Source organism: Microtus oregoni, unplaced genomic scaffold, assembly GCF_018167655.1.
Source record: "Microtus oregoni isolate MIOR12 unplaced genomic scaffold, Mior012 000033F_ref0000390, whole genome shotgun sequence".
Taxonomy (NCBI): Eukaryota; Metazoa; Chordata; class Mammalia; order Rodentia; family Cricetidae; genus Microtus; species Microtus oregoni.
The window spans coordinates 17,743,745-17,815,833 of NW_024543092.1; positions in this window are offsets into that span (position 1 = coordinate 17,743,745).

A 72,089-nucleotide genomic window follows, 5' to 3' on the forward strand; every position below is an offset into this window, starting at 1 on the left:
TTGATGGGATTTTGATGGGGATTGCATTGAATCTATAGATTGCTTTTGGTAGAATTGCCATTTTTACTATGTTGATCCTCCCAATCCAAGAGCAAGGGAGATCATTCCATTTTCTGGTGTCCTCTTCAATTTCTTTCTTCAAAAACTTAAAGTTCTTGTCAAATAGATCTTTCACTTCCTTGGTCAGAGTTACCCCAAGATATTTTATGCTGTTTTTGGCTATCGTGAAAGGTGATGCTTCTCTGATTTCCCTCTCTGCTTCCTTATCCTTAGTGTATAGGAAGGCAACTGATTTTTTGGAGTTGATCTTGTATCCTGCCACATTATTAAAGGTGTTTATCAGCTGTAGGAGTTCTTTGGTAGAGTTTTTGGAGTCACTTATGTATACTATCATATCGTCTGCAAATAATGAAAGCTTAACTTCTTTCTTTCCAATACGAATCCCCTTGATCCCCTTATGTTGTCTTATTGCTATTGCTAGAACTTCAAGCACTATATTGAAGAGGTATGGAGAGAGTGGACATCTTTGTCGTGTTCCTGAGTTTAGTGGGATGGCTTTAAGTTTTTCTCCGTTTAATTTAATGTTAGCTGTTGGCTTGCTGTAAATAGCTTTTATTATATTTAGGTATGTCCCTTGTATCCCTAATCTCTCCAAGACCTTTATCATAAAGGGGTGTTGAATTTTGTCGAATGCTTTTTCAGCATCTAATGAAATGATCATTTGGTTTTTTTTCTTTCAGTTTATTTATATGGTGGATTACATTGTTAAATTTGCGTATGTTGAACCAGCCCTGCATCTCTGGGATGAAGCCTACTTGATCATAATGGATAATTTTTCTAATGTGTTCTTGGATTCGGTTTGCCAGTATTTTATTGAGAATTTTTGCGTCGATATTCATGAGTGAGATAGGCCTATAATTCCCTTTCCTGGTTGGGTCTTTGTGTGGTTTTGGTATCAGGGTAACTGTAGCTTCATAAAAGGAATTTGGCAATGACTCTTCTGTTTCTATGTTGTGAAATACATTAAGGAGTATAGGTATTAGGTCTTCTTGGAAGTTCTGGTAGAATTCCACATTGAAACCATCTGGTCCTGGGCTTTTTTTGGTAGGGAGGTTTTTGATAACAGCTTCTAATTCTTCACGACTAACAGGTCTATTTAGATCATTCACCTCTTCTTGGTTTAGCTTTGGTATATGGTACTTATTTTAAAAAATGCCAATTTCTTTTGTATTTTCCAGTTTTGTGGCATACAGGCTTTTGTAGTAAGATCTAATGATTCTCTGAATTTCCTCTGTGTCTGTGGTTATGTCCCCCTTTTCATTTCTTATCTTATTTATTTGCATGTTCTCTCTCTGTCGTTTAATTAGTTTGGATAGGGGTTTGTCGATCTTGTTGATTTTCTCCAAAAATCAACTTTTTGTTTCATTGATTCTTTGGACTGTTTTCTGTGTTTCTATTTTGTTGATTTCCACCCTCAGTTTTATTATTTCCAGTCTTCTACTTCTCCTGGGTGCGTCTGCTTCATTTTTTTCTGGAGATTTCAGGTGTGTTGTTAAGTCCCCAATGTATGCATTCTCTGTTTTCTTTAAGTGGGCATTAGTGCTATGAACTTTCCTCTTAGCACTGCTTTCAAAGTGTCCCATAGGTTTGAGTATGTTGTCTCTTTATTTTCATTAAATTCAAGGAAGACTTTAATTTCTTTCTTAATTTCTTCCTTGACCCAGGTGTGGTTCAGTAGTTGACGGTTCAGTTTCCATGAGTTTGTCGGCTTTCTGTGGGTAGCGTTGTTGTTGCCTTCTAACTTTAATCCGTGGTGATCAGATAAGACACAGGTGGACACTGATTTTTTTTTGTATCTGTGGAGGTTTCCTTTGTTTCCGAGTATGTGGTCAATTTTCGAGAAGGTTCCATGAGCTGCAGAGAAGAAGGTATATTCTTTCCTATTTGGGTGGAATGTTCTATAGATGTCTGTTAAGTCCATTTGCTTCATTACCTCCAATAATTCTTTTAATTCTCTATTAGGTTTCTGTCTGATTGACCTGTCCCTTGGAGAGAGAGGTGTGTTGAAGTCTCCTACTACTAGTGTGTGTGGTTTGATGTCTGCCTTGAGTTCTAGTAATATTTCTTTTACATAAGTGGGTGCTTTTATATTAGGGGCGTATATATTCAGGATTGAGACGTCATCCTGATGAATTGTTCCTGTTATGAGTATAAAGTGTCCATCTCGATCTCTTCTGATTGATTTTAGTTTGAAGTCAGTTTTGTTAGAAATTAGTATGGCCACACCTGCTTTTTTCTTAGGACCATTTGCTTGAAACACCTTTTCCCAACCCTTTACTCTGAGTAGATAGATGTCTGTCTTTGTGGTTGAGATGTGTTTCTTGCAAACAGCAGACTGTTGGATCCTGTTTTTGTATCCAATCTCTTAGCCTGTGCCTTTTTATAGGTGAATTGAGACCATTAATATTATGTGATATTAATGACCAGTGGTTGTTTACTCCGGTTATTCTTATTGTTTTTGGTAGTAGAGTTTGTGTGTCTCCCTTCTTTGAGATGTGCTGGTGAAGGGTCACTAGATGCCTGAGTTATTGTAGGCAGTGTTGGCAATGTTGGATTCCTTGGGTTGCGATTTTCCTTCTATTACTTTCTGTAGGGCTGGATTTGTGGCTACGTATTGTTTAAATTTGTTCTTATCCTGGAATGTCTTGTTTTCTCCATTGATAGTGAATGATAGCTTGGCTGGGTATAGTAGTTTGGGTTTGCATCCATGGTCTCTTAGCTTCTGCAGTACATCTATCCAGGACCTTCTGGCTTTCATAGTTTCCATAGAGATGTCAGGTGTAAGCCTGATCGGTTTACCTTTATAAGTTACTTGCCCTTTTTCCTTTGCAGCTCTTAATATTCTTTCTTTAACCTGTATATTTTGTGTTTTGATTATTATATGGCGAGGAGATGTTTTTCTTTGATCCAGTCTGTTTGGTGTTCTGTATGCTTCTTGAATATTTAAATGAATATCTTTCTTTATGTTGGGAAAGTTTTCTTCCATAATTTTCTTAAAAATATTTTTTGGGTCTTTGAGCTGTGACTCTTCTCCTTCTTCTATTCCTATTATTCTTAGGTTTGGTCTTTTTATTGTGTCCCATATTTCCTGAATGTTTTGTGTTGAGAATTTGTTGTCTTTGCTGTTTTCTTTGATCTGTGCATTTATTTTCTCTATGGTGTCCTCAGAATCTGAGATTCTTTCTTCTATCTCTTGTATTCTATTGATTATGCTTGTTTCTGTAGACTCTGCTCATTGACCTAGATTTTCCATATCCAGCTGGTCCTTAGTTTGTGTTTTCTTCCTTGCCTTCATTTCAGTTTTTAATTCTTGAACTGTTTCCATTACCTGTTTGATCGTTTTTTTCTTGGTTTCCCAGGGTATCATGTACGTATTTACTCATTTCTTCAAACTTTTTTGTTATACTTCTCATCCATTTCTATAAGGGCGTTTTTTACATGTTGTTTAAGGGACTCTATTGCTTTCATATAGTCAATTTTTTCCACTTCTTCTGTGTTAGGGTGTTCAAAAACTTCTGTTGTAAGATCATTGTGTTCTGGTATTTTCATGTTGTTTTTCAGATTATTGGGTGAATTCTTGCCTTGGCGCCTGCCCATCTCTTCCTATTGATCCTATCTAATGGGTCTTTTAAAAACCGGATCAGGTTTCCCTGCTGGCCAAGGGTTCCGCTTACCAAATGCCCTCGCTCTGTTTCCTGGTTCCTGCTGCAGGCCAAGAACCCTCTCACCCCTCCGAAGGGTCTTCAGGATCAGGACCAGGCTCCCCGTTTGCCAGTGACCTCGCCTACAAAAGGCCTACCTCTTTGATTTAATTGTAGTGGGGTGATCTGCTCTTGTTATTGGGCACCCGTCCCCGCCTCGTGCGGCTGCCACCGCGCTGATCCCCCCTCGGGGTTTCTCTTTGATGTACTTGTAGTGGGGCGATCTGCTCTTGTTATTGCATGCCCGTCCCTGCCACTTGCATCTGCTGCTGCGCTGGTCCCCGCCGGACCCCACTGCTTGCGTCTGTCGCTGCGCCGGTCCCCCAAAGCCTATTCCTGATTGCAGCGCCTCTCTGCTGCTACTGCGTGCCACGCCTTTCCCCAAAATAAGTTCTTTTGCAAGCATGGTAAACTCAAGACTGCCTCTAGAGACCCAACTCTAACGACCAAGAATGCATTCACGTACATGAAAGACCTGAGCTGGGGTTCTGAGTATGCTTTGAAAATTTTGCAGTTGTTAAAAATTGCAATAGAGAACCCATTAGACTCACATGATTCTGGGGTCTTGAGTTCAAATTTTAAAAGACACAGTACAAAGTCCATAATAGACAATAAAACTAAAGTTAAATTTAATAGTCAAACTCTGCCAATTAATCTCTAATGAAGGAACAACAGACACTTCAGCTAGTTAGATTTTCCTTGTGTTGCCTCCATGAGCATCTTACAAGGTCCCCCCGCAGCCCACCTTTGCTTTCTGCTCCCCTAACCCATGGGAGAGCAGGAAAAAATCATGTCAGTTCTTGGGCTACAGATATTTGAGTCTTCTAGCAAATATGCCCTTACTGTCTGGTAAACTTGTACTCGAAGGAACCACACAATTCCAGAAGTTATGGTTCAAAGATTTGTCAGGTTGCAGACCACTACAGTGACTGGCAGCTCATGATTGCTGGCTTTTAGAAGTTTATTCTAGAAATTAAAGTCAGCAAAGATTGGGTTCACCTTCTTATTTCGCTTCTCTAGGATCCCAAATTATAGGCTCAATGTCCTTTGTTTATGGCTAAAAACCAATTATGAGTGAGTACATCCCATGTTCCTCTTTTTGGGTCTGGCTTACCTCACTCAGGATAGTACTTTCTATTTCCGTCCATTTGCATGCAAAATACAAGAAGTCATTGTTTTTTACTGCTGAGTAGTACTCTAATATGTATATATTCTATACTTTCTTCATCCATTCTTCCATTGAAGGGCATCTAGGTTGTTTCCAGGTTCTGGCTATTACAAACATTGCTGCTATGAACATAGTTGAGCATATACTTTTGTTGTATGATAAGGCCTCTCTTGGTTATATTCCCAAGAGTGGTATTGCTGGGTCAAGGGGTAGGTTAATCCCGAATTTCCTGAGAAACCGCCACACTGCTTTCCATGACTTTTTTTTTTCTTTTTTATTTTTTGAGACAGGGTTTCTCCGTAGCTTTTGGTTCCTGTCCTGGAACTAGCTCTTGTAGAACAGGCTGGCCTTGAACTCACAGAGATCCGCCTGCTTTTGCCTCCCGAGTGCTGGGATTAAAGGCGTGAGCCACCACCGCCCGTACACTGCTTTCCAAAGTGGTTGCACAAGTTTGCATTCCCACCAGCAATGGATGAGTATACCCCTTACTCCACAACCTCTCCAGCAAAGGCTATCATTGGTGTTTTTGATTTTAGCCATTCTGACAGGTGTAAGATGGTATCTTAAAGTTGTCTTGATTTGCATTTCCCTGATCACTAAGGAAGTTGAGCATGACCTTAAGTGTCTTTTGGCCATTTGAAGTTCTTCTGTTGAGAATTCTCTGTTCAGCTCAGTGCCCCATTTTATAATTGGGTTGATTAGCCTTTTACAGTCTAGTTTCTTGAGTTCTTTATATATTTTGGAGATCAGACCCAAAGAAAAACATATAGTCATCCTCCTGGATATTAACCTTCATCAGGCAATGAAAGGAGACAGAGACAGAGTCCCACATTGGAGCACCAGACTGAAATCCCAAGGTCCAAATCAGGAGCAGAAGGAGAGAGAGCACGAGCAAGGAACTCAGGATCGCGAGGGGTGCACCCACACACTGAGACAATGGGGATGTTCTATCGGGAACTCACCAAGGCCAGCTGGACTGGGTCTAAAAAAACATGGGACAAAACCGGACTTGCAGAACATAGCGGACAATGAGGACTACTGAGAAGTCAAGAACAATGGCACTGGGTTTTGATCCTACTGCATGTACTGGCTTTGTGGGAGCCTAGGCTGTTTGGATGCTCACCTTACTAGACCTGGAAGGAGGTGGGAGGTCCTTAGACTTCCCACAGGGCAGGGAACCCTGACTGCTCTTCGGGCTGATGAGGGAGGGGGAGTTGATTGGAGGAGGGGGAGGAAAATGGGAGGCGGTGGCGGGGAGGAGGCAGAAATCTTTAATAAATCAATAAATAAATAATAAAGTCAGCAAAGAGCTGAGAAAGCTAATGAGTATGTGGCAATTAAAACCAGAAACAGCAAGAGCAAGAACTATAGAAGAAAAGAAAACACACTTTTGCTAAGTGAATCTAGAAAGTATAGATAAAATGAGGTTTTTTTACTGATTTTTATTGATCTCTACATTTTTCTCTGCTCCTCTCCCTGCCTCTCCCCTCCTCTTCAACCCTCTCCCAAGATCCCCATGCCAATTTACTCAGGAGATCTTGTCTTTTTCTATTTCCCATGTAGATTAGATCTATGTATGTCTCTCTTAGGGTAAAATGGTTTTTCTTAAATGAAAAAAAGGGTAGCTCTTGTCCTAAACTCGGCTGGCTGCTCCACGTGAAAGGGGGTGAGTATAGAGCGAAGGGAAGCAGATTGAAGAAGTCTTTACAAGATTTGGGAAAGGTGTTTTACAGACAACGAAGCTAAGACTTGGACTTGAATTAGTTTTTTATCACTGATGAAATATCTTGATATGTAGTTGTCAGAGATTTTTCTTTAAGTGATCTTTCTAAGAAAGATTGTTGTCTTTATGGATTTGAAGAATACTGAACCTAGCCAGGCAGTGATGGTGCACGCCTTTAATCCCAGCTCTCAGGAGGCAGAGGCTGGTGGATCTCTGTAAATTTGAGGCCAGCCTGGTCTACAGAGCAAGTTCTGGGACAGCCAGAGCTACGCAGAAAAACCCTGTCTTGAAAAAACAAAAAGAGAGAGCGAGAGAACGAAAGAAAGAAAGAAAGAAAGAAAGAAAGAGAAAGAAGAAGAAAAGGAGGGAGGGAGAGAGGGAGGGAGGGAAGGAAGGAAGGAAGGAAGGAAGGAAGGAAGGAAGGAAGGAAGGGATACTGAACCTCTTCTTTTAAAAGAACAATATTTTTCCTACAACTATGAACCTTCATGTTTATAATTAAAACCTTTTTGTTGGGATGGCAAAATGGCTCACCCAGTAAATGAACACAAACCTGATGACCGGAGTTCAATCCCCAAGCTGGAAGAGGGTGGGCAGTTTGCCAGGTTTTTTTTGGGGGGAGGGGGGACTTTGAGTCAAAGGCAATCACAACTTAAATTTGAGAGAGAAGTGTTAATGAACTTTAAAAGTTCACCTCTTTGGGGGTTCCGGAGATAGTGTCTTAGTTACTTTTCTGTTGCTGTGAAAAGATACCATGACCAAGGCAACTTGTAGAGTGAAGTATTTAATTGGCGGGGAGGGCACTTCTTACAGTTTCAGAGGGTTTATCCATGAACATCATGGTGGGAAGCAGACAGGCTTGGTGCTGGAGCAAAGCAGATCTTACATCTGAGCCACAAGATGAAGGCCTAGAGAGAGTGAGAGTGGGCTTGGCTTGGGCTTTTGAATCCTCAAATCCCACCCCAGTGATATACCACCTCCAATAAGGCCACACCTCCTAATCCTTTCCAAAGAGTTTCACCAACTGGGGATGAAGCATTCAAATATATGAGCTTATGGGGCCATTCTCATTCAAACCACCATGTGTGGGTTAGGGAGGACACTAACTGGAGAAAGGACTGTAAGGCATTGGCCAGAGGAGAGGGCATAAGATAGCACCTACTAACTTATTAGAACAGGTCAAAGAATTCATAGCCTGGAAAACTTGCACCCCTTTGGTATGAATATTCATCCCTGTAAATTAATATTTTCAGGTGAAAATATGCCTTCTGGACACGTGCATGAAGTGCTATGTATTATATGGAGGACATACACACTATGTCATAAGAATGCATGACCAGCCAGGCGGTGGTGGTGCACGCCTTTAATCCCAGGCAGAAACAGGTGGATCTCTGTGAGTTTGAGGCCAGGCTGGTCTACATAGTGAGTTTCAGGACAGTTGAGAAACAAAGCAAAACAAAAACAAACAAACAAACTGTAAGGCCAGGACAGGAAGTGGGCCTAAGCAAGCATCTGAGAGGAGGACAATGGGGACAGAACCAAGATGGCAGTAAAGAGCACGACAAAGCGCTGCGCTTGTGCACTCCAGGAAAAGGGACAGAACTTCGGACAGTCTAGAAGGGAAGATGCTCATCTCAGCTCCATAAGTTAGGTTAGGAATGTTAATGTCTTATTTCTCTCCGCCATGACTTCTCCTCCATCAGAACGTAAGATCAAACACCAGGTGCTCCCTAGGCATGGCATCCTGCTTGCCATGTTATTCACAATCTCTGACTTGGGAGCTTCAAGCTGTGGGCTTAAATTCCAGGAAAAGAAAGCCACGGCTGCGTCAAGGGTCCTACAAGCTGGCTGACTGAGTAGACCTTCCGTGATTGTAGAGAACTGGAACACTGCACATCGACAGCTGGATTGTCTTGGGCTGTCTTCAGCCCCTGGGCTGATTGGGGTTTCTCATCTCAACACAAACTAGAGACATCGAAGAAGAAGGAACCTCAACGAAAAGATTGCCACCATCAGATTGTCTATAGGCAAGTCTGTGGGACATTTTCTTGATTAATTTTTGATGTGGAAGGGCCCAGCCCACTGTGGGCAGTGCTACCCCTGGGCAGGTGGGCCTGGGTAATATAAGGCGAGCTGAACAGTCCACAGAGAGCAAGCCGGTATGCAGTGTTCCTCCATGGTCTCTGCTTCAGTTCCCACCTCCAGGTTCCTGCTTTGAGTTCCTTCCCTGACTTCCCTCAGGGATGGACTGTGACCTAGAAATATAAGCCAAACACCCTTTCCTTCCTGAGTTGCTTTTGGTCCACTGCTCCATAACAGTGGTATAAACACAAAGTAAGACCTTCTTCCCCAATAGCCACCCATCACCCGGATCTGTGTGTGAGCATCAGGTAAATCTGGGATATACTAACAGACCCCTAGCTTCCAACAACCCAGAGTCTAATAATGTCTTCTGATGGCATCCGAAGCTAACAGCTTTATTGTATAACCTACCTACCTGATGTTTCTACAACGGATTTGAAAAGTGCCTTGATGTATGCCCTACTTCTGTTTTGTGACCATAAAAACTTAATGAAATTGTTACCACATTGGAGCAAGGTTTTTAGGGTGAATTGAATCAGTGTTTCTGGGCGATAGTCATTTATACATGGCTCCAAAATAAACTATCTCCTATTCCCTTTGAGATGAGAGCCATGTTTTTGCCTTGACAAACATAAAAATAAGGAAGGCAACAGGGAGGGGGTATGGCCATATGCAAATTGCTGCCAAAATATCTCTCTCCCTCCTTCCTCTCCCTCTCTCCTCTCCCCACTTCTTCCTTCCCTCTCCCTTCCTCCTTCTTTCGTTCTCTTCTTTATTCCCTTCCTGTATTTTCTCATCCATGAGTGCACCCAGACACCATCCTGAGCCTCAGCCTCTGTAATATTCCTGGACAGCAAGCAGCCATTGATAATCCAAGGCTTGGGTGTCGGATGCCAGCTTCAGGTCTGTGCCACTCACCTCTACCTACAACTACTCAAGTCATGAGCCAGCTGGGAACTCAATCCCTTCAGCTCCTGTGGGCAAGTTATAGAATTTCTCCACTGGAGCTGCCAAAAGTCTCCCGGCCCCTTGCCGCAGATGCACGGCTGTGCTACAAAGAGGGAAAGAGACTAAACAGGAGCTCGGAAAAGGGCCAGCCTCACGGTGCCGCAGGAAGCCACCAGGACTGACGTTGATTTAAGGCCTCAAAACGAGGAGCAGGAAAAGGGCTGGTTTCCTCTCTGTTTTTAAGGCATATGAGAAGCTGCTGTGAACTGAGACCCGGAGCCCGGCACCCCTTGTACCATGTATGCGGCGATGCTTTTTGTAAGTGTGCTGTTGGCCAGCACAGCAGCAGAACATCTGTTTCTAGCTAGAAAACTGCTAGCGGGGAAACACTCAGGCAAAGGCTCCACTCCTGTTCTCTCTACTTCTTCCTTCAGCAAGATCCATTCCCAGCAGAACTCCAAAAAAGTCAGGAGTAGGGAGCCACGTGGCCCATGATGTCCTGCCTGCTGCAGCTCATGGCTGGTCAACATGATGACATTCCCAGGGGAAAACCAGCCAGAGAGATACAGCTTGTGCCTTGGTGAGACAGCATCCTGGTCACTCTGAGGTGGAGGACAACAGGGGATTCCCATCAGCAGCCTGCAGGGATGTCCTTGCTGTCTGAGCCTCCTGAGCCTCTATCCCTGGCTGCTGGCTTTGAGAACATCTCAGTGGAAGATAAAAGAATCTGAGAGAAATGGCTGTACTTGAAGACATCAGATGCTACCACTAATTCATCGGCTAAACTGCAGTCATGTATACCAGGAAATTAAAGGGCAGACTTGGATTTTGCCACTTCTGTGTTACAGGTTGCTGATTATTTTCCAGTTTTGATTTTTATATGATAGTTGTATTTTTTTGATATATGCAATTTTTCCTTTAGGCAAATATCCACACTAAGCTCCAGCTCTGACCTTGTTCATCCTGAGTATAAAATTATAGAGCCAAGGGCTGGAGAGATGGCTCAGAGGTTAAGAGCATTGCCTGCTCTTCCAAAGGTCCTGAGTTCAATTCCCAGCAACCACATGGCTCACAACCATCTGTAATGGGGTCTGGTGCCCTCTTCTGGCCTGCAGCATACACACAGACAGAATATTGTATACATAATAAATAAATAAATAAATATAAAAAAAAGAAAAAAAAGAAAAAAAATTATAGAGCCAATTACCCCTCCTCCTCCTCTGCCCCTTTGCATTCTTCTCAAACTCTATATCCTTTAATCCTCTGTCCTGGTTAGTTTATTATCAACTGGACACAACTGGTGTGGGAAGTCCTTCTGTCTATGTGTTGCTTTAATTGGTTAATAGAGAAGCTACTTTCGACCCGTGGCTTAGCAAAATAGAGCTAGGTGGAAAAACTAAACTGAATGCTGGGAGACAGGAGGCAGAGTCAGAGAGACGCCATATAGCCATAGCTGCCAGAGGAGAAAGACACAAGCTGCCGCAGGCAGAATAAGTGAGAAGCCATATAGCCCCGCCAAGATAGACACAGGATGGAACTTTACCTGGTAAGCCAAAGCCATGTGGCAATACCCAGATTAATAGAAATGGGTTAATTTTACGCTATAAGAGTTAGCCAGAAATACGCTTAAGCTATTGGTCAAACAGTATTGCACATAATATAGTTCCTGGGTGATTATTTCAGATCTGGGCAGCCGGAAACAAATGAGCAGTCTCCACTTACACACAACCTAGAGTCCCCTGAGAAGAAAGAACCTCAGTGTTAAGAGTTGCCTCAATCAAACTGGCTCAATCAAAACTGTATGAGAAAGCTACTGGAGGCAGGAGCCACAGAAGAAGCCAGTAAGCAGCTTTCTCTGTAGTTTCTGCTTCGGTCCCTGCCTAAGTTTCTTCCCTGACTCCTCTCAACTAATGACTGTGGTTTGGAAGTATAAGATGAAGCAAGTCCTTTCCTCCCCTAAGTTGATTTTGACCGTGATATTTATCACAGCAACAAGATAGCAAACCAAGATGCCCTCTTCTTGCTTATCAAGGTCTTCAACCATATAAGTGTGGACAACAAGCCCAGGAGGCTGGAGGCTATCATTCCTGACCAAAAGAGGGGTAACACTTGAACTTTGGTTGACAAACACACCAACAGATTCATGATGCCCTCCTGCCAATTGTCACAGGGAAGGGGCTTCAGACTTGAGACCCCAGAAGTCTTTGATTGCAGGAGCCCATAGACAGCAGGTCCCCTCTGAGAGTCTTCCCTGCTCTAACATTTAATCATTTATGTTATTAGCATCTTGCTCCAGAGTCTTCTTTGCATACTCCCTCTATATTTTTTATTGTTTTGTGTGTATGTATGTGTGGACATATCTTGTAAGAGCACATGTGTATAGGTATGTGTGCCCTTCCCCTCTGAGAGTCTTCCCTGCTCTAACATTTAATCATTTATGTTATTAGCATCTTGCTCCAGAGTCTTTTTTGCATCTCTCTATATATTTTTTATTGTTTTGTGTGTATGTATGTGTGGACATATGTTGTAAGAGCACATGTGTGTAGGTATGTGTGCCCATCCATGCGCATAGGCAAGAGGAAGATGGGTGCTCTACCACATCACTCTCGGTTGTATTCCCAGGCTCTTACTGAAGCTTGAGGCGGCTTGATAGTACCTGTGGTATGTACACAGATGCATGTGTGTTGTGGTAATGGTGACATTCCTTCTGAATCTCACACCTGCCATGCTGACATTAATTAACATGTCAACCTTTTTGTTTGTTTGTTTGTTTGTTTTTTCAAGACAGGGTTTCTCTGTAGCTTTGGTGCCTGTCCTGGAACTAGTTCCTGTTGACCAGGCTGGCCTCAAACTCACAGAGATCCGCCTGCCTGTGCCTCCCGAGTGCTGGGATTAAAGGAGTGCACCACCACCGCCCAGCAACATGTCAACCTTTTAACATGAACACTTTTTCAGGGCATTCAATATTCTGGCATGTATCATGAAACCTCATATTTGGCAAAGTTTCCTTTTTATTGATTTTATTGAGCTCTACATTTTTCTCTGCTTCCCTCCCTTCCTCTCCCCTCCCCTTCAACCTTCTCCCAAGGTCCCATGCTCCCAATTTACTCAGGAGATCTTGTCCTTTTCTACTTCCCATGTAGATTAGATCCATGTATGTCTCTCTTAGTGTCCTCATTGTTGTCTAGGTTCTCTGGGATTATGAATTGTAGTCTGGTTTTCTTCGTTTTATGTCTAAAAGCCACTTATGAGTGAGTACATACAATAATTGTCTTTCTGGGTCTGGGTTACCTCACACGATATGATGTTTTCTAGATCCATCCATTTGCCTGCAAATTTCAAGATGTCATTTTTTTTCTGTTGCGTAGTACTCCATTGGGTAAATGTCACATTTTCCTTATCCATTCTCTGGTTGAGGGGCATTTAGGTTGTTTCCAGCTTCTGGATATGACAAACAATGCTGCTATGAACATAGTTGAGCACATGGCCTTGTAGCACGATTGAGCATCCTTTGGATATATACCCAAAAGTGGTATTATTGGGTCTTGAGGAAGGTTGTTTCCTAATTTTTCTGAGAAATCGCCAAACTGATATCCAAAGGGGTTGTACCAGCTTGCATTCCCACCAGCAATGCAGAAGTGTTCCCTTTTCCCCACAACCTCTCCAGCATAAGTTGTCATCAGTGTTTTTGAGCTTGGCCATTCTTACAGGTGTGAGATGGAATCTTGGAGTTGTTTTGATTTGCATTTCTCTGATGGCTAGGGATATTGAGCATTCAGCCATTTTAGATTCCTCTGTTGAAAGTTCTCTGTTTAGGTCTGTACTCAATTTTTTTTTATGATTAATAGGGTGGTATTTATTTAAAGGGGAAAAAACTTACAGATAACTGTCTCAGACAACAGCCCTCTGCGCAATCAGGAAGGAGTCTAGTCGCTGGAAACGGAGCAGGAAGCTGAGCTGTACTCAATTTTTTATTGGATTATTTGTTCTTTTGATGACCAATTTCTTGAGTTCTTTGTATATTTTGGAGATCAGATCTCTGTCTGATGTGGGGTTGGTGAAGATCTTTTCCCATTCTGCAAGCTGTCGTTTTGTCTTATTGACCATGTTTTTTGCTTTACAGAAGCTTTTCAATTTCAGGAGGTCCCATTTATTAATTGTTTCCCTCAGTGTCTGTGCTACTGGGGTTATATTTAGAAAGTGGTCTCCTATGTCAATGCATTCAAGTGTACTTCCCACCTTCTCTTCTATGAGGTTCAGTGTGGCTGGCTTTCTGTTGAGGTCTTTGATTCATTTGAACTTGAATTTTGTGCATAGTGATAGATATGGATCTATTTTCATTCTTCTACATGTTGATATCCAGTTATGCCAGCACCATTTGTTAAATATGCTTTCCCTTTTTCATCTTATATTTATTGCTTCTTTGTCAAAAACCAGGTGTTCGTAGGTGTGTGGATTGATATCCAAGTCTTCTATTCGGTTCCATTGGTCCTCCTGTCTGTTCTTATGCCAATACCAAGCTGTTTTCAGTTCTGTAGCTCTGTAGTAGAGTTCTAAGTCAGGGATGGTGATGCCTCCAGAAGTTCCTTTATTGTATAGGATTGTTTTGGCTCTCCTGGGGTTTTTGCTTTTCCATATGAAGTTGATTACTGTTCTTTCAAGATCTGTGAAAATTTTTGCTGGGATTTTGATAGGCATTGCATTGAATTTATAGATTGCTTTTGGTAACATTGTCATTTTTATTATGTTAATTTTACCTACCCAAGAGCATGGGAGATCTTTCCATTTTCTGGTGTCCTCTTCAAGTTTTTTCCTCAATGATTTAAAGTTCTTGTCATATAGGTCTTCCTTTTTTTTTAATTTTTAAATTTATTTATTTATTAAAGATTTCTGTCTCTTCCCAGCCACCGCCTCCCATTTCCCTCCCCCTCCCCTAATTAAGTCCCCCCCCCTCAGCCCGAAAAGCAATCAGGGTTCCCTGTCCTGTGGGAAGTCCAGGGAACCCCCCACCTCCATCCAGGTCTAGTAAGTTGAGCATCCAAACTGCCTAGGCTCCCACAAAGCCAGTACGTGCAGTAGGATCAGAAACCCAGTGCCATTGTTCTTGAGTTCTCAGTAGTCCTCATTGTCCGTTATGTTCAGAGAGTCCGGTTTTGTCCCAGGCTTTTCCAGACCCAGGCCAGCTGGTCTTGGTGAGTTCCCAGTAGAACATCCCCATTGTCTCAGTGTGTGGGTGCACCCCTCATGGTCCTGAGTTCCTTGCTCGTGCTCTCTCTCCTTCTGCTCCTGATTTGGACCTTGAGAATTCAGTCCTGTGCTCCAATGTGGGTCTCTGTCTCTGTCTCCTTTCATCGCTTGCTGAAGGTTAATATTCAGGAGGATGCCTATATGTTTTTCTTTGGGTTCTCCTTATTTAGCTTCTCTAGGATCACTAATTATAGGCTCAATGTCCTTGGTTTATGGCTAGAAACCAAATATGAGTGAGTACATCCCATGTTCCTCTTTTTGGGTCTGGCTTACCTCACTCAGGATAGTGTTTTCTATTTCCATCCATTTGTATGCAAAATTCAAGAAGTCCTTGTTTCTTACTGCTGAGTAATACTCTAATATGTATATATTCTATACTTTCTTCATCCATTCTTCCATTGAAGGGCATCTAGGTTGTTTCCAGGTTCTGGCTATGACAAACAATGCTGCTATGAACATAGTAGAGCATATACTTTTGTTGTATGATAAGGCCTCTCTTGGGTATATTCCCAAGAGTGGTATTGCGGGGTCCAGGGGTAAGTTGATCCCGAATTTCCTGAGAAACCGCCACACTGCTTTCCAAAGTGGTTGCACAAGTTTGCATTCCCACCAGCAATGGATGAGTGTACCCCTTTCTCCACAACCTCTCCAACAAAGGCTATCATTGGTGTTTTTGATTTTCGCCATTCTGACAGGTGTAAGATGGTATCTTGAAGTTGTCTTGATTTGCATTTCCCTGATCACTAAGGAAGTTGAGCATGACCTTAAGTGTCTTTTGGCCATTTGAAGTTCTTCTGTTGAGAATTCTCTGTTCAGTTCAATGCCCCATTTTATAATTGGGTTGGTTAGCCTTTTACAGTCTAGTTTCTTGAGTTCTTTATATATTTTGGAGATCAGACCTTTGTCAGTTGCGGGGTTGGTGAAGATCTTCTCCCAGTTAGTGGGTTGCCTTTGTGTCTTAGCGACAGTGTCCTTTGCTTTACAGAAGCTTCTCAGTCTCAGGAGGTCCCATTTATTCAATGAGGTCCTTAATGTCTGTGCTGCTGGGGTTGTATGTAAGAAGTGGTCTCCTGTGCCCATGTGTTGTAGAGTACTTCCCACTTTCTCTTCTATCAGGTTCAGTGTGTTCAGACTGATATTGAGGTCTTTAATCCATTTTGACTTGAGTTTTGTGCATGGTGATAGATATGGATCTATTTTCATTCTTCTACAGGTTGACATCCAGTTTTGCCAGCACAATTTGTTGAAGATGCTCTCTTTTTTCCATTGTACACTTTTAGCTCCTTTATCGAAAATCAGGTGTTCATAGGTTTGTGGGTTAATGTCAGGGTCTTCTATTCGATTCCATTGGTTGACTTCTCTGTTTTTATGCCAATACCAAGCTGTTTTCAATACTGTAGCTCTGTAGTAGAGTTTGAAGTCAGGGATGGTAATGCCTCCAGACGCTCCTTTGTTGTATAAGATTGTTTTGGCTATCCTGGGTTTTTTGTTTTTCCATATAAAGTTGATTATTGTCTTCTCCAGATCTGTGAAGAATTTTGATGGGATTTTGATGGGGATTGCATTGAATCTATAGATTGCTTTTGGTAGAATTGCCATTTTTACTATGTTGATCCTCCCAATCCAGGAGCAAGGAAGATCTTTCCATTTTCTGGTGTCCTCTTCAATTTCTTTCTTCAAAGACTTAAAGTTCTTGTCAAATAGATCTTTCACATCCTTGGTCAGAGTTACCCCAAGATATTTTATGCTATTTGTGGCTATCGTGAAAGGTGATGCTTCTCTGATTTCCCTCTCTGTTTCCTTATCCTTAGTGTATAGGAAGGCCACTGATTTTTTGGAGTTGATCTTGTATCCTGCCACATTACTAAAGGTGTTTATCAGCTGTAGGAGTTCTTTGGCAGAGTTTTTGGAGTCGCTTATGTATACTATCATATCATCTGCAAATAACGAGAGCTTAACTTCTTCTTTTCCGATACGAATCCCCTTGATCCCTTTATGTTGTCTTATTGCTATTGCTAGAACTTCAAGCACTATATTGAAGAGGTATGGAGAGAGTGGACATCCTTGTCGTGTTCCTGATTTTAGTGGGATGGCTTTGAGTTTTTCTCCATTTAATTTAATGTTAGCTGACGGCTTGCTGTAAATAGCTTTTATTATATTTAGGTATGACCCTTGTATCCCTAATCTCTCCAAGACTTTTATCATAAAGGGGTGTTGAATTTTGTCAAATGCTTTTTCAGCATCTAATGAAATGATCATATGTTTTTTTTCTTTCAGTTGATTTATATGCTGGATTACATTGATAGATTTGCGTATGTTGAACCAGCCCTGCATCTCTGGGATGAAGCCTACTTGATCATAATGGATAATTTTTCTAATGTGTTCTTGGATTCGGTTTGCCAGTATTTTATTGAGAATTTTTGCGTCGATATTCATGAGTGAGATAGGCCTGTAATTTTCTTTCTTGGTTGGGTCTTTGTGAGGTTTTGGTATCAGGGTAACTGTAGCTTCATAAAAGGAATTTGGCAATGACTCTTCTGTTTCTGTATTGTGAAATACATTAAGGAGTATAGGTATTAGCTCTTCTTGGAAGTTCTGGTAGAATTCTGCATTGAAACCATCTGGTCCTGGGCTTTTTTTGGAAGGTAGATTTTTGATAACGGTTTCTAGTTCTTCGCGACTAACAGGTCTATTTAGATCGTTCACCTGGTTTTGGTTTAGCTTTGGTATGTGGCACTTATCTAAAAACATGTCCATTTCTTCTCCATTTTCTAGTTTTGCGGCATACAGGCTTTTGTAGTGAGATCTAATGATTCTCTGAATTTCCTCTGTGTCTGTGGTTATGTCCCCCTTTTCATTTCTGATCTTATTTATTTGCGTGTTCTCTCTCTGTCGTTTAATTAGTTTGGATAGGGGTTTGTCGATCTTGTTGATTTTCTCCAAGAACCAACTTTTTGTTTCATTGATTCTTTGGACTGTTTTCTGCGTTTCTATTTTGTTGATTTCCGCCCTCAGTTTGATTATTTCCAGTCTTCTGCTCCTCCTGGGCGTGTCTGCTTTTTTTTCTAAAGCTTTCAGGTGTGCTGTTAAGTCTCCGATGTATGCTTTCTCTGTTTTCTTTAAGTGGGCACTTAGTGCTATGAACTTTCCTCTTAGCACTGCTTTCATAGTGTCCCATAGGTTTGAGTATGTTGTTTCTCTATTTTCATTGAATTCCAGGAAGACTTTAATTTCCTTCTTGATTTCTTCCTTAACCCAGGTGTGGTTCAGTAGTTGACTGTTCAGTTTCCATGAGTTTGTTGGCTTTCTGGAGGTAGGATTGTTGTTGAATTCTAACTTTAATCCGTGGTGATCTGATAAGACGCAGGTGGACACTGATATTTTTTTGTATCTGTGGAGGTTTCCTTTGTTTCCGAGTATGTGGTCAATTTTCGAGAAGGTTCCATGGGCTGCAGAGAAGAAGGTATATTCTTTCCTATTTGGGTGGAATGTTCTATAGATGTCTGTTAAGTCCATTTGCTTCATTACCTCCAGTAGTTCTCTTACTTCTCTATTAGGTTTCTGTCTGATTGACCTGTCCATTGCTGAGAGAGGTGTATTGAAGTCTCCTACTACTAGTGTGTGTGGTTTGATATCTGCCTTGAGTTTTAGTAATATTTCTTTTACATACATGGGTGCTTTTATATTAGGGGCATAAATATTCAGGATTGAGATATCATCCTGACAAATTGTTCCTGTTATGAGTATAAAGTGTCCATCTCGATCTCTTCTGATTGATTTTAGTTTGAAGTCAGTTTTGTTAGAAATTAATATGGCCACACCTGCTTTTTTCTTAGGACCATTTGCTTGAAAGACCTTTTCCCAGCCCTTTACTCTGAGTAGATGTCTGTCTTTGTGGTTGAGATGTGTTTCTTGCAAACAGCAGAATGTTGGATCCTGTTTTCGTATCCAATCTCTTAGCCTGTGCCTTTTTATAGGTGAATTGAGACCATTAATATTAAGTGATATTAATGACCAGTGGTTGTTCATGCCGGATATTCTTGTTGTTTTTGGAAGTAGAATTTGTGTGTCTCCCTTCTTTGAGTTGTGCTAGTGAAGGGTTGCTAGATGCCTGAGTTATTGTAGGCAGTGTTGGCAATGTTGGATTCCTTGGGTTGCGGTTTTCCTTCTATTACTTTCTGTAGGGCTGGATTCGTGGCTACGTATTGCTTAAATTTGTTCTTATCCTGGAATGTCTTGGTTTCTCCATTTATAGTGAACGAAAGCTTGGCTGGGTATAGTAGTCTGGGCTTGCATCCATGGTCTCTTAGCTTCTGCAGTACTTCTATCCAGGACCTTCTGGCTTTCATTGTTTCCATAGAGAAATCAGGTGTAAGTCTGATCAGTTTACCTTTATAAGTTACTTGGCTTTTTTCCTTTGCAGCTCTTAGTATTCTTTCTTTAACCTGTATATTTTGTGTTTTGATTATTATATGGCGAGGGGATGTTTTCCTTTGATCCAGTCTGTTTGGTGTTCTGTATGCTTCTTGAATATTCAAAGGAATATCTTTCTTTAAGTTGGGAAAGTTTTCTTCCATAATTTTGTTCAAAATATTTTCTGGGCCTTTGAGCTGTGACTCTTCTCCTTCTTCTATTCCTATTATTCTTAGGTGTGGTCTTTTTATTGTGTCCCATAATTCCTGAATGTTTTGTGATGAGAATTTGTTGGCTTTGCAGTTTTCTTTGATCAGAGCGTTTATTTTCTCTATGGTGTCCTCAGAATCTGAGATTCTTTCTTCTATTTCTTGTATTCTATTGATTATGCTTGTTTCTGTAGGCTGTGCTCGTTGACCTAGATTTTCCATATCCAGCTGGTCCTTAGTTTGTGTTTTCTTCCTTGCTTCCATTTCAGTTTTCAATTCTTGAACTGTTTCCATTACCTGTTTGATCGTTCTTTCTTGGTTTCCCAGGGTATTATGTACGTATTTACTCATTTCTTCAAATTTTTGGTTATACTTCTCATCCATTTCTATAAGGGCATTTTTCACATGTTGTTTAAGGGACTCTACTGCTTTCAAAAAGTCAATTTTTTCCACTTCTTCTGTGTTAGGGTGTTGGAGACCTTCTGTTGTAAGATCATTGGGTTCTGGTGTTTTCATGCTGATTTTCAGATTATTGGGTGAATTCTTTCCTTGACGCCTGCCCATCTCCTCCTATCGATGCTATCTAAGGGGTCTGTTAAAACTGGTTCAGGTTTCCCTGCTGGCCAGGGGCTCCTCTTACAAAATGCCCTTGCTCTGTTTCCTGGTTCCTGCCGGGGGGGCCAAGATCCCTCTCACCCCTCAGAAGGGTCTTCAAGAATAGGACCCGGCTCCTCCTCTGCCAGGGACCTCCCCAACCGAATGCCTACCTCTTTGGTTTAATTGTAGTGGGGCGATCTGTTCTCGGTGTTTCGCGCGGTCCCTGCAGCCTGCTTCTGCTGCTGGGATGGTTCCCGCCACCAGCAGCCTGTGTCCTCTGCTGTCGCTCCGGTCCCCGCCGGTTCCAGCCTGTCCCGGTAGGTCCCCGCCTGCTGCGCTGGGCGTCCTCCGAGGCGGCCCGGTGTTCCGTCCGCCTTCCGCCGCCCGGTGTTCCGGCCGCCTTCCCTAGGTCTTCCTTTTGTTTGATTAGAGTTACTCTGAGATATTTTATGTTATTTGTGGCTATTGTGAAAGGTGATGTTTCTCTGATTTCTTTCTCAGCCCATTTATCTTCTGTGTAAAGGAGGGCTACTGTTTTTTTGTTTTTTGTTTTGTTTTTAGTTAATCTTGTATCCTGCTACATTACTGAAAGTGTGACAAAGGTTCTTGTAAGTTGGCAAGAACCCTACTGTTCCTGATAGCCAAGTTACCTCTGCTTTCCTTGGGAGCCTTCCATCACCTTCAGACTCATCAAGGAATGTGTATCTGGTGAGAGGCAATTAAACACCAGCCTTAGCTACAATGGTGACTTTCTCCCTACTGCTAAGTACAATACCACCACCCTTCTTTGGGGCCGAGACAAAATCCAGCTATCACTCCAAAGGGAATAAGAGACAGTTTATTCTAAAGCCAGATATGAGTGGCCTTGGTCCAGGAACAGAGATGCATGGTACTCTAAATACCATGTTCCAATAAGCTAGCAGTTTGTTTGTTTGTTTTTTAGGTTTTCTGGTTACAAAATAAAGTCATAAATCAAGTCAGCTGTCAAATGCATTGGTGAACACACCAGGTAAGTGAGTTACAGTAAAGTAGGGAGCTATCTATTTATTAGAGGGCTCAGACACTCTGATGAGATTTGTAGCTTTTAGGTTGGTAGAAGGTAGTGTGTTGTAGAATACTTGTTTAATACGTGTTACATTTGTTTATGCTGTGGAATATTTGTTTAATGATGCAAAGATGTGTTGAATTCTTTTATGTTGCATTTGTTTAACTCTGAAAAACTGTGTTAATTTTCTTGTCTCAGACACCTGATTGGTCTAATAAAGAACTGAATGGCCATTAGCTAGGCAGGAGAAAGGCTAGGTGGGGCTGTCAGGCAGAAAGAAAAGAGAAGTGGAGAAATCTAGGAAAGAGAGAAGAGGACACCAGGGGCCAATCAATAGGCCACAAGCCAGTCGTAGAGTACAAAGAGACAAAAGATATACAGAATAGAGAAAGTTTAAAAAAAAACAGAGGCAAAAGGTAGATGGGATAATTTAGGAAAAGTTGGCTAGAAATAAGCCAAGGTAAGGCCAGGCATTCATAAGGAAAAAAAAATACACTAGTGGTCTATAAATACATTCCAAAATGATCAGCTAGTAGTCCATTAGGAAGTTGGGTCACACCCACAGGTGGAAAATGCATGACTATTAAGGGGTTAAGATAGCCCAGGGTTATTTGTTTCCAGATCAGCCACACTGCAGTTCTTCACAATCAAGTTCTGCTCAATTAGTCAGCTTTATAGAAGCTGTGGCACAGACATGGCTTTATTTTTTTCCTAGGGGCTTGGATTCACAATGGCAACCAGCCTCTGTGTGACTGTGACCTGCACCACTAAACTCTAAAGTACAACCCGTGCTCTCTTTGTGTCTGAACACTCGGAGTGTGGAACATTCTCTCACTGAGTTATGGATTGTTGTCTCAAGGAATTAGTGCCCCGTGTGTTCCACACTGAAAGGTAATCTTAGCAAGAAATCTTAGCTTGGACATCTATTGCTCTGCAAGCCCAGGGCAGGAATATTGCCAAAACCTCATGGAGTTTTCCAGGAAGAGTCACTTAGGGAGTAAAGATCTTCCTTTGGTTGCCTCTCTTCCCTGTTCCCTTTCTGCAAATCTTTCCAAAAATGAGTGAGAGGCCTAATCCACTTGAGCAATTCCACCCGCACGCATGACTGTCAGGCACAGAAAATGGCCACCCCAGACAAACCTCATCTCAGCAGAACCAGGTGAAGACCAAGAGCATTGACTTTCCTGTGTGCAAGGGGCTGCAGCTGTGGCCTGAGACACTTAGTTTTTGATGGCTTCATAGTATTGTCTAGATGAGAAACTCGGGCCCTGAATGGGCTTTAATTCATGCATTATCACATCAGAGGAACTCAAGTATGTCTGACGTAGGAGCTCAAGCTGACTTCATGCTTCCCTACTGCATTTTGAATCTTGGGTGTTTTTTAGTATTTAAAAGGCCCTGTTTTAAACATTCATCCATGGATACTGTCCTAGATAGTTTTATGTCAACTTGACACAAGCTAGAGTCATCTGAAAGGAGGGAACCTCAATTGAGAAAACGTTTCCATACGATCCAGCTATGGGCATCTTCTCAATTAGTGATGGATAGGAAGGGCCCAGCCCACACTGTAGGTGGTGGCATCCCTGAGCTGGCAGCACTGGGTTCTCTAAGAGAGCAGACTGAGCAAGCTATGGGGAGGGAGCAAGCCAGTGAGCATCATCTTCCACGGCCTCTGCATCAGCTAGCTCCTGTTCCAGGCTCTTGCCCTGTGTGAGTTTTTGCTTCCTTTGATGATGGACATCATCACCAATGATGGAAGCACAAGCCAAATTTAGCCCTTTCCTCTCCAGGTTGTTTGGGCCATGGTGTTTCATCACAGCCATAGTAACCGTAACTAGGACAGACACCCAGGCTGATTCTGTAACTTAGTGACTGTGACTGATGCTGTAATGTCCATGGATACACGTGTCTTAAAGAGTCAGTCCCTGAGGTAATATTTTTTTAATCAGAGTCTTTCTTTGTAGCCCTGGCTGCCCTGGAATTTACTATGTAGACCAGGATAGCTTCAAGATCACAAATATCCTGCCTGCCTCTGTCTCCTAAATGCCGAGATTAAAGGCACATGATGCCACCAGAGTTTGAACAGAATCTTCAAGGATCAGGACATAGTAAGTCTTCAGGTCACTGGGGACATGTTTTCAGAGAGGACTATGGGGCCCTGCCTCCACTTCTTTCTCTCCTGTGCTTCCTGGCTTGTGCACACACACACACACACACACACACACACACAACACACACACGTGCGCACACATACATACCTTATATGTTGAAAGAGTTTCTTTCTATCCATCCCTAGTTGACCATCAGATTTTATTTTAAATAAATATTGAATTTGTGATCTGTTGTGATAGATGGGTTTGTTTTCCATGTTGTTTTCTCTGTGTTCTTACAGTTGTTACTTGAATTTAATAAGGTGACGAATTACACGGAGTAATTTTAAATTAAACTAACTTTGCATTCCTGAAGTAAATTCTTGCCAATCAAATAAGCTCCTGTCTACTTTCATAGCTTCTCCTGAGTCTCCCAGATCCCGTATATGGTAGAAGCACACGACACTTGTATTTATGAGACTAGCTTACTTCACTTGACATGATCGCCAGATCCATCCATTTTCCTGCAAATAATATTATTTTGTTCCTCTTTTGTATATGTATCTACCATCCTGTAAACAACCATCCATGGACAGATGCTCAGGCTGATTCCGTAACTTAGTAATTGTGGCTAGTGCCACAATATCCGTGGATATGCAGGCATTTCTACTCTGCTGACCTCTATACTTTTAGGTATGTGTTTGTTTCCTCAGCTAGAAGTTGAAGGGGCTTGTCTCAGACCCTTTCTTGTTCTTAAAATCATAATTTAGTACTAAACATGTATTTAATGAATGTAGTGATATTTCATTTGTATTTTAATAAATAAAGCTTGCCTGAAGATCAGAGAGTAAAACCGCTGCACTGATCAGTCATACAGACCAGGTAGTAGTCTTTTATCTCAGTAGCCACACTAGTTTGCTATGGAAACCAGACAATAGTGGTGCACACCTTTAATCCCAGCACTACAGAGGAATATAAGATAGGAGGAGATGGGTTTCAGGCTCAGTCTCATTATGAGGATTCCTGGAGGCAGGGTCGCCATTTCAGACTGAGGTAGAGGTAAGAGCCAACGACTGGCTGTTTTGCTTTTCTGACCTTCAGGTTGAACCCCAATATCTGTCTTTGGGTTTTTATTAACTGTCTACAAATGGCATGCTGAAACTGTTTTCACTTGAACTCAATAGACAAGAGTCGCCAATCCCTTCCTGTTTGATATTACTTTTTGAGACAAAGCCTCACGAGGTAGTCCAGGCTGGCTTCAAACCTAAATCCTATTGGCTGAGCTTTCTGAGCACTGATGTTCATTATGGGCATACCACTGTGCCCACCTAATTTCACTTTGAAATTTTTTTTAATTTATTTGAGGTGGGGACAGGTGCACAGGTGCCATGTTGGGAACAGAGGACAACCTGTAGGAGTCGGTTCTCTCCTTCCACCATGTCTGTTCTTGGGATCAAACTCAGGTCATCAGGCTTGGCTGCAAGCATCTTAACCTGCTAAGCCATCTTACTGGGCCTGAGGCTTTCCTTTGATCCATAAGGTTTCTAGGAGTGCATTGTTTAATTTCCAAGTATTTAATTTGAAGATTTTGTAGAGCTCTTTCTGTTATTGATGTCTGATTTGATTTCCTTGGGTTAGAAAGCATAAGTGTAATTAGAATTCTCTTCAACATTTGGAGACTTTTCTTACATGTTCATGCAAGGGCTATCTTACTGTTCCATGCTAGCTTGAGAAGACTGTACAAAGCTGTTGCTGGGTGGCATGTTCTGTAGATGTCAAAAGCCAAGCTGGGTCTTAGTGTTACTAAGGTCTTTTCCACATTCTTGCTAGTTTTTCTCTTGGTTACTTCTGTTCATTTTTGAGAACGGCAAATTGAAATCTCTAACATGACTGTGCCAAGTCTGTTCCTCCTTCCAAATCTGTCACAGTGTTTATGTTATATATGTCAAAACTCTCTTCTTCAGGTGTTTTAAAATTCATGATTATGACCTGATATAATTATGATAAATTGGCCTCTCTATGATTATAAATTTTCATTTTTCAGTCCACTGACTTTGTTCTGAATGTTCTTTCATATCTGTGTAGCCATTTTAATGAGTGTGATCAATCTTTTTCAATAACTTTACTCCTATTTGGTCAAATTTGGAAGTCTTCTGATTTCTTCCTCCCTTCTGTTCCCTCCCCCCACCCAATCCTTTCTTTCTTCCTTAATCTTGATCTAAAAGACAAATTGACATTGACCTCCCTTGGCTCCGCTGCATGAGACACAAAGACAGCAAGACAGAATTCTAAAGTTATGGAGCTTCATGTCTGGGGTATATCAGCTAGGGGAAAATGGAGAAGGTATACCTGCCTTCAACTCCACACATGCCATCATATCTTCTTCAAGACCAACGCGCTCTGCAGCTATCCAAATGTTCACCCCAACGCCCCACCCATGACTCTGACTATCCTCTGGCCTGATCTGACCTCTACAAGTATTTTTGGACCATGCTATATTTATATCTTTAATTTATAAATTTTAAATTTGACATTAAAAATTGAATTTGCAGCATATACCAGAAAATCAGAATCTCTGGGAACAATGGATCAGCCTTTCTAATAGCAATTCTCCCTAACTAGACACACACTGTAGTGTGACTTGGATCCACCCGACAACTGCCTTCATCTACCTCACCTGTTGGTCACCATAGCTGTTTGTCATTGTCACCTCAGACACAGTGGGGAACTGCTGTAGGATTAATGTGTGCAGACACCGTGATGGCCACATGTAACAACCGTTTCCAATGGAGCAAGGCCATAAAACATTTGTCCTGAATTATAAATCCTGATGACACTCGTGGTTGTGCCTTGAGAAGCCCTGCTCTAAGCCACGCCCTTTATCCTCCTCCCCTGCCTCAGCCTGAGAACCAAGATGCAGCTGCTCACTCTTCACGACGGTTTAATTGTGAGATGATTTGTTTAGGACGTTTGTATACTGACAAATTAAGAGACATGGGCCGTAGCATTTTAAATTAAAATGGTATGGAAAATACCTCGCAAGGAAATTTTGAACCTTCAGGAAAAGCCTATTTTGACAGATGTTTTCCATTATTTGGGGATGAATTGGAAGCCATGGAGACCAGGTTTGGCACTGTGAACACTTGGCCTGGCGACCTACCCCACAGCTTTACATCAACGACACAAGGCAGCCTTCTGAGCTGTGCTGTAGGGTCAGCTTCCCAGCGCCACCTGGCCCGGCCCAGATCTTTTACAAAGAGAGGAAAGTATGTATTATGAAGCCCTGCAGCCCAGGCCTGGTGAATAAGTCAGGATATGAATTTCAGGCACTTCATTTGTTCTGCGCTTTTCATACAGAGGTGCCAGCTGCCTTTCTGCCACCTCCTGGCTTTCATTCTTCAGCGGAGACAGAACGGCAGATTTGGATACAGACCTTCCTTTTTTCACACAGGTTGCCTTTGCGGGATGGTTTACTTTGAACACCTGCCTAGTTGAATAACCACCTTTCCCAAGTTGAAGGCACATGGTTGTTTTCTAGTCAGACACAGTGTGTGTGTTTGAACTCGACATGGCAGGAGAATTCCAGAGAGGAATTCAATTGGTGTGTCACAGATACACCCTAAAGACTCAATTTTTTAAATGACTAGACCCTCAGTCATACCCCAAGATACCTGAGTATTCCACAAATACTCAGGGATGTGTGTCAAGAACCCACCAGACCCATGCCCAGGCCTCAGCACACTAGAGACACAGCTCAGTGGTAGAGCACTTGCCTAGAAGGCACAAAGCCCTGGCTCCCATTACCAGAATTTCAGAGAATAAAAGAAAGAGGGAGACAGGGTGGGAATAATGAGGGGGAGTTAAGGTGAGAGGGTGGGGAGGAGGTAAGAGGAGAAGGAAACGAGAGGGTTTGGAGAAAAGGTGGAAAAGGGGAAAAGATGGGAAGGAGAAACAGAGAATATCTGACAAAGACAGAGAGAGAAAGAGAATATTTAATGGAGAGAGAAGATGGGGAGTGAAGAAAGGGAGTATTTGATGGATAATTCTTTCCCTACTGTGCATGAGCCCAGAATTTAGTCCTTAGAACCAGGGTTATTTGTTTTCTGAATTAGCTACAAGAGTCATGACAGACTTAGAAGGCTGATTCTACACTGTCCAATTTCCACTGAAATTTCAGTTAATTCTACATTTTAAAAGCATTTCCATGTTTGTTTGTTCGTTTGTTTGTTTGGGGGTTTTGTTCTTGCTGGTTTTTGTTTTTGACTGGTTCTCTCTATCCCTGGCTACCCTGGAGATCTATATGTAAACCAGGATGGGCTTGAACTCACAAAGATCCACTTACTTCTGCCTCCCAAATCCTGGGATTAAAGGTGTAAGCCACCATGCCTGGCAATGCTGGTATATAGAGAAGTTAGTGTGGTGGTTTTGAAGGAGATGTCCTCCAAAAGTCCCCAGCATTTGAGTACTTGATTCCCATTTAGTGGCTGCTCAGGGAGGTTTAAGAGGTGTGGCCTTGCTGGAGGAAATATGTCACTGGGATAGGCTTTAGGTATCAAAAGCCATAGACATCCCAGTGAGCTCTCTCTGCTTCCTGTTTATGGTTTAGGATGTGAGCTCTCAGCTGCTGTTCCAGTCACATGCCATCAGCTACCTCCACTCCACCATCAATGGCCCCTGACCTGTGATAGCTGATCTTGGTTATCAACTCAACTACATCTGAAATCAACTAAAACCCAAGCACCCAGGCACACCTGTGAGGGATTTTCTTGATTGGGTATTTTGAGGTGGGAAGTCTCACCCTAAAGCTGGCAACACCTTCTGGTGGCAGCCCCTTGGAAAAAGGAGGTTTCTGTTTTTTGCCTGCTTGTCCTCACTCTTGCTGGCATAGGAAGAAGGCCACTTGTTTGTCCCCACCACTTAGCCCCAAAATAATCACACAGAAACCATATTATTTAAATCACTGCTTGGCCCATTAGCTCTAGCTTCTTATTGGCTAACTCTTACATCTTAATTTAACCCATCTCCATTAATCTGTGTATCACAATGAGGCTGTGGCTTACCGGCTAAAGTTCTGGCATCCATCTCTGGCAGGGCTACATAGCTTCTCCCTTACTTCACCTCCTTTCTCCCAGCATTCAGTTTAGTTTTCCCCACCTACCTCTGTTCCCCTACAGCTTGCAATAGGCCCAAAGCAGTTCCTTTATTAACCAAAGATATTCACAGCATACAGAGGGGAATCCCACATCATGCTGGCATGTTCACCTGTACTTCTACTAGGCATTCCTTCACTGGAATTAGAATCTGCTTCTTCAGAATTCCAACACAGAGTGAAGAGCAACTGAGTCATCCAGCCTTGTGGACTGAACAACCACCAGACTCATGTTCTTTCCATGGGTACCATTATAAACTACTCTAATAAATAGCAAATATAAAAATGTACGTGTATATATATGTGTGTGTGTATATACGTGTGTGTGTGTGTGTGTGTGTGTGTGTGTGTGTAGGATTCGTTCTAGAAGTCCCATTCCTCTAGAATCTTGACTAACACAAGTCCCAAGTAACTTCTTTCTGTAAGTGGCCTTGGTCATGGTGTCTTGTCCCAGCAGTAGGAAAGTAACTAGGGCAGTTACCGAAGAGCCCACATGCTCTGGACATCTAATGGTCACTGAAAACACAGACTTTACCCTAAGCTAAGAAACTGATTAGCTAGTAAAATAAAACTTGATTCCTCCTGCAGGTTGACCTCACATGCCCTTCTCAACTCCTTCTAAAGCCAGACTAATAGAAATATGAGTCCTTAGGAGGTCACTGGGCCAATGGCTCAGACACTACTCTAGAGCCTAGACCTGCTTCTCAAGTACAAAGCTAGACCTCTTGCCCCAACCCCACCCCTGGTCATCTCGCAAACTCATGTGTGTTTTAGGGAGGATTTATGCTAAATGATTCAAATCAGAATTCTCACAGAGTTAAAGGACATGCTTATAGTTTCCTGAGTCTCTATGGAAATCATGGGAAGCCAGAAGAGAAAGAAAGCAGGAAGGAAGAGGCAGGCAGTGGGCAAGCATGGGGTCCCCCCTCCTCACCTCTTATTCCACATGAGCCCTGGGGGTCATGGTTGCTGCCCATAGTGAAACAGAGGCCCAGGAGACTATTTGGGACAGGTATATGCCAGGCTGGGAAAACACTGTTAAGGAACATGATCAGGTCTTGAGCTTGGAGTGAGTCTCTAAGCTAAGCTGCAACTTAGAAAATGTTAAATGGTTTTTCTTTATATCAACCTTACAGTAGGCGCTTTGGATAAAAAGAAAACTAGTCCCAGGAGGAGAATGGAGAAACCACACCTTAGCCCCAAACACCAAGGCGAATGATCTGGTTTCTCCAAGGCATGCACATGAACAGAGAGAAAATACAGTACAGGAAATAAAATTAAGAAAATGACAGCTTTATTCCAACATATTAAAGATGGAAAAATATTTATATTTCCTAATTCAACTAAGTAAAATGACCCTGTGGTGAGCTTTTAATTACATTTTAAAGTTTTTATTAGATTTATTCATTTTATTTTATGTGTATTTTTCCTGCATATTATAAACGTGCACCACATGGATGGCCCGCAGATACCAGATGAGGGCATCAGATTCAGTGGAGTTGCAAATGGTTATGAAAGTACCATGTAGGTACTGGGAATCGAACCTGGGTCCTTTACAAGAGCAGCGAGTGCTCTTTGTTGCTGAGCCAGCTCTTCAGCCCTCAGTTACTTTCTTCAGTGTCTCTTTCTCCTATGGACATTTCAGTTTTCTACCTCGTGTTGGACCAGGGCTATGAAGTCAAACAAATATGCATATTGAATGTCAGAAAATATTAAAAATCACTCATTACATCTTGCTAAATGCTTTTATAATTCATATATGTCCATAATGTCTTTATAAATATTAGCTTATTTATAAATTAATAGTATAACATCTCTATTAATAATTGAAAGGTCTATAAATATTCATTGTCTTTCAAAGTCTGAGGAAGAAGGAGAACATAACTAGGGACACGTCGCAGGCTTTCTCTGATTTCAGAGGAATAAAAATATGAGAGAAATAAAAATGAGTCAGCATGGGAGCTGGAGAGATGGCTCAGTGGTTTAGAGCACTGCCTGTTCTTCTGGAGGACTCAGGTTCAATTCCCAGCCCCCACATAGCAGCTCAGTTGTCTGTAACTCCTGTTCCAACACCCTCACACAGACATACATGCAGGCAAAACACTATGCACATTACATACAAGTAAGTAAATTGTATTTTTAAAATGAGGAAAGAGTAATAGAGAGGGGCAGAGGGGGCAACTATTCATCCTTTTGTCCTCCTGGACTACTCTAGCCAATGGCAGCAACCAGCCACTCACTGTGAGACCCTTTTCCCAGCAGGCCAGTGTCTTCCCTCTAGAGAAGTATCTTCTGGGAATAGTTCACATTTCACAAAGAAATAAGAGAAGGTGAGAAGAAATAGGAAGGAAGGGAAGGAGGGAGGGAGGGAAGAAGGAAGGAAGAAAGGAAGGAAAGAAACAAATCAGTTTACCTTAAAATATGGAATTTTTATAATTTTTTAAAATTAAGTTTTTTGCTTTCTTTAATTTGCATACATGTTATTAGGTATCATTATGGTACTTTTAATAAAGTATGCTTTTGTTGATTATTTAATTAAAATTTTTAAATCTCCACTGAGTTACAGAACAAATCTTATTTGAAGAAATCATCATTGTAAATAAAGGCAGAAAAAAATCTGCAAATGATACAATCCTATGCCATAAAAAGTATAAATGAAGACTCAAAAATTATAGTAACAGAGTTATAATATTAGTAACAGGGTTCTTTTAAGATCTCTTTATGTATGTGAGTGTTTGACCTGCATATGTATCTGTGCCCTACATGCATGCTGAGTGTCTCTAGATGTCAGAAGAGGGTGTCGGACCCCGGGAACTGGAATTACACAAGGGTGGAAGCCATCATATGGGTGCTGGGAATCAAACCCAGGGCCTCTGCAAGCAAAAGCAGTTTAAGTGCTCTTAGCTGAAGAGCCCTCTCTCTGGCCTCCAAATGACAGTTTTTAATAAAGTCATCATGAATGAGAAAAGATTCTTAAATGGTTTCCCAAAATACTAAACTACTGTCTTAAAAACTCCCTTAGGAACATATTAACAATGATGGTACTTAAGAACAATTCACACATATTGAAGGTATGTGTATAAACCAGCATTTAGCCCCATGTCTGGCATATAGTCAGTTCTTGGAACTATTTACTGACTTGACAGGAATTGAGAAGTTAGCAAACTGGCCTTGATTTATCCAATCATATCTGAAAGTAAGCAGAGTTAGCCTTCAACAAATATGGCCAGTCTGCAAAATTTTATCTAGGAGATTTTGTGCTTGACAGTTTTGTTGTGGAATGACTTTTTTTTTCTTTCTCTTTCTTCCTTCCTTCCTTCCTTTCTTCATTTCTTTCTTTCTTTCTTTTTTCTTCATTCCTTTTCTTTCTTTCTTTCTTCCTTCCTTCCTTTTTTTCTTTCTTTTTCAGACATGGAAATGGAATAACACATTCCTAGAGAGCAGGGAGTCTGGGAGGCACCCATCTCCCAAATTCTTCCTCTCGATGCTGTTGCTAAGGTGAACACTGTGAGAATAAAAACTACATGATAATAAACAAGTGGAAAACATAATGACTATTTAAAGGATAAAAATTTCAGGAGTTTTCAAACATGAATTTTCATTAGCATGTCCAGAAATGCATCTTATTGCACAGTGGGAAGAACTGGGAGGAGGATGGTCTGCAGCTTTGATTTCAAATGAGACTTCCTAAGTTAGATTTAAGGGGTTTTGTTTGTTTTAAGGTGTATTTATCATTTAGATTTGTGTGTGCTCGTGTGAGCTTGTGTGCGCTTGTGTACATTGTGAGCTGCCATGTGGGTGCTGAAGACTGGACCTAGGTGCTCTTAACTGCTGAGCTATCTCTCCAGTCCCTAGATTTAAGTTCTTACAGGTTTTACTTTGAGAATGTGGGTGAGTTAGTTGGTTGGTATTTTAAGTTGTAGAGACTAGCTTAATTTTGTCAGAACAGTCTTGCTGGATAAACACACACACATAAAGACCACACACATGCATGCACCATCAAACAAAACTCCTTTAACCCGTGGTATTTCTTCCAAATCACTACCACTAAAATACCTGACAGAATGAACTTAAGGGAGGAATGATTTGTTTGGGCTCGGGGTTTCAGGGGGATTTCAGTTTAGCAGAAAAGTGAAGATGTGACCAATGCCACACATGGTCTCACTCTCAGATCAGCTCCAAGGTGCCCTCAGCCTTCCTCTGAGCTACATTACTGACATCTTTTTTTTTTGTTTTGTTTTTTTTTTTTTTTTCGAGACAGGGTTTCTCTGTGGTTTTGGAGCCTGTCCTGGAACTAGCTCTTGTAGACCAGGCTGGTCTCAAACTCACAGAGATCCGCCTGCCTCTGCCTCCCGAGTGCTGGGATTAAAGGCGTGCGCCACCACCGCCCGGCTCATTACTGACATCTTTAACAGCTTGAAGTCTCTGCTGCAACTTGGGCTTCACTTCCCAGCCTTACATACAACCCATTCAATAGTGTTCTTCGGGGACTGCCACCCTAGCACACATTGTCTGGCCCTGAAGGCTTCTCTCTGGAAGGTTGGTGTGTTAGTCAGGGATCTCTAGATTAACAGAATTCAGAGGATGAATGGTGTGTGTGTGTGCGCGCGCGCGCGTGTGTGTGTGTGTGTGTGTGTGTGTGTGTGTGTGTTGGGGGGATTTATTAGAATGGCAAACATGCTGTGGTTCAGCTAATCCAACGTTGGCTTTCTACCAACAGACAGTCTAGGTAACCATTAGTTGTTCAGTCGCCTGAAGTGGATGTCTCAGCTGGTTTTCAGTATACTCTGCAATCCTGAAGAAGTGGGCTCTAAAGCCAGTGATGGAACCAAAGATATGCAGGCAAAGAGAAAGCAAGCTCCCTTCTTTCGAGTCCTTATATAGACTTCCAGCAGAAAGTGTGGCCCAGATTATGGTTGGGTCTTCCCACTTTAAAGATCTGGATTAGAAGTAGATCTTCCCACTTCAAATTAAGCAAAAACCCTCACAGGTGTGCCCCTCCACTTTCGTACTTTAGTTAATTTTAGATGTAGCCAAGTTGACACCCAAGAGCAGCCACCACAGTTGGTGGAAGCCTCATGTCTTTATAACTCTTCCGCCCTGTGTGCCTACAAAGTCAGCGCCATAGACAATGTCAAATCCCACTACCAGCTTGAGACACGGTCCAGAACGCAGGGCCACAGCTGCAGTGCCTGAGCTGGAGCAAACACTTACCTGGGCAGTCCTGCTGGAGCACAGCAAAGCTGAGGCTCTCTTTAAATGGGTGGGTTTGTGTTTTCACCCCGGGAACTTTCACTGTGGCTATGTGACCTTGCCTACAGTCACCGGTCCAAGTTTACTCCTTATCTCCAATAATCTCTTCACAATTACAACCACTTTCTTCATGCTTGCTTTGTCTGTGTCAAACACACTTTTCCTAACCAGACAGATTATATTTTTACTACTCTTTGCTTCATTGTCTTAATTTCCGGTGTAAGCCTGCCTTAAAGCAGTCAGAATATCCATGCCACAGTCTTTCTTAAAATTCTCCCTGCCAATTACTAATCTGTTTTTTTTAATTCAGAATGACTCACTTTTCAGGGCATGGTCAAAACACGGGCAGATTGTTTATTAGAGAGCTAAAATGACCTCCAGTTTCATTCCCAGTGAAGTCCTTGTTCCTGTGTGGTGTGAGAGCAATCTTCAACGTCTACACATCTGTCCTAGTCTGGTTTCTGTTGCTGTGCTAAACACCAGAACCAAAAGCAACTTGAGTAGGAGATGGTTTATTCAGCTTGCAGGTTAGAATCCATCAAGGGAAGCCAAAACAAGAACTAGGGCAGGAGCCTGGCAGCAGCAACTAAAACAAAGACCATGGAAATATGCTGTTTACCAGCTTGCTTCGGGCTCAAGTTCAGATACTGATGTGGGAGGGTCTTCTGTTTTGAGTTGATTTCATTGGTTAATAAAGAAACTGCCACCGGGCGGTGGTGGCGCATGCCTTTAATCCCAGCACTCGGGAGGCAGAGGCCAACACTCAGGAGGTTGAGGCAGATGGATCTCTGTGAGTTTGAGGCCAGCCTGGTCTAGAAGAGCTAGTTCCAAGACAGGAACCAAAAAAGCTATGGAGAAACCCTGTCTCAAAAATCAAAAGAAAGAAAGAAAGAAAGAAAGAAAGAAAGAAACTGCCTTGGCCCTTTGATAGGACAGAAAATTAGGTAGGTGGAGTAAACAGAACAGAATGCTGGGAGGAAGTGAGGCAATCACCATGCCTCTCCTCTCCAGGGCAGACGTGATGGAGCCAGCCTCCAGGTCAGACATGCTTAATCTTTCCTAGTAAGACACCACCTCATGGTGCTACACAGATTATTAGAAATGGGTTAATTAAGATGTGAGAACTAGCCAATAAGAGGTTAGAACTAATGGGCCAAGCAGTGTTTAAATGAATACAATTTGTGTGTTGTTATTTCTGGTGTAAAGCTAACCGTGTGGGAGCTGGGCAGGACAAAAAGCAGGCCTGTCCACAGCTCCTCTACAAGATACCTTTCCTACGCAGCTCGGGCCCACCTGCCTAGGGATGGAAATGCCCACAGTGAGTTGAGCCCTCCTGTGTCACAACTGTGGGGCATCAATCAAAAAATGCCCCCACTAACAGGCCACAGGCCAATCTAATGGAGGCAGCTCTTCAAGGGAGGTTCCCTTTACCTAGACATGTCGGGTTGATAACCAAGATCAGCCAACATAGCTTCTGCCAGCATTCTGGGCTGAGCTGCCACCAGGATGGCTCATTGAGCTCAGCGTACAGTGTTCTCCAGCTTCTCTGTCTCACATCCCCAAACTCCTCAACATCCTTCTGACTAGCCAGTTCAAATTCCTAAGAAGCATATAATCAGGTTTATCAGCACAGCCCTACTTCCAGTACCGATTCTCAGTATTGATTTGTGTCACTGAGACCAAAATACCTGAGAGAAACAACCTTCTGGAAAGAATTTATTTTGGCTCATGGTTTCAGAAGGATTTCATGGTAGGGGAAGTCATGGCAGAGTGGCTCCATGGGGCACTCGTGGTAGTGGATCTTCACAGGGTAGTGGGTCAGGAAGTATAGGGAGCTGGATTGGAATCAGAGCTGGGCATTATCATCAGAGACCAATCCCTAGGAACTTGCAACCAAGCCCTACCTCCTAAAAGCTCCACCATCTTCACCCTAGCACCACAAGTGATCATCAAGAACTCAAAACACAAGCCTCTGGGGTCTTTTAGATTCAAACCATAACATTTGCCTGTCAGATTTGTGGCAGAGACTTAAAGCCGTTGTTTTCTCTTGCATCTATGAAACAGAATGCAATTGGGAGGGAGAAAGAAGGAAGGAATAAGAAAGAGAGAGGGGAAGAGAGGGGAAAGAGAGAGGAAGAAGGAGAAAGGAAGGGAGGGAGGGAGAAGCTAATTTGTGAAGCTTCTTTCAGAAGGAGACTATTTCAAATTGCATATGTAATTTGGAATATTTGTATACATTCTGAAAGGATCAATAGCTGTTGGTTTGGCAAATTTGCCATTTTCAACCTTAGGCCTGTATAGAGCTCTCCTTAAAGATAAGGACATACAAATGGTGCGTGAAATTCTCCTTCTGTAATCCCAGCTGCATTCAAGAGGTAGAGTTCAAGGGCAGCCTGGGCTACAAAAGACTCTGTCTCAATAGAAAAAAAAAAGGTATGCACATGAACTTGGATCTAATTTGGAACACATTGGCCAGAACATTAAAATAAAGGTAGAACTTTTTTCTAAACACAAAGAAAATGTTTAGAATAATAAAATTATACTTAGAAGGGAAACGAGCTCAGTTGTTACAAATTCTAATTTGAAACACATTACTTCTTTGGGATTTAATTCTTATTGAAGTTTGTAAGTTATTAGAAACCAGGACTAATTACCATTCTCTTTGGCAGACTTCCTTCCTTGGTTACAATACAAGTCTGGGGTCATTAAGATGTCGTCAGCAGAGCAGCCAACTCCTGAGAGCTGGGACTCCCCACACAGGCTGAGTAGCAGAGGCACAATCAAGTAGTTAGCTAGGAAACCTCTCCTTGTCCAAGTCCCTCCACCAGTGCTGAGAGCAACAGAAAGGCAACTGGCCTTCCTCGGGAGACTGCTGTGAGAACTAAGGGTTAGCCATTGTTAGGCACACAGTTCAGTGCCTGGCACATAATAGATGCCCGGTGAATGCTAGTTCTTACCCTATTGCAACTGGCTGGCATGATTTTAAAATTCTTGAGATTGCTCAGCACTTTTCAATACTTCCCACAAATATAAAAGAAAGGATTGATTGATGTCCGTATATACGTGTGTGTGTGTGTGTGTGTGTGTATGTGTGTGTATGTGTGTGTTTGCCTCTCAACAAAATCTTCTGTTTTAATTTTTAATTTAAAAAAGAAAGCAGAGACTGAGGATATGGCCTGGGGGTAAGAGTACTTGTTGTGCAAGCATGAGGAGCAGAGTTCAAATTCTGAGAACTCATGTAAAAAGCCAGGTGTGGCTACAGGTAACTGTAACCCCAGAGTTGAGGGGCAGAGGATGGATTTCAATAAGAGGTGCCACCTTAAGGAAAAGAGTGAAGACAAAAGAGAAAGGGGGCGTCTGTTATATATTTAATATCTTTAATAGGCATCTAACATGGAGAAGCTGCTGTCTTCACTACAAAAGGTGGAAGTGGGTTACAACGTTGCTTCTAGCACAGTTCAGCAAATATTGCTGAGCTCTGCTTCTGTATCCTCACTTGTTTTAGCTGAAACCGTCTCCATATCATGGGAGACAAATGGTCAGCTATGGAACTCTCTCAAGAAATCAGGTGCCCTGCAGAAACTGCCCATGTCCAGTCTACTTCTGCAGACGTGCCTTACTTTCCCCTCCATGGCACGAGCTCAGATCACCTGCATGTGGTCACACAGGAAAGAATTCATCATTGTGGTCTAGCCTATAAAACCTATAAGAAGCTGCAGACTAAAGCTGGACTCAGGTTAAAGTGAGCCAGGCACCAGCTTACCCTGTGTCCACTGCTGTCGGTAAGGCAGAGTTCTCCAAGTCTCCAAGTGCTGCCTGGATATTTGCTGACCATTTTCCCATGACAACACAACCAAATATTTTTCTATTCTGTGCATGTGCATATGTGAACATACAGGAATCCACACAACTGTGGACACACACACCACATATACACATACACCACCACCTCTGCCACCGTCACCATCACCACCACCACACACCAAAATTAAAACTTTAAGCAAAGGAACCAAGGAAATGTTTCAATTGAGAAACAAAAAACAAAAACAAAACCCTGGTGTGCAAGAATGAAGACCCCAGCACACACATAAAAGCCAGACTGAGCAACCAAGCTCTGAGAAAGTCGGGTGGATCCCAGAGCTCACTGGCCTGCCAGCCTAGACAAGTCACTGAACTCCAGGCTTAATAAGAGACCCTATCTCAAAAAAAAAAAAAGAGGGAAAGCAAGCAAAGATACAGACCTCTGACCTACATGTACATCCCACACAACCATACACATAAAGAAAAGAAATCCAAGCAGAGCATCTCAGGCCTGTGACCCCAGCACTTGGAGGGTCTGATGCAGGAGGATTGCCACAAATCTGAAGTCAGCCTAAGTAACTGATGAATAAAGACCATGTCCATTACAGCCTAGATAGACAGACCTTCACAGCCTCTGGACAGACAGACAGACCCTCACAGTCTCTGGATAGACAGACAGACCCTCATAGGCTCTGAACCAACAGACCCTCCTTCTGGGGCATCCCAGGGTGGACAGCAGCCCATTGTGGAAGCAAGGGCTATAGAACAACTCATCCATTTCATAAAGAATTTACTGCACAATAACAGCACCAGTCTATTCAGGAGGAGGGGTTCCCATGTCCCAAATATGCCCATGAGATATCACCTTCCAAATCCACCACTCTGGGCATGGAGTTTCCATCACCTGAACTTCAGGGACTCAGTCAAGCCAACACACATACCCTGGAATCTCTGGCATTTGCTCAAGTCTGCCCTGTCTGTTCACACACAAGTGCTGTGCCCCCTGTGAGAAATGTTTAAGATGAAACAAAAGCTAAATGTGGCATCTGGCACACACCTTTAATCCCAGCACTGGGGTGGAGACAGAGGCAGGCAGATCTCTGAATTCAAAAATGGCCTGGTCTACAGAGTGAGTTCCAAGACAACCAGAGCTGCATAGCAAGAAAAACAAAAAAGAAAAAAAAAAGAAGTGAAACAGATATGCCACACATAACATGCAAGTGTTTGATACTCAGTTGCATAGAAAGAAAAACCACACTTAGTAGTTTTTCTTTTTTTTCTCCCCCACCAACCAGAATTGTGGTGCAACACTCCCCATTCAACACATTCCATCAAGTTTATCGACAGATTGACAAGTACTTCACCAGCCTGCCAGGGGGACTGACGGCTTCATGTTCTGAAGAATTTGGAGGAATCCTGAAGGCAGATGAAGAAGCCCTGGAGAAGACTGCGTTGACAAGGATGCAGCCTAGATGGAGCTGCTGCCTCGCGGGACTCTGCTCATGGTCTGCAGTACTTGCCCATGCAATCTGTGCAACGCATCCTAAACTAAAACATAGGGAAATGGGCATGCACGATGCTTCCAGCTTTTCATAATATTTACAGTATAAAACAATGAAACAGCCTGCATAGAGTTGTCTCACAGTATCAAAGCAAGGTTAATCCTAGGACCTCACAGATACCAAAGTTAGAGGATGCTTGAATCCCTTTATGTAAAGCAATTGCAGCATTCATATGGGATCTCTGGGCACTGTCCCCACACACTTTAAATCATCTCTAGGTTGTTTATCATACCTAATAGAATGTAAATATTATGTAAATAAACACAGTTATTTAAGGGAAAAATGACAGAACTGCCCACGTGCAGCACAGATGATTTTTTTCAAATATTTTTTAATCACACCTTCTTGCTTCTGAGGATGTAGACGGCTGACTGTTGACAGAGTTTTCTGTCCCACCCTGTCCTGAAGCCGTTCAGTCCCAAAGAAATACACAGAGGTCACCAATAATTATAAACTGATTGGCCTATTAGCTCAGGCTTCTTATTAACTCTTTTTTTTTTAAAAGATATTTATTTATTTATTTATTTATTATGTATACAGTTAGCCAGAAGAGGGCACCAGACCTCATTACAGATGGTTGTGGACCACCATGTGGTTGCTGGGAATTGAACTCAGGACCTTTGGAAGAGCAGGCAATGCTCTTAACCGTTGAGCCATCTCTCCAGCCCTCTTATTAACTCTTATAACATATGTTAGCCCATAATTCTTCTCTGTGTTAGCCACATGACTTGGTAACCTTTTCAGCGAGGCAGTCACATCTTGCTTGCTCTGTGTCTGGATGACAACTACAGACTGCATCTTTCCTCTTTACAGAATTCTCCTATTCTCATTGCCCTGCCTCTACTTTCTGCCTGGTCACCCCATCTATACTTCCTGCCTAGCTCCTGGCCAATCAGCATTTTATTAAAATACAATTGATAGGGTAGACTATTGCCCCACAGCAGCTAACTCTGTATAAAAAATTAAGAAATAGTTCAAATGTGCTATGCCACCCTAATAGAGTATAAGATATTTGAAATGATGGTGACAAAGACTATGGACAGTGGGAAAATCTTACATCTTGAGCCATGGTAGTCAGTGTGGGAATGAGTAAGTAGACAGGTGTAAGCAGAGAACTGTTCATTCATTTCCCGTCTGCCCAGACCTGAATAATCACACAGAAACTATATTAATTACAACACTGCTTGGCCAATGGCTTATGCATATTCCTAGCTAGCTCTTACATCTTAAATTAACCCATTTCTATTCATCTGTGTATCACCATGAGGTTGTGGCCTACTGGTAAGGTTCTGGTGGTGTCCTTCTACTTCAACAGCTACATGGCATCTCTCAGACTCTACCTACTATAAATATATATATATATATATATATATATATATATATATATATCTTCCAGCCTGGCTATATTCTGCCCTGCCATAGGCCATAGCAGCTTTATTCATTAGCCAATAAAAGCAACACATATACAGAAAGACATCCCTCATCAGACCGCTGAAGGCTGATGTGGCATTCCATGTTCTGTGTACCTTCTGTCACAATGAGCCCCACGTAGGATTGGGTTTCCACACCTGTTACTGCAGCAGCAATGCACCACCTCACACTGTCTGCATCTCTTATTTTCTACTGAGAAGTCTCTGCACCTCCCAGGAGTAATGGAGGATGCACAGCAAGCATGGAGCCCACTTCCCTTGGACAAAGAAGTGCTCACCCTTATGATCTCTCTAGACTGAATTAACTAAGTGGGGAAGGCACATCCCGGTGGTGGGCAGCTCTGTCCCATGGCTGGAGGACCTGATGAGACAAAGGAGGAGAAAGAGCTCAGAATAGACTTGCTCTCTCTCCCTCCCCCCTCCCTCTCTTTCTCTCTCTCCGTCTCTTTCTCTCTCCCGCTCCCTCTCTCCTTCCTGGCCATCATGATGTAACTCAGCTCAGCTCAGCCACATCCTCTCAGTAATGATGGATTGAAACCTCTAGAACTAAGAACAAAACACTTTGTTGTTTTCTCCAGTGCTGAGTCATAGTGAGTACCGTGTCACAGTGCTGTACCATGACACAGTGCTGTACCATGACACAGTGTGGTAGGTACCATGTCATAGTACGGTAGGCACCATGTCACAGTGCGGTGCCATGTCACAGTGCGGTACCGTGTCACAGTGTGGTACCGTGTCACAGTGTGGTACCATGTCATAGTACGGTAGGCACCATGTCACAGTGCGGTGCCGTGTCACAGTGCGGTACCGTATCACAGTGTGGTACCATGTCACAGTGTGGTACCATGTCACAGTGTGGTACCATGTCACAGTGTAGTACCATGTCACAATGTGGTACCGTGTCACAGTGTGGTACCATGTCATAGTACGGTAGGCACCATGTCACAGTGCGGTGCCGTGTCACAGTGCGGTACCGTATCACAGTGCGGTACCATGTCACAGTGTGGTACCATGTCACAGTGTGGTACCATGTCACAGTGTGGTACCATGTCACAGTGTGGTACCGTGTCACAGTGTGGTACCATGTCATAGTACGGTAGGCACCATGTCACAGTGCGGTGCCGTGTCACAGTGTGGTACCGTATCACAGTGTGGTACCATGTCACAGTGTGGTACCATGTCACAGTGTGGTACCGTGTCACAGTGTGGTACCATGTCACAGTGTGGTGCCATGTCACAGTGTGGTACCATGTCATAGTGTGGTGCCATGTCACAGTGTGGTACCATGTCATAGTGTGGTGCCATGTCACAGTGTGGTACCGTGTCACAGTGTGGTACCGTGTCACAGTGTGGTGCCATGTCACAGTGCTGTACCATGACACAGTGTGGTACCATGTCACCGTGTGATACCATGTCACAGTGTGGTACCATGTCATAGTGTGGTACCGTGTCATAGTGTGGTACCGTGTCACAGTGTGGTACCGTGTCACAGTGTGGTACCATGTCATAGTGCAGTGCCGTGTCATAGTGTGGTACCGTGTCACAGTGTGGTACCGTGTCACAGTGTGGTACCGTGTCACAGTGTGGTACCGTGTCATAGTGTGGTACCATGTCACAGTGTGGTACCATGTCATAGTGCGGTGCCGTGTCACAGTGTGGTACCGTGTCACAGTGTGGTACCGTGTCACAGTGTGGTACCATGTCACAGTGTGGTACCATGTCACAGTGTGGTACCGTGTCACAGTGTGGTGCCGTGTCACAGTGTGGTGCCGTGTCACAGTGCGGTGCCGTGTCATAGTGTGGTACCGTGTCACAGTGTGGTACCGTGTCACAGTGTGGTACCGTGTCACAGTGTGGTACCGTGTCACAGTGTGGTACCGTGTCACAGTGTGGTACCGTGTCACAGTGCAGTACGTGTCACAGTGCTGTACCATGTCATAGTGCGGTGCCATGTCACAGTGTGGTATCGTGTCACAGTGCGGTACCATGTCACAGTGCGGGAAGTAGACCCTCTGTGACAAAGACAGAGGATGAGACATCACTCAAGAGATGCCTGCTGTAAGTACAGCTCCTGGACATGCAGGGGAGTCAACTTCAGGAAGGAGCTTGGGAATGAGTTCTGAGAAGATAACATGTTACCTGACTGTGAGACACACTGCATGTCTGACAAACCCCTTTCAAAGGCCATCATTGTGCCCTGCCCCACACTAGCCCCTTTCCTTCACTCCCTGCCTATTCAGGCTTTACATATTTATAGCAGTGGATGTGACCCCTTGATGATTTCCTGTAAAATGGAAGGAGTAGAAAAACAAACAGATTGTTAAAATTAATTAATTAAAAGGAGATGGAAATTTTGAATGGTATTATTTATAAAGCAAAAAAAATTAAAAATTTCTAAAAATCCACAAATATTGACACTGTTGTGGGAGAATTAGAACTTTTGGGGAGGAGAAGCAGGATTATGTAAAAAAGCAAAAAATTATACATAATATGTTGACTGTCTTTATTTTTGTTCTTTACTAGAATTAGGGATAAGCAAGGAGGAAGCAAAATATTCTGTGCCTCTCATATTCATATAAAATTCCCAAAATTTTTATTTTAAATACTTTTTATGAAAAATAATTTGGAAAGAGCAAATAATTTTACAGATTTTATTTTGAGAAGAAAGATGTAAATCGGATCTGGAGAAAGGCGCTAACAGAAGATAGTAGGAGAGGATTGTATCACATTGATGGAAAGCCATGGCTGAGAGAATAAAGCATTCCATAGCACACTGTCACTTGTACAACAAGGTAAAGGAAAAGTGGAAAGAAACACTTGATGGTATTAAAATATTTTAGAATAAAAAAATTGATTAATTAAAACAAGCAGAAAAGCTTCCATCCATTCTCGGAAAAAACATGAGGAATGCAACTGTCAGGGCCCCTGAATCCCTAAAATGAGATGCCTCTGTGTTGCAAGAGGCCACTTGTTGGTTCCCAGCTGCTCAGCAGCTCAATCCTGAAATAATCACACAAAAACTATATTATTTAAAACACTGCTTGACTCATTAGCTCTAGCGTCTTATTGGCTAACACTTATATCTTAATTTAACACATTTTCTAGTAATCTGCGTATCGCCATGTGACTGTGGTTTACCTGGTAAAGTTCCCAGGATCTGTCTCTGGCAGGGCTACATGGTTTCTCTCTGACTCCACCCTTCTTTCTCCCAGCATTCAGTTTAGTTTTTCCCGCCTAGCTCTCTTCTACCCTATCAGGCCAAGCCAGTTACTTTATTAACCAATGGTATTCACAGCATACAGAGGAGAATTCCACATCACTTCCCCTTTTCTGTTTAAATAAAAAGAAAGGTTTTAACTTTAACATGGTAAAATTACATATAACAAAACAGGTATCAAGCAAGAATTACAGTTCCAACATTTCTATTTACTTTATCTTTTATAATAACTAAGGAAAACTATAACTATAAATTCTTCAACTCCATCAAAGACTCCAGAAGTTACCTAAGTAAACAGGAAGTGCATTGTAAGCAACTTCCAAAACTCTAGAATAGACAGAGACATCTTGCTGCCTGGACAGTCACCCAAAGTTCTTCTGTACCATTGGAGCATCCATCTTCAGCCCACATGCCCATAGTAACCGGCAGACTTTTCCATGAAGCAGGAAATTTCAAAGACTGTTCCACCTATATTGGCAGCTTGCCAGTTACTTTCCTCTGTGTCCTGCAGACTCTTTCATGAAGCAGGGATCCCGGAGGAGCGTCTCACCTTTAGGCAAGTTCAGCAGTGATTTCTCTGTGGGTCCTGCATGTCCAGTTCACCCAACATACCATCAAGCAGTCCAGGCAAAGAGCAGTTTATTGCCCAAATGGCTAACAAACTCCATAAGGAGCCTCTTCGATGCCTATCTTCCTCTTGAAGTAGATTGGTGCTGCCAGGAGCAGCTGTGTCTCATTGTCATGAAAAGTCCTAAGTTCTTAAGACATTTTAAATGTCATATTCTGTAGGTCTCTGAAAGGTTTGAAAAATATCTATCTAGCTGAACTGTATCTCTATATATCTAGAAAGCCTAACTAACATGACTACAAGCTTGGCTATTATAGATGACTCTCTATTAACCTGTATTTCTTAATTATATATTACATTTTTAAATGATCTACATAATCACAATACTTTAATCAAGATCAGAAATACATAAACACAGTATAACAAAATTGACCTTAAATTTGTATCAATAAACCAAGATCCATACCAATACAAAGTATTCATCTCTATACTTCTGAATGGTGGTAGTGATGGTGGTGGTGGTGGTGGTGGAGGTGGTGCTCATTGTACCTAGATTTAGGTTTAGACTACCTGCCATCAAGACCCAGCAGTCCTCTGCCTCTGCCCCCACTGCCCCACTGCCCTGGGACTACAGGCACCTACGCATCATGCCTGGTTTTTAACATGGATGCCAGGGATTGGAACTCAGCCCTCATGTTTGCACCACAAGCACTCTTACCAGCTGAGCCAGGTCCCCAGGCCCCTGAGTGTGGTTTTAGTTCTTTATAAAGTAATTATGATATTCTAGCCAAGGAAATGTATACACAGAGAAGGAGCAAAGACAGACTCCTCTGAGAAAGAATCAATGGCCACAGTATTTTCTCCAAGCAACTCCGAATTCATGTTTACAGCAAAGTCAGCCCAGGAGGCAGTTGTCTAATCCACAACACTACATTGGTCTCGTTGACAAATTCCTTCTTGTGGTAGGCTGTTCCCAGTGTTCAGCGTGGACTTCCCTACAGGCACGTTCCAGGATCTTGGACTGAAGGGAGTAATTGGAGCCTCTCTTCTACAAACGTTAGCCACAGGTCATCAGGCTGGCATGGGGCTGGTCTGGGTGCCTCTTGTAAGCTTTCCATGTCCCTCATTTTTCCAAACTCCAAATCAAGACTGCTGCATTCCTCTCAGCTTTCTCCAACACACAGGTTTTGGAAATGTAACAAAAAGGAAGTCTGAGGAGACGTTGTAACTGGGGCCCAACTGGAGCCAGAGGAAATGGAACGATGCAGCGTGTTCTGCTATTCAGCACGGCTGTGTTACCACGTCCAAATGTGGCTTTGGCACTTGCCGTGTTTAACTCATACCCCTGGCCATGTTCCGTAGACCCACAGACTCGACTTGTCGGTAACAGTCAGCTCTGCTCTCCATCTTCCCCTCCCCTCACCTTAATCAAAGATAATTTGCCTGATTGATTTTTTTTTTTTTTTTTTGGTTTTTCGAGACAGCGTTTCTCTGTAGCTTTGGAGCCTGTCCTGGAACTAGCTCTTGTAGACCAGGCTGGCCTCGAACTCACAGAGATCCACCTGCCTCTGCCTCCCGAGTGCTGGGATTAAAGGCGTGCACCACCACCGCCTGGCTGCCTGATTGTTCTTTTGTTTGCTCTCTCGTTTGGGTTGGTTGGTTGGTTGGTTGGTTGGTTGGTTGGTTGGTTGGTTGATTGGTTGGTTAGTTGGTTGGTTTTCAGAACACATCTCTAGTACCCCAGATAGTCACTCACTGAGTAACAGAGTCTCTTAAGCTCCTGTTCCCACTGCCACCTCCCAAATGGTAGGATTACAGGCACACAGGCATGCATGTGTGCTGGCAGCATCATACTCAGTCCTCTCTGGGTTGGTTTTTTGTTTTTTTTTGGGGGGGGGGGGGCTTGGTTTTTATCTGTTTTTAACTAACTATCCTTCAATTACTTTCAGATGCTTCCTCCTACCTGCAAGGTAAGTAATACATTTTAATTGCTCTTCTATATCTTAATTAATTTGTTACTTGTCATATTTTTGGGTTCCTAGGGAGATTTGCTTGACTATTCTCCCTAGATCACAACTGCTTAGTGCCCAACAGTAGTAATAAAATCACTATATTCCTGACACCGTTGTGGGTGTTTCACTCTCTGACACAAGCATTGTTTTCACACTTCATAGATAGAAAAACTAAACTATACAAAAGCTAAGTAGGGCTAGGGTTAGGGTCGCCTGATGTCACAAGTTAATGGCTCTGAGGCTCTAAAGATATACCGTGTTCTTCCTTGGCACTCAACCTCAGTAGTAAAATTTCATAATGTCTTTCCCATGTTTATATTTTTATCCAACTCCTGTTTATAGCTTTTCCAAAAAAAGAAAAAAATAGATCCATCCTGAATAATTATGAACACAGTCGAAGTGGGAGCCCACGGCCTTGTGATTGACTGATGGAAGTGGATTAGATGCAGTTCTGCTCGTCCAAGAGGATGGGTCATTCATATGTAAGGAAATGACTTGGACACACTTGCTTTTCCATGCGCAGGGCCAACTCATTGCTCAACTTAGATCTGGAATGTTCCTTAATAGCCCATGCCTCAAAAAGACAAAAAGTCTCATTTATTTATTTTTTTTGTCTGTTTAATGTATGAGTACTTCTTAGCACATGCTTAAGGGAATCCCAGTGTTCATAACATAAATGAGAAGGAAAGGGACCATCTGAAGCCAAAGCACAAAGAGGAACTCAGGAGACTAGGAGTGGAAGCTGGAGCAGTTAGGAGGAGAAGATGAATAAGATCAAAGTACATCGTATGTATGAATGAAAGTCTCAAAAAAATAATAAAAATGTCATACTATTTTTAAAGTAAAAAAGCATTTGACTTGTGACCTATGAGACTAGTAAAAAATTTAATGTGAAATTAACAAGAATTGGAAAAAGATAAGCATTGTGGCTCAAACTAGTTATTCCAGCACTTGGGAAGATGAAGTAGGAGAATTACGTGTTTGAATCCAACCTGTGCTGCACAGAAAGTCCCAGGTTAGCCTGAGCTATACAGTGAACTGTGTCTCAAATAAAAATGGGAGTGGTTATTTCCTCTGAATTGAAATATCCAGAGGAAGGAGGCTTCCAAGACTCAGGAGATGAAGGAAACATACAAGGCTCAGGAAGTTCCTGAAAGCTAAGATTCACACTCCACACACACACACACTTATACACACGTTATATAAGCAGTCTCAAATTCTAGAGAAAAGAAACACCCCAGTGGCAATGAGTCATCACCCATGCCAGGATGGATTTTTCTTCATGGGTAACACTGTTTGAATCATCCATGCTTTGACTTTGTTGGTCCCTGTTTGGTTCCCAATTATGTTGTCTAAGTCACCTCTTACCCACACTCCTGTGAGTACCCACAGTACACCCTCTGGTTCATTAAGCTAGACTTGGGTTTGGAATCACTTCTTCAGTTTGTCATTAGCGCTCTACCTTGGGGTAAATAGATGCTTGCTGATGTCTCCTAAAGGAAAGTCACACCAGTGTGCAGAAAAAGAGAGACTGTAGATCATAAATACATCTTTGCCATACCCCTTCCCTCAAGGCCCAGGGATCTATGTGGAAGAGGAGGCAGAGATATTGTAAGAACCAGAGGTGGTGGCTGACTCCAGGGAGACAGCATCTTCCAGACACAACAGGACTGGTCGTGAATTCACAGACACCATGGCAGCATGAGCAAGGCCTGCCCAGGGTCAAACCAGATGGGGACCCAGCACAGAGAGGGGAAAGTGAACACAAAATTCCTCCCCTAAACAAGAAGCTATTTGCAATTGTTGCCTTCTAGGGAAAGTAGATGTTTTCTCCAATGGGGTTTTATAGAGCAGGCGTCAGGCACATGAATAGTTGGTCAACATAAAACTTCATGGTTTTCTGTTGGTTGGCTGGCTGGTTGGTTGGTTGGTTGGTTGGTTGGTTGTGTATGCATGTGTGTGTGCCTGTGTGTGTGCCTGTGTGTATGCATGTGTGTGTGCTTGTGTATGCATGTGTGTGTGTGCCTGTGTGCGTATGCATCTGTGTGTATGCCTGTGTGCGTATGCATCTGTGTGTATGCCTGTGTGTGTGCATCTGTGTGTATGCCTGTGTGTGTATGCCTGTGTGAGTATGCATCTGTGTGTATGCCTGTGTATGCATGTGTGTGTGCGCCTGTGTGTGTGTGCCTGTGTGTATGCATGTGTATGCATATATGTGTGCCTGTGTGCATATGCATGTGTGTGTATGCCTGTGTGTGTGCCTGTGTGTGTGTGTGTGCCTCTGTGTGGTGTGTGTGTGTGCATGTGTTTATTTTTTTGTTTAGAGTATTTTTTTAAATATTTATGTATTTATTATGTATACAATATTCTGTCTGTGTGTATGCCTGCAGGCCAGAAGAGGGCACCAGACCTCATTACAGATGGTTGTGAGCCACTTTGTGTTTGCAGGGAATTGAACTCAGGACCTTTGGAAGAGCAGGCAATGCTCTTTACCGCTGAGCCATCTCTCCAGCCCCATTTGGGGTATTTTTTAAGGACAAGAAAGAACATGAAGATGAGTGGGGGTCTTGGAGAAGTGGAAGGGGAAAGATAAGGTCAAAATCCATCGTACAAAATTTTTTAAAAGGAAAACAAAGTACTACAATCCCTTTGGCAACAAACAGGGACAAGCTAACCGAATCAAAGGTGCTTTATGGAGAAGCAGTCAATGGGGCATGGGTGAGAAAACAGATAATCCAAGCTGACCCTTGTGAGGGCGGAGCAGTTTCAAGGACAGTCCCAGTGTGGCTACCCATCCCTGTGTGGTGTGGGAGGATGTGCCTCTGTACAGGGGGGTGATTGCATGCTCCTTCCGGTGGGTGTAAAAGCCAAGCTTTCTGGGAGTGAAGCATCCTAGGGGCCCCAGGTGGCTACTTTCCTGTACTGGATATGAGGGCATGCGTATGGGGTAAGTGGGGTCTACCACATGACCACGGAGGTGCCTCTAAAACTGATGGTGGCAGCCATTGAAAGCAGCACCTGGGGGCATGGCCATAAACAGGCTGTGACATCAGCTCTAGGCCTCTGATTGTGTGAGATAGGACAAGATGCTGAGGCCTGTCTCTCTTTCCACAAAGAACTTGCCTATGTGAGGTAACAATTACAATGGCGGGAGAACATACAGATGCCAACCTCTGCACCAGCTTCTGATTTGCTAGGAAAATAGAAAAGGGGAGGAGGCTTGATGTTTCTCTTGGCTGACAAGATAAAAGGGAAAGAAAGTTCAAGCCAGATCTGTACTAAAGAGCCCTTCTGGGGTTTCAAAACATGGAACAGAAGGGAGTTTGATAGGAGGAGAAGGAGACGGCAAAGCAAGGTAGAAATCACAGACAATAGCCCTCAGGTCCGACCACTAACAGAGAGGAGGGTAAAAAATATGATTCAGTGACCAAGTCATGCCTTAATGGTAGTCTAGTACAAGAAACTATTGGATTTGGAGAACACGTTGTATCTAAATTGCTTGAAATAGGGGAAACAACTTAAACAATGAAAGCCTCTCACAGCCTGCTCTTGGGGCTACAGACACAGGGTGATGGGATCTGAGTGACATGGAACTAGAAACACCAGGTGGCAGAACTTTCTGCTTCCAAGACAAAAGTTGCCCATGGAGGAAAATCTGTCCTCAGTGGACTAGCTCACACGAGCTGCTCGGGACACTCAGTTATGGTCCCCTGAAGACCAAGAACTGAAGACAATAGAAGATGGAGAGGCGTTACTGAGAGAATTGGGCATGAGTGAGGCAGTGATTGATGCCCAGCTCACTGGGCCAGACAGGCCGGGATAGGAGAACTAAGAGGGAAGTTGATTGCACAGGGATCTGGGGACTTGTATGGGGCTTTAGTGGCTTTGCTGGGGTCCACACTGAGATCTTTATGAGGCAGGAAAGCCTCTGGCAGTCCTAAATATTTAGACTAGTGTGGAACTAAAGTGTGTAAAGCAGCCAAGAGGGCATGAAAGAAAGACAAAGCAGGCACAGGGTCTGTTTGGGTCACTCAAAGGCAAACGTGCCAAGGTTCGTGTCAAATTGAACTCCTAGGGAAATAAAACATAATAAAAAGTCGAACGCTGAGTTACTCAGAGCCCACAGAAAGGATAAGTTGGTGCAGGTAAAAAGTTGTCCTAGGGAGCCGACAGTTAGCATCTCAGAGGATACAATCTACAATTTTCTTCTTCAAGAAAGCAAAGATGATCTGCCAACCTGGAGGTCTTTCAGTGGCTGGGTACAGGTTAGCAAAAAGGTAAGGCCCACAGTGCTGGCCTGGAGCTGTCAGAACCAAGGCCCATCTCTAGTAGAAAGCATGTCCAGCTACAGCATAGGCCTCAGGCCTGAGCCAGGCTGAACAGTGCAAGGCAGTCCCACAAAGACCATCAGGGGTGGTAGATGCACTGAGGCCCAGTAGCAAGACCTGGATGAGGTCAATAGCGCAGAAGAAATGACTGTGGAGACCTATATAGGATACTATTACTGCTTATTTGAAGAAGCAATTTATATAAATAATGCAATGTTTGGTGCTGTATTGGACCTTGCTAACATTTCTTTTCTAGTATACCCTAGGTGTCCAGCTCTAATTGACACTTGCTTGGAGCTGGCACTGGTTGGATCTTCAGAGATCCTGCCACCCTCTGTAAAAGGTTTCCTTATGTATGACTGTCTTACAGAAATAGAGAAGGTGGAGCTAAGGAGTTTAAATGAAAACACCCTGCATGAGTGAGAAACAGCACTTCTGTTGGAGGAGGCCACTTGTTGGTTCCTAGCTGCTCAGGCCCAAAATAATCACCCAGAAATTGTATTAATTAAATCACTGCTTGGTCCAGTAGCTCTAGCTTCTTATTGGCTAACTTATAACATAATTTAACCCATCTCCATTAATCTGTGTACTGCCATGTGGCTGTAGCTTACCAGAAAATTCCAGCATCTGTCTCCGGCAGGGTTACATAACTTCTCTTTGACTCCACCTTCTTTCTTCCAGCATTCAGCTTAGTTTCCCCTACCTACCTCTATTCCCTGCGCAGGCCCAAGACAACTTCTTTATTAACCAATGGTATTCACAAAATACAGAGGGAATCTCACATCACACTTCCATGTGTTGATGATAAAAATTATTGGGTAAAAATCACAACAGGTAGGCCACCTCTCTGAGTTCTTGACCCACAAATCACAAAAGCCATTGATACTGTTATTGTTTGCCTGTCAAAGCCAGATGGTGAGTCTCTGTTGCTGAAGACATCACATCCTGTGGCTCTAGAACATGGAGAAGTTAGGTGCCTCCTTCTACCTGACTTTCATGGTGCCCAGAGGTACCATAGGAGTTACTGGGGAGAATCTGTCACCAATAGTCCTGTTCAGCTACAAACTCTAACAGGCTATGGATGATGTGCTTACTGGTACAATAGTGGTAATTATTGATGTCTGAGTTGTAATAGGTGTTATGCTAAAAATAAAATGGCGCTGTTCCCCCAAGTGAGCTGTGGGCCACAAGGGAGCCACATGGCAGGTGAGAGACTGAGACAGATAGGCACGCCATGCAGAGTGAGGTTGGATATTTATTTAGTGGGTTATGGAAGGGAAGGGGAAAGAGTAGAGAGAGTCAGAGAGAGAGAGAAAGAGAAATAGAAGGGGGAAGGGGAGAAGTGGGGAGAAGGGAGAGAGGCAGAAGCTGCCTCTTCAGGAAAGAGCTGGGAAGGGAAGGAACTCAAGCTGGAAGCAGAAGACCAGCTTGCCTCAGCAGATGGGGAAGGAGGGCTTGTCTATTAAAGGGACAGAACAGACCATTACAATAGGGGCAACCAACTGATTTCTGGTTGAATTTAATGCCCACTTTACAGTGGAAAACTCATGTCTCTCATCATAAGCCAGGTCAAAAGCCTATGTCTGGAGAACCATGGGCCCAGTGGGGTGGCCACTGATATTATTTAGTTAAATGGATAATATGCCTATCTGATTGTCTTCTAAACACGTGTGTTTATAACTCTGGATTTCTATTGCTGCCAGTTGGTCAAGGAGGAAGATTTCTATTTGCAAGGGTTGGAGTACTTCAGAGACTCATAACTGTTATAGATCTTGAGGATATAAATAACTGTTGCTATGATACAGTGGCTCAATGCTTAGCCATAGGTGGAAGGAAATAATCAGGTAGCTGCATTGCCTCCTCAAGGATTGGAGGTCAGGAACTCCCATATGTTGTAAGAACCACAAGACCCAGCCGTGCGGTGGTGGCGCACGCCTTTAATCCCAGCACTTGGGAGGCAGAGGCAGGCGGATCTCTGTGAGTTCGAGACCAGCCTGGTTTACAGAGCTAGTTCCAGGACAGGCTCCAAAACCACAGAGAAACCCTGTCTCGAAAAAACAAAAAAAAAACAAAAACAAAAAAAACAAAACAAAAAAAAAAAAAGAACCACAAGACCCTGCCCTGTGGTCATGTAATAGTAATGCTTTCTGGGGAGACCACACTCTTAGCAACTGAGCATCTAAAAGTTGCAGAAAGATCCAGGCATACAGTTTTTATAAATCATTCATGTTGGGGTGGGCTCTCCCATGGTGCAGCTGCCTTTGAGCCACCCATTTTTCTGTCAGTAACCCCTCATTCATCTTCTTGTCAGTAACCCCAATAAACTCACAGGTTCACTAAACCAGACTTAGGTAAAATCATTTCCATGTCTGTTGTCAATACTCTATCTGGAGTGAACAGACATTTGCCAGTGTTGCCCGAAAGAAGATCAACCAATGCTGGAGTGAAGGGGAAAGGGTGGTGAGAAATAAGAATCCCATACAATTCTTGGTGAATTTTGAAGAACTACATTCAATGTCAAGCTGGCACCAACTTGTGTAACTGAAAATAGCTTCCCTCACAGATCAGCAATTCTAGTTTGGAGCCAAGGGAACATAGTTGGGCCCACAGCTTCAAAACATAAATAGAGGTAATGATGTCCAGAGATTTTACCCATCTAGGCTGTCTTCAAAGCTCCAGATCACAGAGATGCATCTTCTCAGCCTTCCCAGAAAGGAACCATGGCAACACAGGGCTAAAGAAGAGCGAATGGAAATGAAAAAGCTGCCTTCTTATTCTGACTTCTGTCATCACCTTCCTGCATTCTCTAGAAACACAGCACAGGCTCATGATCCTGCCATTCTCTGCCTCCTGTGAGCACACTGGCTTTATTCCATGTTTGTGGCAACAGCCATTAGAATGTCCCTCTCTGTCACCCAGTAAGGAACACTCTGAGCCTAGCATAAGATGTTAATCACAAGCCTGAGCAAAAACTCTAATTGGATAAAAAATATACAGGAGAGAATTTAATCCTGGCCAGCAGAACTAAACAGCCTTCCCACAAGAAAGTAAATAACCAGACGTTTTGTTTGCTGAAGACCACAAAAGACAGATTGGTCATTGTGTGGCATCAAGCACACAGGCCTTCTAGAAGGTCATGCCGCTGACCTATCTCATTACAGTGAAAAGTGACCTTGCTCCCTATGAGGCTGGGCCAGTGCCATGACTTGGATGTGTGTCTGACAGAGCAGAGCTGATAGCCATGCAGAGAGAGAGCTTAAATTCTGACCTCACCCACACTATGCCATAGCCCAGAGGCACCCAACCCAGGTGACACGCTATGACAAAGCAAAAGGCCTCCATGAATTTATCATGCTATGATTTACAATATAGAATTACAACCACCCAGCTGAACTTATCACCTTAGCAAGATGCTTGGCGTGTTTTTGTTGGGGCAGCTGATAGTGACTAATTTTCTAGAAACAGAAGTAGAGAGATAAACATGGGAATATGTTCATAATTAATTCATTTCCATAGGCAAAGTCAATGCTTAATTAATGATTAATTCAATTTCCAAAGGCAAAAAATAGATAGCTGGGTGTGGTAATGCACACCTGTAATCCCTGCAGTTGGGAGATGGAGGCAAGACAATTCAAGAGCCTGCCTCAAAGTGGGGGTGGGGGTCAGGGATGTGATATGGGATTCCCCTTTGTATGATGTGAATGCCATTGGTTAATAAAGAAGCTGTTTTGTGATAGGGCAGAATAGAGCTAAGTGGGGAAAACTAAACTGAATGCTGGGAGAAAAGAGGAGGCATTAAAGAGAAGCCATGTAGCCCCGCCGGAGACAGACACCAGAACTTTGTTGGTAAGCCACTGTCACATAGCAATACACATTAATGGAGATGGGTTAAATTAATATCTAAGAGTTAGCTAATAAGAAGCTAGAGCTAATGGGCCAAACAGTGATTTAATTAATACAGTTTCTGTGTTATTATTTCAGGGCTGAGCATCTAGGAACCAACAAGCAGTCTCCCTCCAACAGGGATGGAGGGAAGGATAGAAGTGAAAAAGAAAAAGAAAGAGGAAGGAGGTAGGAGAGAAGGGATGGAACAGGAGACAACAAATAGGCAAGCTTTCTGCTTTTCATTTTGATTTAGTTTAGTCTGGTGGTGGTGGTGTGGTTACATTGAGGGTCTCACTATATTTCCCTGGTTATCCTGGGCCCAACAGCCTTCAAATTAGCTGGGACCACGGGTAGATGGCACTGGGGCCCACAGGTTTCCCGTTTTTCTGTAGTTCTTTTTCTATCTTCAGTTTTGCTTTGGGGCTTCCAGGATTAAATGATTCCAGATGACAGACAAAAGGGTTTCAACTAAGGGTAACAACGGCTACAAGAAGAACAGCCCTGTGTGTCAGTGTCAGCTGGTGTGCGCTTAAAGGGACAGCCTCCAACATTTGCACAGTACAGAACACACCCCCTGCCTAGTGCATTCCCGAGTCAGACTGTTTTGCCCATGGTGTGATATACCCATCAGTGAGAGGAAGAGATTTTCGAAACACGGATGATTCACCATGTAGCCAAGAGTGGAGACAGGCAACTGAGTCCCAAGATGGCTTTGCCAAGGATAAGTTCAAGGATATCATGGGATGGAGGAGAGTAATTGGAAGCATGTCTAATCACGGTAGTCTTTACAGTTCTTCACAGGGTGAGAGTTTAGAAAACAATCTGAGGTGGAAGTCAGTGGCCTCCTGACACCAAAAGGTCACTTGGGTTCAAGTGAAAAGCCAGCAAATTCAGCAGAAGTGAGAAGTAGCCCCAGCAGCTGTTATCATCAAGTCATACACCAGAGGGGTTCCCTCCAGCAAGGTTAGCTGCTCAGCTGGGGGCCTCAGAAGTGTTTACTCCTACAAGCACGTAGTTCTGAGCAAGGGTCGCCATACACGAGCCATCCAGGACCACTCTCGTTTGTACAAGGTGCTTGCTGCGCTGGGAGAGATGGACCACCCCCCCTCCAGAAACTGAAGACTGAGCCCCTGAGCCACAGGTCTGATTGACGGCAGTGCTCTCTGTGAGTTAGATCCCTGCTGGTGCCAGCCTGCCCTTAATTCAACTCTCTACAGTGGGTTACACCTTGCCACAAGCTGTGAGTGTCACCAAAAGGTCAAGGGTAGAGAAAATGAAACCAAATTGCTCATTGAGGTTTTCACCCTGTAATCAAACTATAATACCGTCAATAGAGTCGGTATTAAGTTTTAAAAGCATAATTTAGCATTGCTAACGAAGAGCTGACAGTTCGCTTGTAAACCACCATCCAACAGAACTAGAAAGCAAGGTAGGGAACTGACCCGAAGTCCCAAGTCTCTCCTCCTAATGATCATCTGCATCCTGTGTGTCTTCGAGATGTGCATTCCCCATCTGTTGACAATCTAATTTTGAAGCCAAAGATTATCATAAATGCTCACAGACGTTAGCGCAGAAAAACTCAGATTTACGCTATGTGCATTCCTGGTGGTAGTAAATCCATGCTGGCATTTGAGGAGCTCACAGAACGCTTCAGTCAATGTTTGTATAAGGTCAAGTGAAAAAGTAACCACCTACTTAACATGAAGCCGCCCTTGTGACAATAATGAAAGACTAAAACCACATCATTAACCTGTTTATCACAATCTAAATAAACACCAGCAAATTTCAGATTAACTAGCCAATGAACACGCTAGCATATAACAATATGGTAAATACTGCCTCCAAATGAAATGCTAAGATTGTTGGCATTTTCTCAAGACATGCACTCACAGATCCCTGGATTTATTTACTAGGTCAACAGAGACTCTCCTCTCACAAGTTCCAAATAAACGTTGAAAGTCCTTAGAAGACCCAGGGCTGATTCTCCTGTCTGATTCTCAAAACCCTCTAAGAGAGGCTGCCTTCCCATCAAAATATAAAACCAGCTAAGCTCAGCGATTATTTATTTTTTTTCAAAGATTTATTTATTTATTATATATACAACATTCTACCTCCATGTATGCCCACATGCCAGAGGAGGGTACCAGATCTCAGTATGGATGGATGTGAGCCACCATATGGTTGCTGGGAATTGAACTCAGGACCTCTGAAAGAGCAGCCAGTGCTCTTAACCGCTGAGCCATCTCTCCAGCCCCTCAGCAATTATTTAATTGACTCCTCTATCTTCTCTCTCTCTCTCCCTCTCTCTTTTTTTCATACACACACACACACACACACAAATATCTTATAAAATTACATACATAAAGAAAAATACCAAAAATATCAAATGCATTATTTAGGTCGGAGTAAACAGGCAATATATAATATTTAACATAACATTTTTATTTTATGTGATGAGTGTTTTATCTGCATGTATGTCTGTGCACCATGTGTGTGCCTGGTGCCAGCAGAGACCAGAAGAGGGCATTGGATACCCTGAAACTGAAGCTAACAGATAGTTATGAGCTGCCTTACATTTGTTGGGAAATAAACCAGGGTTTACAAGAAGAGTAAATACTCTTATTGAACCATCTCTCCAGACCCTAGAATAGTTTTAATTGACACTGTTCTAGCATGTTTTTAGATACAGCCAAGTTTTTCTACCTTAACTACTAATTTTTCATTGTTTTAATTTCAATAGTAATTGTTCTAGCTAGCTTTAACTGTCAACTCAACACAGCCTAGCATCACCTGAGAAGGGCGTCCCAGCTGAGGGATTGCCCAGATCAAATTCATCTGTGGGCATGTCTGGGGGAACTTTCTTGATGTAGAAGCTCCCAGTCCGCTGCAGGCATCACCATTCCCTAGGCGAGCAGGCTTGTGCTATATAAGAAAGTCGTCTAAGTCTGTCTGCACAAGCCAGCTAGGAAGCAGCATCTTCCATGGTTTCTGCTGTTCTTCCCTGGCTGTGAGTGAATTTCCAGGACAGAAGTGTTGCTTCTTGGAACAGCAGGAAGGTCTGCCTTCAAGTTCCTGCTTGAGTTCCTTCCCTGACACCCCTAGATGATGGACTGTCACATGGGAATGTGGCATGGGCTGTGACGTGGACTGTGGCGTGGACTGTGGCATGGGAGTGTAAGCCAAATAAACCCTTTCCTCCCCTGAGTTGCTTCTGATCCGAGAGTTTTATTGTAACAGAAAGGAAACTAGAACAGAAACCTAAAGATTTTTTTTTAATTTATTTATTTATTAAGGATTTCTGCCTCGTCCCCACAACCGCTTCCCATTTCCCTCCCCCTCCCCCGATCAAGTCCCCCCCCCCCCCTCATCTGCTCGAAGAGCAATCAGGGTTCCCTGACCTGTGGGAAGCCCAAGGACTGCCCACCTCTATCCAGGTCTCGTAAGGTGAGCATTCAAACTGCCTAGGCTCCCACAAAGCCAGTATGTGCAGTAGGATCAAAAACCCACTGCAATTGTTCTTGAATTCTCAGTATTCCTCATTGTCCGCTATGTTCAGCTAGTCCGGATTTATCCCATGCTTTTTCAGACCTAGGCCAGCTGGCCTTGGTGAGATTCCGATAGAACATCCCCATTGTCTTAGTGTGTGGGTGCACCCCTCGTGGTCCTGAGTTCCTTGCTCGTGCTCCGTCTCCTTCTGCTCCTGATTTGGACCTTGAGATTTCTGTCCGGTGCTCCCGTGTGGGTCTCTGTCTCTGTCTCCTTTCATCGCCTGATGAAGGTTAATATTCCTGAGGATGCCTATGTGTTTGTCTTTGGATTCACCTTATTTAGCTTCTCTAGGAACATGAATTATAGGCTCAATGTCCTTTATTTATGGCTAGAAACCAAATATGAGTGAGTACATCCCATGTTCCTCTTTTTGGGTCTGGCTTACCTCACTCAGGATAGTGTTTTCTATTTCCATCCATTTGTATGCAAAATTCAAGAAGTCCTTGTTTTTTACTGCTGAGTAATACTCTAATATGTATATATTCCATACTTTCTTCATCCATTCTTCCGTTGAAGGGCATCTAGGTTGTTTCCAGGTTCTGGCTATTACAAACAATGCTGCCATGAACATAGTTGAGCATATACTTTTGTTGTATGATAGGGCCTCTCTTGGGTATATTCCCAAGAGTGGTATTGCTGGATCCAGGGGTAGGTTGATCCCGAATTTCCTGAGAAACCGAAACACTGCTTTCCAGAGTGGTTGCACAAGTTTGCATTCCCACCAGCAATGGGTGAGTGTACCCCTTTCTCCACAACCTCTCCAGCAAAGGCTATCATTGGTGTTTTTTATTTTAGCCATTCTGACAGGTGTAAGGTGGTATCTTAAAGTTGTCTTGATTTGCATTTCCCTGATCGCTAAGGAAGTTGAGCATGACCTTAAGTGTCTTTTGGCCATTTGAAGTTCTTCTGTTGAGAATTCTCTGTTCAGATCAGTGCCCCATTTTATAATTGGGTTGATTAGCCTTTTACGGTCTAGTTTCTTGAGTTCTTTATATATTTTGGAGATCAAACCTTTGTCAGTTGCAGGGTTGGTGAAGATCTTCTCCCAGTCAGTGGGTTGTCTTTTTGTCTTAGTGACAGTGTCCTTTGCTTTACAGAAGCTTCTCAGCCTCAGGAAGTCCCATTTATTCAATGATGCCCTTAGTGTCTGTGCTGCTGGGGTTATACATAGGAAGTGGTCTCCTGTGCCCATGTGCTGTAGAGTACTTCCCACTTTCTCTTCTATCAGGTTCAGTGTGTTCGGACTGATATTGAGGTCTTTAATCCATTTGGATTTGAGTTTTGTGCATGGTGATAGATATGGATCTATTTTCATTCTTCTACAGATTGACATCCAGTTTTGCCAGCACCATTTGTTGAAGATGCTCTCTTTTTTCCATTGTATACTTTTAGCTCCTTTATCGAAGATCAGGTGTTCATAGGTTTGTGGGTTAATGTCAGGGTCTTCTATTCGATTCCATTGGTCGACTTCTCTGTTTTTATGCCAATACCAAGCTGTTTTCAATACTGTAGCTCTGTAATAGAGTTTGAAGTCAGGGATGGTAATGCCTCCAGACAATCCTTTATTGTATAAGATTGTTTTGGCTATCCTGGGTTTTTTGTTTTTCCATATAAAGTTGATTATTGTCTTCTCCAGATCTGTGAAGAATTTTGATGGGATTTTGATGGGGATTGCATTGAATCTATAGATTGCTTTTGGTAGAATTGCCATTTTTACTATGTTGGTCCTCCCAATCCAAGAGCAAGGGAGGTCTTTCCATTTTCTGGTGTCTTCTTCAATTTCTTTCTTCAAAGACTTATAGTTCTTGTCAAGTAGATCTTTCACTTCCTTGGTCAGGGTTACCCCAAGGTATTTTATGCTATTTGTGGCTATCGTGAAAGGTGATGCTTCTCTGATTTCCCTCTCTGCTTCCTTATCCTTGGTGTATAGGAAGGCAACTGATTTTTTGGAGTTGATCTTGTATCCTGCCACGTTACTAAAGCTGTTTATCAGCTGTAGGAGTTCTTTGGTAGAATTTTTGGGGTCGCTTATGTACACTATCATATCATCTGCAAATAACGAAAGCTTAACTTCTTCCTTTCCAATACAAATCCCCTTGATCTCCTTATGTTGTCTTATTGCTATTGCTAGAATTTCAAGCACTATATTGAAGAGGTATGGCGAGAGTGGACATCCTTGTCGTGTTCCTGATTTTAGTGGGATGGCTTTGAGTTTTTCTCCGTTTAATTTAATGTTAGCTGTTGGCTTGCTGTAAATAGCTTTTATTATATTTAGGTAGGACCCTTGTATCCCTATTCTCTCCAAGACCTTTATCATAAAGGGGTGTTGAATTTTGTCGAATGCTTTTTCCGCATCTAGTGAAATGATCATATGGTTTTTTTCTTTCAGTTTATTTATATGGTGGATTACATTGATAGATTTGCGTATGTTGAACCAGCCCTGCATCTCTGGGATGAAGCCTACTTGATCATAATGGATAATTTTTCTTATGTGTTCTTGGATTCGGTTTGCCAGTATTTTATTGAAGATTTTTGCGTCGATGTTCATGAGTGAGATCGGTCTGTAATTCTCTTTCTTGGTTGGGTCTTTTTGTGGTTTTGGTATCCGGGTAACTGTAGCTTCATAAAAGGAATTTGGCAATGACTCTTCTGATTCTATATTGTGAAATACCTTAAGGAGTATAGGTATTAATTCTTCTTGGAAGTTCTGGTAGAATTCTGCATTGAAACCATCTGGTCCTGGGCTTTTTTTCGAAGGGAGATTTTTGATAACCATTTCTAATTCTTCTCGAGAAACCGGTCTATTTAGATCATTCACCTGGTCTTGGTTTAGCTTTGGTATATGATACTTATTTAAAAAAATGTCCATTTCTTTTGTATTTTCCAGTTTTGTGGCATACAGGCTTTTGTAGTAAGATCTAATGATTCTCTGAATTTCCTCTGTGTCTGTGGTTATGTCCCCCTTTTCATTTCTTATCTTATTTATTTGCGTGTTCTCTCTCTGTCGTTTAATTAGTTTGGATAGGGGTTTGTCGATCTTGTTGATTTTCTCCAAGAACCAGCTTTTTGTTTCATTGATTCTTTGGACTGTTTTCTGTGTTTCTATTTTGTTGATTTCAGCCCTCAGTTTTATTATTTCCAGTCTTCTACTTCTCCTGGGCGCGTCTGCTTCTTTTTTTTCTAGAGCTTTCAGGTGTGTTTTTAAGTCCCCAATGTATGCATTCTCCGTTTTCTTTAAGTGGGCACTTAGTGCTATGAACTTTCCTCTTAGCACTGCTTTCATTGTGTCCCATAGGTTTGAGTATGTTGTCCCTTTATTTTCATTAAAATCAAGGAAGACTTTAATTTCTTTCTTGATTTCTTCCTTGACCCAGGTGTGGTTCAGTAGTTGACTGTTCAGTTTCCATGAGTTTGTCGGTTTTTGGGGGGCAGCGTGGTTGTTGCCTTCTAACTTTAATCCGTGATGATCTGATAAGACACAGGTGGACACTGATATTTTTTTGTATCTGTGGAGGTTTCCTTTGTTTCCGAGTATGTGGTCAATTTTTGAGAAGGTTCCATGAGCTGCAGAGAAGAAGGTATATTCTTTCCTATTTGGGTGGAATGTTCTATAGATGTCTGTTAAGTTCATTTGCTTCATTACCTCCAATAATTCTCTTAATTCTCTATTAGGTTTCTGTCTGATTGACCTGTCCCTTGGAGAGAGAGGTGTGTTGAAGTCTCCTACTACTAGTGTGTGTGGTTTGATGTCTGCCTTGAGTTCTAGTAATATTTCTTTTACATAAGTAGGTGCTTTTATATTGGGGGCGTATATATTCAGGATTGAGACGTCCTCCTGATGAATTGTTCCTGTTATGAGTATAAAGTGACCGTCTCGGTCTCTTCTGATTGATTTTAGTTTGAAGTCAGTTTTGTTAGAAATTAGTATGGCCACACCTGCTTTTTTCTTAGGACCATTTGCTTGAAACACCTTTTCCCAACCCTTTACTCTGAGTAGGTGCCTGTCTTTGTGGTTGAGATGTGTTTCTTGCAAACAGCAGAATGTTGGATCCTGTTTTCGTATCCAATCTTTTAGCCTGTGCCTTTTTATAGGTGAATTGAGCCCATTAATATTAAGTGATATTAATGACCAGTGGTTATTTACTCCGGTTATTCTTATTGCTTTTGGTAGTAGAGATTGTGTGTCTCCTTTCTTTGAGATGTGCTCGTGAAGGGTCATTAGATGCCTGGGTTATTGTAGGCAGTGTTGGCAGTGTTGGATTCCTTGGGTTGCGATTTTCCTTCTATTACTTTCTGTAGGGCTGGATTTGTGGCTACGTATTGTTTAAATTTGTTCTTATCCTGGAATGTCTTGTTTTCTCCGTTGACAGTGAACGATAGCTTGGCTGGGTATAGTAGTTTGGGTTTGCATCCATGGTCTCTTAGCTTCTGCAGAACCTCTATCCAGGAGCTTCTGGCTTTCATAGTTTCCATCGAGAAATCAGGTGTAAGTCTGATCAGTTTACCTTTATAAGTTACTTGCCCTTTTTCTTTTGCAGCTCTTAATATTCTTTCTTTAACCTGTATATTTTGTGTTTTGATTATTATATGGCGAGGAGATGTTTTTCTTTGATCCAGTCTGTTTGGTGTTCTGTATGCTTCTTGAATATTTAAATGAATATCTTTCTTTAAGTTGGGAAAGTTTTCTTCCATAATTTTGTTGAAAATATTTTCTGAGCCTTTGAGCTGTGACTCTTCTCCTTCTTCTATTCCTATTATTCTTAGGTTTGGTTTTTTTATTGTGTCCCATAGTTCCTGAATGTTTTGTGTTGAGAATTTGTTGGCTTTGCTGTTTTCTTTGATCTGTTCGTTTATTTTCTCTATGGTGTCCTCAGCATCTGAGAGTCTTTCTTCTAGCTCTTGTATTCTATTGATTATGCTTGTTTCTGTAGACTCTGCTCGTTGGCCTAGATTTTCCATATCCAGCTGGTCCTCAGTTTGTATTTTCTTCTTTGCCTTCATTTCAGTTTTCAATTCTTGAACTGTTTCCATTACCTGTTTGATGGTTTTTTCTTGGTTTCCCAGGGTATCATGTACGTATTTACTCATTTCTTCAAACTTTTTGTTATACTTCTCATCCATTTCTATAAGGGCATTTTTTACATGTTGTTTAAGGGACTCTATTATCTTCATAAAGTCGATTTTTTCCACTTCTTCTGTGTTAGGTTGTTCAAATACTTCTGTTGTAAGATCATTGGGTTCTGATGTTTTCATGTTGTTTTTCGGATTATTGGGTGAGTTCTTGCCTTGGCGCCTGCCCATCTCCTCCTATTGATCCTATCCAATGGATCCTTTAGAAACCGGATCAGGTTTCCCTGCTGGCCAAGGGCTCCACTTACAAAATGCCCTCACTCTCTTTCGTGGTTCCTGCTGCAGGCCAAGAACCCTCTCACCCCTCCGAAGGATCTTCAGGACAGGACCAGGCTCCCCTTGTGCCAGTGACCTGGCCAACCAAAGGCCTACCTCTTTGATTCAATTGTAGTAGGGCGAACTGCTCTCCTTATTGCACGCCTGTCCCAGCCGCTTGGGTCTGGCCGCCGCTCCGCCGCTCCGCCGCGTCTGGCGCCGCCGCCGCTGCGCCTCTGTGCATCTGGCGCCGCCGCCGCTGCACCTCTGTGCGTCTGGCGCCGCCGCCGCTGCGCCTCTGTGCGTCTGGCCGAAACCTAAAGTTTTAAATGCACGTATATTCAAGCAGTTTGAATGCGTGTTTAGTATTTAAAAATGGTAAGATGATGTCATTGTGGTTGTGCTTATTGGTCCCATGACCATCTAGCAATACATCACTGCTTGGTTGGCTCAGCACAGGAAGACTAGAAAAGTTACTAGAAGAAACTTTTCAACTCAACGAGGGAGATGGCCTTGCAGGTCGCAGAGTGTTCTGCAAGACTCTGCATAAAGGAATGTGCAAGGAAAACTCGCTACGTGTCTACCTGTGAGGAAAACCAGGAGAAAGGGGGTGGCGAATGATTGGTGAAAGCTCACTGGGCGGGACTTGGCACACAGCTCACTGGGCGGGACTTAGCGTACAGCTCACTGGGCGGGACTTAGCGTCACGGGGCAGTTTGTGTCATTTCATAATTTTGTTTGTGTTGCATCAATTTTATCTTACAGCTGAATGACATAAAAGCTCGTATAGGCTTATGCTTTTATGTATTCCTATGAGATATAGTAAAAAAAATAGGTTTTTGTTTTGTTTTGTTTTGTTTCTTTGGTTTTTCGAGACAGGGTTTCTCTGTGGTTTTGGAGCCTGTCCTGGAACTAGCTCTTGTAGACCAGGCTGGTCTCAAACTCACAGAGATCTGCCTGCCTCTGCCTCTCGAGTGCTGGGATTAAAGGTGTGTGCCACCACCGCCCAGCCCAAAAAATAGGTTTTTAAAAAGTTAACTGGGGCTAGAGAGATGGCTCAGAGGCTAAGAAACTGGTTGCTCTTCCAAGGGACTTGGGCTCTATTCCCAGCACCCACATGGCAGCTCACAATTGTCTGCAATTCCAGCTCCAGGGGATCTGACACCTCACACAGACACACATGCAGCCAAAACACCACAGCATATTAAATAAAATAAATTATTTTTTAAAAACGTTAACAAGCTGTCATGAATTCTTTGACTTACGACCACACAATGGTCTTTATTTTTGAGATCCCATTCCTCTGAAATCTCTGACTTTACAATGGACAGGGAGAAGAGTTCAGAAAACTGCTAAGTCTTAATCGTGGCCCTCTGGCCCATGTCCCATTGTCACAGTGTTACAGCACGTTCTCTAGATGTGGGCCCAGTGACACAGCTGCCTATGGTCCCCTGAGTGGAGGCTCCATGACAACCAGCTCAATAGCTCTGACCCACACACGCCCTCACTGTTTCACCAGGAGATCACAAATTGAAGCCTCTGAAATCTCTAGCCAAAATTAATCTTCCTCTTTAAGTTGATTTACTTAGCTATATTGTCACCAAAGACAAAGGTAACCTGATTGCAGCAGCAAAAGGAAGCAGATGCCAGGGACAACGAGAAAGCTGTCATTGGGGTGGAGGGCCCTCGCCATGGACACAGGAGGCATGCTGGAGACAAACACCTACAAAATCCAGTGTGATGTGTATAATTTCACTATGGATAATGGTCAGGAGTCCCCCCTCAAGATTTCTGCTCACCGATATTTATGAGAATGTAGAAATAATAATCACAAGATAGCTGAGCAGGTGAAGAGTTTTACTACCGAGTCCACAGTCCTGACTTCGGTCCCTGGGACAAACAGAGAAAGGATAAATAGATCTGACTCCCGTATGTTATCTTCCAGTCTCCACGCATGCATACACACAACATATACAAAATAAAAATATGTCTAACTTTATGGAAAATAGGAGACACCAGGCAGTGGTGGTCCATGCCTTTAATCCCAACACTTGGGAAGCAGAGGCAGGTGGATCTCTGTGAGTTCGAGGCCAGCCTGGTCTACAAAGTGAGTTCTAGGACTGTAATGCAGAGATAGTCTGTCTTGAAAAAGCAAAGAAAAAAAAGATAGTAAGAGACGTGATAACTAAACCCAATGGATGCTTCTGACGTGGGATTTTTGCTATACAAAGGGTATATGTAGCTCCGTAAGAAAAAGTCCTTGCTTACTGAAATATGTAAGATGCTTAGAGGCTGTGAGACATCACTTCAGCAACTTATTCCCAAGTGATTATGGGAAAACTAAGACTCTTATACCGTATTTGTAGCTTTTATATAAATTTAAGAGTGTTTCAAAGCAAAAAATATTCAAAAATGTAATAAATTTTTGAAAAGTAAAACATGATCAGATGATCACTGTTCAGAGGGGTGGAAAAAAAACCTAAACCGTCTTGGGTGATGTGTATTCCAGCAGGGCCTCTTCCAAAAACATCCAGAACACTCTGGGTTTCACATAAATCCTGGACGAAGACTCTAGCACAAAAAAATGTAGAAAGTCTGCCCCCTACTGGTCATGTCACAAATATATTTAGGTCAAAAGGGGAAAAATAGGATTTCCTCTTGTAAAGGGATGCATAGCTTCTCAGCTGGGGGTGGCACACTCCTGTAACTCCAGTCCTTGGAAGCCGGAGAAAAAAAGATCTGGAGTTAAAAGCCTGAGCTACATGAGACCCTGTTTAAATAAAAGAGGTGAGGTTTCTTACAGACACCGGCCTACACAGGTTGTCATAAAACTAGAGAAGCAGGTGCTTACCCAAAAGTCAACTCTGAGACTCCTGACAGAGGGAAGAGCGCTTAGATTTTCAGATGAGCCCCAAGGCATACTCCTCAGTGACAAGTTCGAACAAAGGGTGCATGTGGAAAACATAAGAAAGTAAAACAACTTTCCATTCCTCGGTCTAACTCCGCAGAAGAGGAACACTTCCAGGAACCCCTGGAGAAAATAAACTCTCTAGAAAAAAACGGAACACTGTCTTCCTTTCTACTGAGCTGGTGTGACTCCGTGCCAGGGTGGAGGAAGGTTGGACTTAGCCTAGTGCCTGTCCTGACCCGGCACCCTGTATGGGGCTTGGCTCACTGACTTCACACAGCAGACTCGGGTACTGGTTCATTGCCCCTGAGAGTTAGGTGAATATTTAATTACTTAGTTTTTGCTGTTGTTGTTGTTCTAAAAATTCTATTTCTATAAAATTAAACAAATTGCCCATCTATCATACTTCTTATTCTATCCAAATGAATTAAATACATCCAGATGGGAAGAAACCAAAATAGCTTTAACAGATGGCAGATAATAAACAGGTACAAATATCTGGGCGGTGGACTATCATTAAGTGTTAAAAAGAAGTAAGTTTAAAAATAAGATAAGTTGGGGGCTGGAGAGATGGCTCAGAGGTTAAGAGCATTGCCTGCTCTTCCAAAGGTCCTGAGTTCAATTCCCAGCAACCACATGGTGGCTCACAACCATCTGTAATGCCCTCTTCTGGCCATACACACACACAGAATATTGTATACATAATAAATAAATAAATTTAAAAAAAAATAAGATAAGTTATCAAAGGGTCAGTAAATGACTCTGTGGGCAAAGACGCCTGTCTGTCAATAAGCCTATGAGTTCAATCCCCAGGATTGACGTGGTAGACAGAAGACACACATGCACAAGAAAGAAAGAGAGAGAATCAGAAAAAAAGAATGAATGGAAGGAAGGAGAAAAGGAAGGAAGGAAAAAGGAAGGAAGAAAGGGGTAGAGAAGAAGGAAGGAAAGGAGGGAGGAAGGAAGGAAAAAGGGGAGAAAAGAAAGAAGGAAGGGAGGGAGGAAGGAAGGATATGGAGAAAGTTTAAATAGTTTGTATAGCTGGACAGTACTCAGATTAAAGCTTCAGAAGAGCAGAAAATCATGCCCACATTCTCTAAGAACAAGCATTTTTTAGAGAGGGGGACCGTCTGATTGGATCCCTGAGACAGCTTTGGGTGGACATCTCGTACTGAAGATCTTCACTGCTGGAAGGTTCCTTTGCTGTATCTCTTGTACGCAGAGGAGATTGAGGTACTGCCCCCAAGAAGTCTAAAACAAGAATGTGCCCTACAAAAGACTGTTAAAGCCCCACCCTGGACTCACGTGAATGTGAGGTGTTTTGAATTGAACCCAAGCTCCTGCAGAGCTGAATCTGGAGCGTGGTTCTTTAGTGGGCAATGGAGGTCAAAGAAGGTCATAAGAGCAGCACTGAGCATCCATCTGTGATACCTGTGACCTCATACAATGAGGAAGGGGGCTCTTGCAGAAGACCTGGGTTCAGTTCCTAGTGCCCACATAATGGCCCACAAACATCTGTAACTCCAGTTCTAGGGGATCTGACACCCTCTTCCAGCCTCTGAGCGCACCTGCATACACATGGTACAAATACATACATGCAAGCAAAGCACATGTACACATAAAATAATAATAAATATTTTTTAAAAAGATACCTTTCTCCCTTTCATTTGTTTTTCCTCCCTTTCTCTCCCCTCTCCTCCCCTTCCCTTTCTTCTTCTCCCCTCCCTTCCCCTTCTCTCCCCTCCTCTCTCCTCCCCTCACTCCTCTTCCTCCCACTCTCATCCCTTCCCCACCCCACATGAGGACACAAAGGTGACTGGCTACAAGCTGGAAGGCGGCCCTCAGCAGACCCTGGGTCAGTCAGCATCTTGGTCTTAGGCCCTCAGCTTCCAAACGACAAGCAAAGAAATGCCTGAAGGCTCAGCCCCTCGTCTGTGCGGCACTGCACCATAGCAGTCTAAACAAACTTGGTCACCGTGTTGGCGTCCTGTTGGGAAACAGCCAGTAAAAACACGTCTGTTGAAGCCACAGTGAAACTGATTGTTCTATACACTGAGCTAAAAAGATAACTTAAAAAAAAATTGGTGAATACAGACTAAATTAAACAAATAGCAGAGCTTTGTTCCATTTCTAGTTTAACAAAATTAGTTATCTCAGAAAAATAATGGTATCATTTATACAATAATTACAAAAAGAAAAGAAAAATAAAACATCCCATGCAGCTTATAAACACAACTGTAAGCCGCATGGCTATGTGTCCCTATTTCACAATCTACATGACATTAATCAGTTTGCCTTTTTTGATATGCATGTAGTTCCGCATGATCATGAGCCCTGAGACCAGCGGGACCAAGAGGCTCTAGTCTGGGGCTTTCTGGTTCACTGTGAAGACCTCTCGGGGCCTCCATTGGGAGGCTGAATTCTTTATTGAGCACCAGCTATATACTAGCATAGTGCCTGGAGACTTGGCCATGAAGGATGTGAAGAGCGCAAGGCCTCTGCCTTCTTGGCATTTGTGTTTTAATAGGGAGATGCAAAGAATAAATAAACGAAAGAAGAAATGGTTAAGGTACATGCATACGCACACACACACATACATACACACATACACACATCCATACATACTTATTTCACTCCCTGAAAGAAACAAGCAGGCTGTGTAGGGAGCGGAGTCCCAGGATGGTCAGGCAGACCTCTTGAGGAAGTATGTCACTAGAAGAAAGGTTAATGGCATGAAGAGTGGCCTGGAAGTGCAGAGTCTGAGCCACTGGGAACACAGAGAGCCAAGAGAGTGACGTGGAGGACATTGGAGGCAGGAAAGGGCCACCTTGCAAGGCCACACACGTCTTGCGGAGAACACAGACTGTAGTCTAATTGCAAAGACTGGTACTGGAGAATTCAAGGCAGAAAAGTCTGTGTTCTGGGCTGATTCCCATTAAAGGACAAGTCGGGGTCCAAGGAAAGCAGGGTTGGAAGCTGAAGACCACTGAGTGGGTTGTGAAGAAATCAGGGGAGGGAGGATGGGGTGAGAAAAGTATATTTAGGAGGGGAAAATGGCCAGTCTTGCTGATAAATCGGATAAACAGAATGAGAGACTTAAGAATAAGTTAGGGGCTGAGAAGACAACAGCCGGCGAAGAGATTTCTGTGCCAACATGAGAACCTGGGTCCACATGAAAAGCCAGGCTTGTGTCGGAATGACTGCAGCTTCAGTGCCTGGGGTACAGACAAGCGGATCCCGGGAGCTCAAGGGCCAGTATAGCCAATGGATGAGCTCCAGGTTCACTGAGACTGTGTCTTGAGAAAAGAAGGAAGAGAGTTGACCTCTGCCCTGCCCTCCACACACGCAAACATGCGCACACCTACGGACCAATACAGGGGAAGGAATAACTTAAATTGTGCATTGAAGCAATTTGATGTCACCATTTCCCAGAATGGGAAACCTCAGAAATGAGCCAGCTAAGGATCTATTATGTCCTAAGTCATCTTCAGAGCAAGTTAAAATGCTTCCCCTCCGCATATAGAACTCGGGACAGTGAGCTCCCATGCAGAGTAGACGCTGCAGCTGGGAACATGACATTGTTCGTCAGCACTCTTTCAATACCAAAAGATAAAAATGTAAGAAAATAAACAAAAATTTCATAGTCATTCCAATGTGTTTGGCTCTCATGAGTAATCAAAAGCAATGGCTTCAGGCACAATCTGATCCAGAGACCTACACCACAACACAGGCTTTGATCTCTATCGCTCAACTCTGCCTTCCTTCATTGGTATGATCTGAATCATAAAGCCATCTCTAAGCTTATCAAGCACCCAAGAAAATGGAGAAATTGAATGGTCTAGGTCCTGAAAACACCCTGTGGGCCAAACTCAGAAGCAGGAGCTACACACAGGGGTCCACACCTCAACAAGTGTCTTAGTCAGTGTTCTATTGCTGTGGAGACACTATGACGAAAAGCAATGAGGGAAGAATGGGTTTATTTGTCTTACACTTCCACATCACTGCTCATCATTGAAGGACATCAGGACAGGAACTCAAACAGAACAGGAACCCAGAGGCAGGAGTTGATGCAGAGGTCACGAAGAGGTGCTGCTCAGCCCACTTTCTTATAGAACCCAACCCAGGGATGGCACCACCCACAATGGGCTGGACCCTCCCCCATCAATCACTAATTAAAATGCTCTACAGGCTGGCCCACAACTCGATCTCATGGAGGATTCTCTCATTTGAGGCTCTCTCCTCTCAAATAACTCAAGTTGACATAAAACTCTCCAGCACACTCAGCCCCAGTGGGATGAGCAAAAGTTCTTTCCACAGAGACTACAGGAGAACTATAGTAAGAAGAGTTGAGAGTAGGTGCTGGGTCACTAGCGCCAACCATCTCTACACACAGAGGCCTTAGTCCCTGCTCTTTGTCTAAGCTGCATGTTCATGATGGATTTTGGCCATGCCCTACAACTGGCTTCAGAGTGAGGGCACTTCAGTCCACTGAGCCAGCAAAAGGCAAACAAAGCTGAGAAGGCACACCCTTTCTCAACTCCCTGTATCACAGTACAGAAGTAGCCATAGGACCAGTTCTCCAGGAAGGAAGTCTTGGGGAATGAGTGCCAGGCTGAGAAAGCACTGTATTATTCCTCAAGAGGAAAGTGTCAGGCTTTGGTGAATTGAGCTGGCTTTGCTCAGGTGCTGGGCAGGCTAAGGCAGCGGCTCTGGCATCTGACCTCAAGTCCAGTCGTTAACATGGACTTTCACCAGCCCATGCTTTCTGGACTGGTCTCCCCTAGATGCATATTGTAATTACCTGGAAAACTTTCCCCAAAATTACCCATGCACAGATCAGTTAAACGAGCCCCTCATGCGGAGATCCTGGACTCCAGGATTTGGGGAAAGCTAGTCTGGAGCGGTGCCAATATGGAGCCAGGACAGAGAATTGTTTGGTTGAAATAGGGAAAGGATCTTTAACGACTTTCAGTGATAAAGAGAGGGACCAATGACCCCGCTGTGGGACAAGAAGCCCTTGCTAGACTACGAACCATAGTGGAGGTATGACGAAAACGCCAAACAAAACTACAGATGTTCATCCATTGTTCAGGTACACATGGAAGAGGCACTGTGGGCATGTTGAGAGTTAAAAAACAGTGTGTGTGAGCCCTGCCCTCCCAAGGACTCAACCTCCTAGATAACGGGTTAACACTCCGTAGAGGAGGTACAGCTAAGAAAGAAGGCCCTGTCAATGGCAGTGATACCCTGTGATGGGCGGTATGGACGCCAAGGAAAGAGAAGCTATCACTCACATCCGCTGTGGGCAGGCCAGAACTCTACCCCAAAGTATCCCATTGTGTCTGAAAAACTAAAGCTCTCACTTTCAATCCCCATCAATTTGTTCACAAGAACTCTTACTCGTGGACTGTTACTGACTGTGAGTCTACAGCACTAGAAGCTAGCTACACTTCCCGCCTTCCGCCTACATGGAATACACTTATTGTGGACTTATTTCAGGCATTCTTGTAGAAAAGTTTAGCTAAATGAAAATTGTTGAGAAAACTGTTTTGAAAACAATGATATACTTTGGGACTTGGGGTAAAAACTGGATGCATTTCAAGCATATGCACCGCTCCCCTCAGCCGCAGTGCTGAAGGCAGGTGAATGGGAGCGTGCTACCCACCCATTGTGCACCACCAAGGATTAACATGTGTATAAATCAGAGTCAGATGTGAGCAATGTTTGGGCACAAGCTGCCAGTCTCCTTGGAATAAACA